General features: G+C 46.0%; 2 protein-coding genes and 1 pseudogene across 2 annotated transcripts; 1 reads left to right on the top strand and 2 right to left on the bottom strand.

Annotated features, from left to right (window-relative positions):
* Window positions 1–22,269: 22,269 nt before the first annotated feature.
* Window positions 22,270–34,928, bottom strand: LOC103649315 (calcium uniporter protein 3, mitochondrial-like; annotated as a pseudogene).
* Window positions 27,942–31,521, bottom strand: LOC103647880 (cold-regulated 413 inner membrane protein 2, chloroplastic). The gene is given in 7 exon segments (XM_035965514.1): window positions 27,942–28,196; window positions 28,799–28,868; window positions 29,188–29,252; window positions 29,400–29,495; window positions 30,511–30,583; window positions 30,586–30,644; window positions 30,741–31,521. Coding segments are annotated over 7 exon segments (678 nt in total). The 5' UTR covers window positions 30,890–31,521; the 3' UTR covers window positions 27,942–28,030.
* A 10,972-nt stretch (window positions 34,929–45,900) lies between the features above and the next one.
* Window positions 45,901–53,589, top strand: LOC103647879 (peroxidase 2-like). Its single transcript, XM_008672376.3, has 2 exons — window positions 45,901–46,512; window positions 52,638–53,589. Exons 1-2 carry the CDS (start codon window positions 46,159–46,161, stop codon window positions 53,403–53,405), a joined length of 1,122 nt encoding a protein of 373 aa, XP_008670598.1. The 5' UTR covers window positions 45,901–46,158; the 3' UTR covers window positions 53,406–53,589.
* Window positions 53,590–72,089: the final 18,500 nt, after the last annotated feature.

Here is a 72,089-nt window from a genome sequence, read left to right on the forward strand (position 1 = left end):
TGAATTTAAATTAGGTTTTAATTAAGTTTTCCTGGAAAAACAGTTTGCGCCGAGGTCCCTGGGTTTAAAACAATTCAAACCTCGCAGATCTACCCTTAAGGCACTATTCACTTGAGTCTCTGACCTTTCACTTAACCCCCTGGGTTTCTCTCCCTCTCACCCGCAGTCCCTCCCTCAACTGAAACAGTAGCCGCGGGAAAGAAAAGGGTGGCGCGGCTTACCGGCGGCGAGGGAGGTCCGGCGAAGGGTAGGGTTGGCTCGGGGAGGGTCTGGCGATCACGTCGAGGTACGGCTCGTCGTCGGGGATGGCCAGAATCGCCCGGTCCACGTGAGCAGGCGGGCGAGCTCGTCGGCGGCGTGTGCTCCGGCCTATCCACGGCGGCATAGTTCAATCCAAGGGCATAGGGAGCTTCGTGGAGGTCTAAGGAGTCTAACCGTGCAAGGAATCGAAGAGAGGTGCACGGTGTACCTCGGTCCACGGTTGCCGGCGGTCGGTTGAAGTACGGTGACCTTGGGCCGGCCTCTCCGGTGAAGCAGAGCCCGATTCCTCGCTCGGGGAGCTTCACGGAGACGTGCACAGTCTTCTCCGAGGGCTGGACGGGGTTGGGAATGGCTGGGCTGGCCGGTCTACGGTGGCAGGGGCTCGGGTGGCCGCGGGCACGTCGCGTATGGGCAAACGGCGGCGAACTGAGCTCCGGTGAGGCTTGAGCGCGTGCGGAGGGGTACGGCCAAGGCTCCTGGGCGTTTTATAGTCGCGGACGCGGACCAGGGCACTGGCTTGGCTTGGGCGCGGCGCGGGCGCGCGCGGGCGTGCTCTGGCGCGGCAGACGGCGTCGAACACGTGGCGGTTTGTTTCTTCCAGTGTTCAAATGCCGCCAGAGGTCGCAAACGTGCGAATCTTTGCAAAAGTCCGGCGCAGACCTCTTCCTGGCACCTAGGGCTGTCACTCAACTGTGAGACGCCGGGGCATATACGGCCTAGGGAGGGAGATCTTCGGGTGCCAAAACAGGTGTGTCATACTGAGCATATCACGACAAAAGCCATGCCATGGCATGTCAAACGTCCGAGTCTCGAGCTCAACTTTTTCCAGTGGGTGCCCTAAGTGGTATTGCACATTTTTGGTATAGAACCCAAGTGGTTTTGGCGCCATTTTTAAAGTGAACACGGTTGATCTTTGATTTAGGGCTAAAATGGGACTTAGAGGGAATTAGAGAGCTCTAGCTCTCTCTCCACTTGGAGATTTGAAATGGGGTTTCCCTAGGGGCCTTTTTGTAATATTTCCCTCCCCTAATTGATGGTTATAATGTTGCTTAGGGTTTGGGTAAGGATTACCCATGTTTTGCACATTTGCTCACTCTCTTTCCCCTCTTATCCATGGTTTTGGGAGATAGGGTTTAAGAGAGGCCTAGGGTTCTTTCCCCCTCTCCCAAGGTGATAGTTGCACACAATTAGGGTAATGCCTTTGGTCATTCCCAACTCTTGGTAAAAACTTAGTTTCCAAAGCCCCTTATACTTTTGCTCCTTAAGTTCTTCCACATGTGATCATAGTCTTGAGTGCCAAGGTGTGCTCCAGCCATGGCAACACCTGGGGTGTTACAACCTGTCCGGTGGCGCACCGGACTGTCCGGTGTGCCACTCGACAGAAAGCAAGTATTGCCTTCCAAATAGGATTCCAATGGCTCCTAGACCCCTTGGGTCTATAAAAGGGACTCCTAGGCGCCTCCAACATGAACACAAGTGTAGCCAACAAGTGTAGACATCACTCGGATCAATTCTCTCTCTCCCTCTCGTGTATATCTTTCTAGTTTGCGTAGAGGCAAAGCTATAAGCCTTGAGAGAGTGGAGAAGTGCTGGTAAGAGCTAGAGCATAGTCTTGAGCATATTGTTACTCTGCCGGAGTGCTATCAAGAAGATTGTAAGCAGCCGCGGTTCTATTGTAACAAACATCAACATAGTGGAAGGCTCTATCTGTCATACTGACAGATCTGAGCAAACAGAGGAAGGAGTTGAAATAGACTCCAAGCCCAGGTGTGGCTAACTCGAACGAGGACTAGGCAAGCATTTCAGGCTTGGCCGAACCTCGGGATAAATCCCTGTGTCTGTGTGCTTCACTCTGTATTGTGTGTTGTCTCTCTGTTCTATCTACTCTCTATATCTGCACTTTAATACTTATCTGTGGTACAAGTTATATTTGAAGTGCAGGGCATTTTGAGACAGGATCTTCTATTCTGCTTCAACCTACTCAAAGGGTCATTCATTCCACTGTGATCCAGCCTTTGAGTAGAGTAAGAATTTCAGTTTTCAAGTGATAATTTTTATCCGCCTATTCACCCCCCTCTAGGCGACATCCAGATCCTGTTCCCGAGTAAAGGGAACTTTCAATTGGTATCAGAGCTAGGCCTCTCCAGTGTGGGCTTAGCCGTCCGGAGATGACGATGTCGTCACAAGAGGTAATTGTAGAACTTCTTCTAGGCGATGGTTCTAATTATAAATCCTGGTCTGTCTCTATCTATAATGCTTTCATGCATATTGATCCTGATTTGAGACAGATTTTTAGTAGAAGTATTTTTCCCTCCAATTTTAGTCAAAACCTTTCTAATGATGAACTAAGATGTCTATCTCTCAATCACCATGCTTGCAACATCTTAGTTGACTCTTTCTAGAGGTGCCTATTTTGCCATCATGAGTAATGATAGTGATTTATTTGTTGATGCTCATGATCTATAGAATAGAATTAGAATAAAATATTCTGAGTCAAATTGAACTGCTTCAACTCCCTATATTTAGTAAAATATTCCGAGTAAAGGGAACTTTCACTCCGACGAAGAGCGATCTCCCTTGAGGCGACGAGGCGATGGCAACAGAAGACGTCTTTTGATATAAAACCTAAACTTGTGATATCATGAAGGAAAGAGAGATTGTGTATAATATGTGGAATGATGGGATGATTTATATTGAGCCTATAAGGTGAATATATAGAAGTACATGACTTGGATGCCAAGTAGTCTATTCTAGAGATAAGGAAGGTTATTCTGGAATTACAGTCAATCATAGAGTAACAATATCTGGAGTTGCCTAATATACGCTAACACCAACATGCTGCTGCAGGCACACTAGTGACAAATTGTATTTGTTCGGTATACATCAAGAGTCAGATGGACAGACGTACGTTACCTACGATTAAGGGTAGTAATGGATCGTGATCTAAATGTTTTTTATAGTAAGTTAGTACCTTTAATTAATTTTAGTTTAAAAAAAATAAAAATAGAAACCGACCATTAACCGATTGAATATTTAAATTTTATGGTGTAAAATGTAGAGTCAACTACCACCCCTACCTACCTAGAATTGAGCTGAATGGAAGGCTGGCACTGGGATGCCGTGTTGGGGTTTCAGTCTTTCTGCTAGCTAACTCCGTCCGTGTCGTTGGGTGATGCAGCTGGAAAACAAGATCGATGCATGCATGTGCTCCAGCGCGCCGAGCAGATTTTCTGCCAAATTCACATCGTTTCCTCCTCTGAACAGATATGTATAGTTGAGTCGTTAACACTTGACAGATATGTAGTACTCGGACTCCTATATGTTATCCACTTGGTCAGGTAACAGTCCATTATTGGGTCGATTGGATCTACGCAAACATCGGAGGGCGTGATGGCCCGGAGGTGGCACTAATTAATAAGCATTGACCATCTCCGTTGCAAATTGAACTGGCAGCTTTTGCTTGCTCGATCACCGACGGGTAGTTAGCAATGCAAGCTCGTCGATGCGTCGCAGATGAGCCACGTGCACACAGTGACACAGATCGGGTCCGTCGTGTCCGGTGTATGTACGCGTGTATACATAGGATGTTGATTAGTAAAACTAATGCAGGCAAGTAGGCAACCTTACGCCATGTATGTGAATTGATGTTTTTGAATGTAATTATAAATATGTTGTTGTATATGAAATATATGATTTTTTTCTTTAAATATCAGAAATTTATAAAAAAAACATAATTTTTTTTGCAATGGATGAAATTCATTATGTCCGACGGCCTAACTTAAGTCATCGGATATAATAGGCCCTTATGTCCGACGGTTTAAGTTAGGCCATCGGACATAATACTTCCCTATGTTTGACGGGTTAAGCCGTCGCACATAAACATTGTGGGCTTCGCCAACGGCCGTTAAAACGGTTGATGAGGATAATCGCCGACGGCCGCTGTCGGAAATAAGGCTATTTTCGACTCTTTACGTTCGAGGGACGGGTACGTCGGAGATAAAGCTTCGGCATTGGAAACAACCTATTTTCGACGGCTTAGGGCTTATCTCCGACGGCTTTAGGCGTCAGAAATTCCTTATTTTACCGTAGTGATGGTATTTAGATAAATCATGGTATTTTAAGCTAAAAGTTGTTGGGTAGACTCTTCAAAAACTCTATACATAATACCGTGGTAATTTTTGGGTATAGAAAACTTTGGTCCCAAAGTTTTTTTCGTTGTGTGCGGATCCACGCGGGAAGTACAATCCTAAGTCTTTAGAGAGACCGTTAAAAAAAGAGAAAATTCCTTCAATGCCATCCAAACTTATACCAATCTCTTCAATGCCATCAGATTTAATAGCTTCCCTTCAATGCCATCAAATTTAAATTCTAATCCTGTTGGGGGCCTTCGTCCTCCGAAGGTCCTCAAAAACACGATTTGACAATGCTTTCCAAGTGAATTACATGAACAGGTATTTTCGGATTCAGAATTATGGATATGGAGCACGACCAGGACGAAGGCTGAGCCAGTCGAAGGTCGAAGGCAGCCGAAGCTGTACGCAGGGAAGCTTCGGCGCGATAGCACAAGGGGGAACCGACTTAAAGATAAAAAGACTTCGGGGTCCTCAATAGATTTCCATAAACCGTTAACAAATGTAATGGACATGGATGTAATTTTACGTGGGCTGCGTCCCGCGTCTATAAATAGATGAACAGTACTCCCGTACTGTTCACGCGGACTTGTCATTTTGCTTTTGGTGTCACGCTTGTACTCTCCACCTTCTCTCAGGATCGAAGGTACATTTGTAATTTGGGATCATTTCTGTTTTTCCATGTTAATAAAATAGAAATGATTCTTTGGTGATGCTTATATCATATTTCATGTTTTATGTGAGTCCTTCGTCATTACTTGTCATGTTTACGAGGGTATGTCTCTCATGACCTTCGTCCGAGACTCATTATTTCCCGAGGGGATATAATGCTTCGAAGGACGAAGGACCCTAACATTTAACACTTTTTATGTTGCCTTGTTCTTAACCCTTAGAATTTGAGAACAAGTCTCCAACATTGGCGCCCACCTCCGGTGAACTCACTTCCACTTCAAGTCTTCGTGAACACCTTCGGAAGCTATAGACCTTCGCTATGGCGCCGAAGAAAGCTTCAGCGGCTGGGGCTGCAGCATTACAACCGCTGGACCACAATCAGGAGACCGTCTCTCTTCGGGAGGCCAGAAGCCAGAAGAGAAAAGCTGTTAGCCCGACGCTTGAGGAAGAAGAGCTGGACCAAGAAATCAGAGAGATGGAGATGCTACATCAACAAGTGCAGAGGAAGAAGGAGAAGATGGCCCGCCTAGCTGAGTTGCAAAGGCAAATTGACGAAGCTTCTGAGGAAGTTCGCCATCTCACTCACGATGAGCAGAACAGAAGGCCTCAGCAGAAAGACCTTCATCAGGAGGGCTTCGTCAACGAAGACGACTGGTATGATAATTTCCATCAGGGAAATTTTGTTTTTGATGATGCTTCTCCTCTGTCTGCTGAGCTGCAGGCTACTCCTTGGCCTCCATCTTATAAGCCACCCCAGCTCCCCATGTTTGACGGCCACTCCGACCCGAAGCAATTCTTGATGAGCTACGAAGCAACAGTATCTTCGTACGGGGGCAACGCCGCAGTCATGGCGAAGTCTTTCGTCATGGCCGTCAGGAATGTTGCTCAGACCTGGTATTCCTCCCTTCGGCCAGGAACGATCACTTCATGGCAGAAGCTGAAGGATATGTTACTGACCAGCTTTCAAGGATTTCAAACGAAGCCGGTTACAGCTCAAGCCCTCTTCCAGTGTATTCAGGATCACGAAGAATACCTTCAGGCTTATGTCCGAAGGTTCTTACGATTGAGGGCGCAGGCACCAACGGTGCCCAATGAAATCGTTGTCGAAGCCATGATCAAGGGGCTTCGTCCTGGACCTGCAGCTCAATACTTTGCTCGGAAGCCTCCTCAAACCTTGGAGAAATTGCTCCAAAAGATGGATGAGTACATTCGTGCCGACAATGACTTTCGCCAAAGAAGGGAGGAGGCCTTCAGATTTTCTGAGATGACCAGGGGCTTCGGAGGAAGATACTACCCGAGGCATGTCCGTTCCATTCATAGCGCTCAGAATGATGATAAGGGGAGTCAGCAAAACAGGCCGCAGTGCTCCTCACAGGCTTCGGGGCAACAACAAACTTCCTTTCGGCCACCAGCTCCAAGAGGCAGAGGCGCCAGGGGCTTCGGCGGAAGATTCGGAGATCAGCCAAGGAGACTGTTTTGTCTATTCTGTGGAGAGGGCAAGGGCCACACCACTAGGACGTGCCATGTTACAATCCAGAAGCAAAAGGAACTAGCCGAAGCTGCATCTCAACAAGCTCAATCGAAGCAGGTTTTGCATACTGCTTCGTTTCATCCGCCTTATGTCCCACAATACATAGACAACCACCCTGCGGCTTCTGTAGCTTCGGCAAGTCAACCTCAAGCTTCCTGGCAGCAGCCTCCGCCTCCACCTCCATTGCAGCAAGGTCAACAGCCAGAAGGGAGTCAATACGCTCCACAGCAGAGGGACTTCAGAGAACAGTCCGAAGCTCGTACAGTCAACAGCACTGTGCCAGAGTCGAAGCACATTTATTGACATATCCTACCTTTGATAGCAGTCTTTTCTATTCAGTTTTATTTTCTGTGAAGCAAAAAACATTGATAGTTTCCATATAATAATTTCGTTGTTTCCACGAGAAAAATTTATTTGATCCACAGGCCTAAGTTGCCGAAGCTTAAAATTTCTTCCGTTACCAAGAAACACCTTCGGACTAAAAATCCTTCGGAGTAACAAAAAGTCGTTCTAAGGAACGCAGAGTAAGTTTATAAAGTCACAAAAAGTCGTTCCAAAGGGAGCGCAGCGTAAGTTTTCTGCTCAGAAGTCGTTCCTAAAGGAATGCAGAGCCTACAGCGAAAAGTCAACGCTGATACCGTCTAAGTAAAAGACGAAGAAGCTCCTAAGGGAGGCTTACAGCGAAAAGTCAACGCTGATGCCGTCTAAGTAAAAGACGAAGAAGCTCCAAAGACGTTCCTAAGGGAATGCAGAGCTTATGAATATATTTTATGTGTATCTTCGGAACAAATGTCACATGCATAACATAACATCATCACATCATTTTGCATAGCATAAGCATCATACATCATATCGCATTTGGCAAGAGAAGGGGACACTCTAAACCTTCGAAGGGATGCTTTGAAAAAGTAACATTGAAATTGTATAGCTTCGGAATACAGTTTCGGGGAATATTTTCACGAAACATGGGCGAGCTTCATCAGATCAATATCAAAGCTACATAGCTTCGGAAAATAGCTTCGGAAAATGTTTTCACGAGGCATCGATGTCATTCATCAGAATAATTTGGACGAAGGCTATCTTCTTCACGACGCATGAAAAGAAGGGAAGGTGTTTTTTCGCCGAAGGCTCAAAAGTGGTATGTATTTAAAGTTTCATGCATCGTAAAGAATTCAATAATGAAAAGAGACTTGTATGTTACATTCAAATCTACAAAGTGTTACATAGATTACACTTTAAATGTTTTTTTCCAAATAAGCACCTATTCTTCCCTCAATATTGCTTCGGCGGCTTTATTCAGAAGTTGGTCAACGACCTTGTCCATGATAGTTTCGGCCATCTGATTAATTTCTTCATCCCCTTTTGTGTGGGGAGATCGTCCAACAGCTTCTGAGCGTAGAGAACACTTCTTCAGTATTTTTACAAATCGCGAGCAAAGTTTAAAATGAAAATTACAGCGCAACAAGAACGACTAGTTGGTACCTAACTGTCTTTCGGGCTCCCTACTCTTTTCGGCAGTCTCTGCCACTTTCCTAGCTTCATGGATGCCTTTTTCGCTCCTTTCGATAATTTCTTGTGCCATTCCCCGACCGCCGTCGTTCCAGATATCAGTAAAAAATTTGCCAGCAACCACACTTGCTTCGGCCGAGGGGTCCTTGATATCTTCGCAGCATAAGGTAGCTTCGGACTGAGCTAAAAGCTTTACGTGCCCGCAACCCTTCTTCTCTAATACAGAAGTAATTCCTCTAGCGCCTGAAAAAGCACATATGTCGCCGCGGCTGTTTAGAATTTCTGCGAAGGCCTCTGCTTCGTGGCTAATCCATTCCAGCGGATCTTCGGGATTGCCTCGAGAAAAATTCTCCTCGCTGGAAATGGCGCCGACGCTAGCAAAGCTGTTTTTAATTTTATTCACGCACTCTATAGATTTAACATAGCATTTCCTCTGCGATGTGCGAAGCTCCTTAACTTTTGATTCCAATTTATTGACCATAAAATCACTAAGTTCACGATTCGTTTCCTCAAGCGCGCGCTCCTCTTTAGCTCTAGCCAGTTGTTTCCGAAGATCTTCAATCTCGCGTTTTTGAGCTTCGGATTGGGCCTTTGAAGCGGCTTCGTCTTTTTTCACCTTATCCACCAATGTAAGCAGAATTTTATCTTTTTCCAAAGCTTCATTTCTCAGCTTGATAACTTCGGAGCGTAAATTATTAAACGCAATTTCATAACTTTCATCTTCGGCGCTCTTCTGCGCTCTTAGCGCGTTGCTTAGGATCAGGCCCTATACGAAAAAGAATTCAAATAAGGAAAAAGGAATGATGTGCGTAAAAATAATAAGGGGGTTTTTTCAAGCGTTTAATTCCGGTACCTTCAAGCTGTTGTACGCAAGGCTGTCTGCGAGATCCTCTTTTGTCATGGCACTTAACCCAGCTTCAAGCTTCGGAAAGCCTATGCTTCTCGCCATCTCTCGACAGACAGATAGTTCCTTATTATCCGGTAGGCAGTATAAGAAGTCATCTTCATTTGTCCCATTGAATATTACTGCCCCCTTCGAATATTTCAGCTCCTTTGCATAATGGTTGGCCTCATAAGCTTCTTCCTCAGATAGCTTTTTCCCCGAAGCATGTCGTATGATGTAATCATGCATGCCGGCAGGTGCTTCGGGGATGACGGTGCCCGTTTCTTCAATTAATATTGGTTCCGGAATTTTTACTGCTTCGGCTTCAAAAGGTTGTTCTTTGAAGGGCTCTGAAGGCCCAGCTTCAGCTTCAGCTTGTTGAGCCGAAGCTTCAGTAGAACCTTCAGCAACATCAACACTCTTTTTTGAAATTGTACTTGAAGACTTAATCGTCTCCAAGACGTCTAGTACATTTACCATTCTTTTCCTTTTTGGGGTCACTAATGGCCCCTTTTGGTGTTTTGCTGTCCCAACGATTGCTGTAGGACTCAAAACTTCTAATGTTTTGGAGCCCTCAGTTGCTTCTCTTACTTCCTCAATTTTTTCTGTGAGCGGCACTTCGGTTTTCTCTTTTGTTTCTGACAACAAAATGTTTGATTGTTCTAATTCAATCTTTGGTGGCACTTCGGCCGTTTCTGCGATCTCTGGCAACAAGGCTGACTTGATTAGTTTTTCAGCTTCGGTGGCTGAAGAAGTTTTCCCGGTAAACTCCGGCACCGAAGCTGGTTCAATATGGCGTGGTCGATGTGTGAGGACCTTCAACCTTTTTCCTTTTGGTTCTGGCTCGCTAGGAGCGGTTTCAGCTTCTTCCTTTTCAGAGATTATATTTTTCCTTTTTTGCCTTCGGATGGGATAACAATAATCAGGGTAGAAGAACCCGATTGCATCAAACACTCGGTTCAGTCTCTTCTTCTTTCGGCCTCCGAAGGCTGCTGATAGTGCAGTATTTTCAGCCTTCGAGTATGCCCCAAGTAATTCATCACTTAATGTTTCAATGCTTTTCAGCCAGTCATCATCGGGTTCAATAAATTTATCTGCATATTTGAATGTGTATTTTAATCTGACTAGTCCGCCTTCGTCGGACTCTTTGATGGTTTCTTTCGGCATTTCCCACTTTTCTGCAAGAGGCCATACCCTGAAGGCAATGTGCTCCTGGACCAAGTCCCTTGTCCCAATGAAGGAGCAGACTGCGCCGAAGGCTCTTTGGCATTCTTCGGCTGCCTCATCCATTTCAACCTTCGGCCTTCGAAGTCCGAAGCGTTGCCAAATTGGGTACATAATGATACTTTTGACATTATTTTGCGCTGTTAGATCATTTTTCACATAAAACCATTCAGACATCCAGGCTCCGGGCCACCTCTTCCGAAAGGTTGGCACAGGGTAGCTTGACCCGGAGCGGGCGCCGAAGCTGTAGCACCCAAAGTTGTTGTGGTATTGCTCCTTTCCCCAGGGCTTTGTCTCATACAATAACTCGTGTATGTTGCAGAAGCTTTTAGCGTTTGGCTCCAAACCTTGGCTTCTCACAGCCCAGACAAAAATCCCCATTCTTATAATAGCTTCGGGAGTGAGTTGATGAGGGTAGATTTGGAATGTTTTCAGTACCTCAACAACAAAATTGCTCAGGGGGAATCGAAGCCCAGCCTTGAGGAAGCTTCGGAAAATCACAACTTCATCCTCTTCAGGGGTGGGAGAAGTCTTTTCCCCGGCATCAGCTCTCACAATAGATATGTCTCGGAAGTATCGCCCCCTCATATTATCAATGTGACTCTGCTTGATGGTTGTTTTCCCAAAAACTGAGTGACTTGGTCGCCACGGTCGATCTTCGGCCTCTTCCCCATCACTTTCTACATCATAGCTGTCGCTATCATCAGTATCTTCGGACAAACCTTCGAGAATCTCCTTCGTGATTTTCTCTGTATTAGTCTCTGCCATCGCTATCAGAAACCCCAGATTCTTCTCCTCCTCGAGACTCAGCTTCGTCTCAGCAGGGATCTTCTTGTCTTCAGACATCTTCGGAAACACTAAAAATTTGTTCCCGAGGCCGAAGCTTCGAAGTCAAAAAGACAAGCAAATCTCAATGAACAAGAGCTAAAAATTTTTTAGTGGGCCAAAGCAAAAGGCAAGCGTGTGTACCAAATGAATTCACGATGTGTTCTTATTTATACGCCTTGGGCGTTGAAAGTTAAAAGGCCCCGCTTGTCAGTGAATGTTGCTATTCTAGCAAGGGGAAGGTGTTTTTTCGGACCTTCGGCTCAAGGCCTTCGTCCATATCGCAATCTGAATTTATTATTTACAAATTAATATTGCGAGGGGCTACTGTTGGGGGCCTTCGTCCTCCGAAGGTCCTCAAAAACACGATTTGACAATGCTTTCCAAGTGAATTACATGAACAGGTATTTTCGGATTCAGAATTATGGATATGGAGCACGACCAGGACGAAGGCTGAGCCAGTCGAAGGTCGAAGGCAGCCGAAGCTGTACGCAGGGAAGCTTCGGCGCGATAGCACAAGGGGGAACCGACTTAAAGATAAAAAGACTTCGGGGTCCTCAATAGATTTCCATAAACCGTTAACAAATGTAATGGACATGGATGTAATTTTACGTGGGCTGCGTCCCGCGTCTATAAATAGATGAACAGTACTCCCGTACTGTTCACGCGGACTTGTCATTTTGCTTTTGGTGTCACGCTTGTACTCTCCACCTTCTCTCAGGATCGAAGGTACATTTGTAATTTGGGATCATTTCTGTTTTTCCATGTTAATAAAATAGAAATGATTCTTTGGTGATGCTTATATCATATTTCATGTTTTATGTGAGTCCTTCGTCATTACTTGTCATGTTTACGAGGGTATGTCTCTCATGACCTTCGTCCGAGACTCATTATTTCCCGAGGGGATATAATGCTTCGAAGGACGAAGGACCCTAACATTTAACACTTTTTATGTTGCCTTGTTCTTAACCCTTAGAATTTGAGAACAAGTCTCCAACAAATCCCTTAAATGCCATTGCCGTTAGTTTCAAGTTAACGCCGTTAGTTATATTTAAAGCAAATCCCTCCAATGCCATCAAAATCTATACGGATCCCTTCAATACCACTAGAAATTGGTTCGATCTATTTGGTTTTAAAATTTTCAAAATAGAAAATTTTTTGAACCTAAAAGTTTTGAAACGCAAATATATCACATTGATTTTAAAATTTATCTCCATCTGTTATCATTAGTGTTTGTTGTTAGTTTGAAAAAAATATTAGGAATCAAATAGACCGAACAGATATAGCGGAGTAATTTTTAGTGTTTACAAAAAAAAATGTACTAAAGTTTTTAAAAAGTGTGGAATTGGTCCATATTTTTTTTATTCTAGAATATTTAAAATCCAAATAGATCAAACCAATTTCTAGTGGCATTGAAGGGATTGATATAGATTTTGATGACATTGGAGAGATTTGCTTTAAATAGAACTAACGGCGTTAACTTGAAACTAACGGCAATGGCATTTAAGGGATTAGAATTTAAATTTGATGGCATTGAAGGGAAGCTATAAAATCTGATGGCATTGAAGGGATTAGTATAAGTTTGGATGGCATTGAAGAGATTTTCTCTTAAAAAAATTGCATAATACAATTCTGAGTCCTTAAATCATAGATGCAATCAAGATATAATATACAGAGTTGTGTAAAGACGGATTCTTCGAGAAGAGTTTGTCTCTCTTGTTTTTTTCTTCACTTAACCTTTCAGAGACGACCTCTTAAGTTCATACACAAGAGCGTCAGGCGGTAGATTATACTATTCTGTTTGCTTATTAGTGTCAGTGAATGTTGACAAAGCGCTATAAAACGCCAACCCTATCGTCGGTTGGTGGCTGACTGCTACCTTAGTAGCCTTAGCCTCTCTCTCTCTCTACTGCTTGATGGCTCGCGAACATATTAATTAATCATAACCGGCTCTATGGTGGACGATACGGGCCGTGGGATTGGAGGCGGCAGCTCACGTACCGTTTGAGGTGTTGTATGGCATGCATGGCTACACGCCGAGAAAATTGTATGGCATGCATCTCTGTTCGCGAATCGGGCACACTGATGCGTATCCCAGAGACGGCTCACTGCTGCTTGTGAGACTTCCATTATATCGCCCTTGAGCTCTTGCGTAGCAGGCAGACGCGGCACATTCACTGCTCCACTCAGATCAGGTAGTTGCATAGTTATTAGTTACTGCACTGCCGTCGTCTACCTCAGGTTCTGCTTGGAGCACGGCAGCGGCACCCATGGCGGCCCGCAAGGAGTAAGATATTGGGACCCACAATTGGGGCACCCAACTGGAGACCATACCATCTGATTGGTTGCCGTAGCAGCGTAGTCAGACTTGGTCGACATGAGCCAGGATAAGCAGCACCCGATTGAGCTCATGCAAGTCAAATTTGTTTGTTTGTTTGTACAAACTCATGCATATTAGATACAAACTCTGTTTTATTGTCTATATTAGAACATAAAGGTACATAAATAAATGTTCAAATATATATAAATATCAGCGGTTTAGTTTTGTCCATAGAAATCTTAGAAACATAAATATAAAATTAGTTTAGTAATTAAATTTTTTAATTAAAAGATATAATAAAAACAAATTAAAATAACATTTTGTATTCAGGGCTGCTGCATGCGGGCGGCGTGGCCCCGATGTCTCCGTGGAGCCTGACCGAATGGCATTTCTTGCATCTGATGAGCCTGCATAGGTACAGAACAGAACCAAACACGGCTTGGTTTAAAACTCCACGCGTGCAGTTGCACTGCACGCCGGCGTGCTCCAACCAAACAGTCGGATAGTGGATCTGGTTATTGTCCCACTGCATATTACTATTCTCGATTGGATGATCTTGTGTCGTAGGCCATTTAATCAAGTTTGCAGGAGCAACATTCTCTTCAGCTGGTAGAAAGTTCATATATAAAAAAAAGTTGAAAGGTAACTCGTGGTCCTCATCGGTAGGAAGCGCAACAAGCAAGTTTTGGAGAAGGAACTCAAAGCAGGCTCACACTGCACGGTCCAGGATCTCCCATTGAACTGATAAGAGACTGATGAATGCTAGATTGCTAGTTTATGTGAAAACATTCCTACTAACCAGAGTGCTTGCTTGAAACAACAGTTTCAATGCAGCCTCATCGATCAGTGGACAGACAGTGTTTTTATTTTGAAAAAAAAAAACATACAACAACAAACTAGTGCATATATATATAGATGACGATTATGTTGATGTTAGATCACATCCATATGGCTTTCTACTGCTGGTGATTTATATCTGTCATTCACGACAACTCTCTGGTCGTTCCTGTAGAAGTACCTCCGTGCCCAATACAGGTAAACCAGGAACGACAGCAGCTCAAGAACAGTGACCAACCAGTAGAAGGAATCGAGCCTACTCCTGTTGAGATTTGCTCCTTCCAGCCACCCCTGCTTCCTGCCTCTATGCCGCGTCACCCGATTCACCAGCCCAATAAGGTGACAAGCCACGCTGCGAGTCCTAGCATGCAGTAGAAGAGGGAGCTCCCGATGGACTTCATCCCGGCAGAAGCCTCGCTGTAGAGGGATGCTAGTGCGGAGTGTGGCGTGAAGAATTCTAAGCTAAAGGATGGATCCCTTGCGGTGGAGATGGAGATAGAAGACGATCTTTCCTTGATAGATGGTGGGGTACTGGGGTTTGCATGTTCAGCCACCCCATGAGACTCATGGCGTTTATGCCGACGCCATTTACAGCGTCAGAAAGTGTTAGTCGGTATAACTCTATAGCGACTGATAGTACGTTGCTATAATGTCACACCCGGATTTAAGGGACAAATCCGAGTGCATCTCATATATACGACAGAGAAGACAACACATATAATAACAGAGTGCATAGAGATAAATGTCATAAATACCATAAATATACTTATTACATAGCGGAAGTCTTATAAAAATAAATGATAAAGTAAAACGAACTAAATATTAATCCCTCGCGCCACAAAGCTGAATGGGAGATGCCACCTAGATCAAGTCAAATGCCTCAGTGATAGGCGGCTCCTCTTCGACCACCTGTTCTTCTCCTGTGGGGGGTGTGAGACAGTAAGAGTGAGCTCACATACGTTTATAGCTCAACAAGCCGTGGGGAATAATGTGCATGAACTCACCAAAGGTGGGAGTTCATGTGAAGTGTAAGGCTGATCAATAAAATAAAGGCTGAAGTTGAGCATTGCTTTTATAAGTTGGTCAAAATTTTATTAGCAATTACTAAGTGTAAGTAAATACCAAACCTTAATAATAATAAAGAAAGTAATAGTAAAATAATCTCAAATGTGATGGAAATGTCAAATTAAATTTAAGTTTCATAAATTAATCATGTGAGGGTCCGAGCTGCTCATGACCGTGAGCACGACTAGTATACCAGTTTTACACTCTGCAGAGGTTGCACATCTTTACCCACAAGTCATGTTACCCATCTGCCAAGAGACGGCCAATCCCATACACCTCTACCGAGGAGGCGAGGCAGGGTTGAGAGCACCTAGAGGGGGGGGGGTGAATAGGTGATCCTGTAACACTTGAAACTTAAGCCACAAAAACTTGGTTAAGTGTTAGCACAATAATCGCCAAGTGGCTAGAGAGGAGTCTCAACAAAACACAATAACCACAAGAGATCAATCACAGAGATGGCACGATGGTTATCCCGTGGTTCGGCCAAGACCAACGCTTGCCTACTCCACGTTGTGGCGTCCCAACGGACGAGGGTTGCAATCAACCCCTCTCAAGCGGTCCAAAGACCTACTTGAATACCACGGTGTTTTGCTTGCTTTTCTTAATCCCGTTTGCGAGGAATCTCCACAACTTGGAGTCTCTCGCCCTTACACTTGAAGTTCACAAAGAAGCACGGAGTAAGGGAGGGATTAGCAACTCACACAAGACACTAAGATCACAGCAAATACACACACAAGACCCAGACTTAAGCTCAAAAGACTAGCACACTAGAACGAAGCTCAAATCACTAGAATGTCGAACAAGTGCACAAGAATGGAGTGTGAGTGATCAAGAGTGCTTTAGGAATGCTTGGTTATCATCCTCCATGCGCCTAGGGGTCCCTTTTATAGCCCCAAGGCAGCTAGGAGCCGTTGAGAAAAATCCTGGAAGGCAGATCTTGCCTTCTGTCGACTGGCGCACCGGACAGTCCGGTGCACCATCGGACACTGTCCGGTGCAGATATCCTTCCTTGTTTGGCGAAGCCGACCGTTGGAGTTTGAGAGCCGTTGGTGCACCGGACACTGTCCGGTGCACCAATGTGACCATTGGCTCGGCCACGCGTCACGCGCGGAATCCTCGGCCGACCGTTGCCCCGGCTGACTGTTGACTCACCGGACAGTCCGGTGTACCACCGGACAGACCGGTGAATTTTAGCCGTACGCCGCTAATCATCTCCCGAGAGCGACGAGTTCGCCTGTGAACGGCTCACCGGACAGTCCGGTGCACCACCAGACAGTCCGGTGAATTATAGCCGTACACCGCCGTCGAAGTCCCGAGAGCAGCCTGTTCGCCAGAGCCAGCTTGGCGCACCGGACACTGTCCGGTGCGCCACCGGACACTGTCCGGTGCACCACCGGACAGTCTGGTGCACCCAGACTGAGCAGACTTTGGCTGAACAAAGCCATCTCATTTCCAATTCAATTTTTCCTGTTTCCAGCACTTAGACATAATACATTAGTCCATAAAACAATGTACTAAGTCTAGAAAGATACCTTTTGACATGTTTTGTACTTTGTCCACCATTTTACATAGATTAACACAAAGACACTTGTGTTGGCACTCAATCACTAAAATACTTAGAAATGGCCCAAGGGCACATTTCCCTTTCAATCTCCCCCTTTTTGGTGATTTATGCCAACACAACATAAAGTGACTAGAACAAGTGCAATATCAATGCAAATGAGAACTCAAAGTTGTTTTGAATCAAATTTGACATATATGGATCACTCTTTGCCACCACTTGGTTTGTTTTTGCAAATCAAACTCAATTTCCTATCTCTAAGTCAAATCCACTTGTAGAGATCTAAAGAGAGGTATCCCAGAAGAAATTGATCAAGAATTTCAAAAACTCCCCCTTTTTCCCATAATCAACACTTCTCCCCACAAGAGGCCAACTTTTGACACAAGAGACAATAAAAGAGTTTTGACAAACCAAAAGCTCTATTCTACTATTTTCAAAATTTCTCAAGTGGTAGCTAATCCATTTATTGCTTTGGCCTTTATTTTCTCCCCCTTTGACATCAAGCACCAAAACGGGATCAATCTTCGCCCTTAAACCCCATTGCCTCACCAAAATCTTCAAATAAGAACACAAAGGCAATAAGAGTACGTGAGATGAACTTGGAATAAGTTACCCTCTCATCGGAGTGCAGTGGAAGTCTTTCATGGTCCAAGTCCACCTTTTCCCTTTCAAACCTCCTTTGAGACTAAATCAAGCAAACTCAAGCAACCGGTTAGCTCAAAGGGTCAAGTTGTAACACAACTCCCCCTAAATATGTGCATCACTTGCAAAAAGGACTTGTGAGGTCCAGGGAGTGTTTGTACAACTTGAGCACCATACATAAGCAACAAAATGCATAAGGAACATGATCAAAGGCATAAACACATGTATGCTATAAATCAATCCAAGTTCCGCGAATCTAGGACATTTAGCTCACTACGCAGCCTGCAAAAGATCTTTTCATCTAAAGGCTTAGTGAAGATATCGGCTAGCTAGTTCTCGGTGCTAACATGAAACACTTCGATATCTCCCTTTTGCTGGTGGTCTCTCAAAAAGTGATGCCGGATGTCAATGTGCTTTGTGCGGCTGTGCTCAACAGGATTTTCCGCTATTCGGATAGCACTCTCATTGTCACATAGGAGTGGGACTTTACTCAGATTGTAGCCAAAGTCCCGGAGGGTTTGCCTCATCCAAAGTAGTTGCGCACAACACTGTCCTGCGGCAACGTACTCGGCCTCAGCGGTGGATAGGGCAACGGAAGTTTGTTTCTTAGAGTTCCACGACACCAGGGACCTTCCTAAGAATTGGCACGTCCCCGATGTACTCTTCCTATCGACCTTACATCCAGCATAGTCGGAGTCTGAATATCCAATTAAGTCAAAGTTAGACCCCTTTGGATACCAGATCCCGAAGCAAGGCGTAGCGACTAAATATCTAAGGATTCGCTTCATGGCCACTAAGTGACACTCCCTTGGATCGGATTGAAATCTAGCACACATGCATACGCTAAGCATAATATCCGGTCTACTAGCACATAAATAAAGCAAAGAACCTATCATGGACCTGTATGCTTTTTGATCAACGGACTTACCTCCTTTGTTGAGGTCGGTGTGTCCGTCGGTTCCCATCGGAGTCTTTGCGGGCTTGGCGTCCTTCATCCCAAACCGCTTTAGCAAGTCTTGCGTGTACTTCGTTTGGGAGATGAAGGTGCCGTCCTTGAGTTGCTTCACTTGGAACCCAAGGAAGTAGTTCAACTCGCCCATCATCGACATCTCGAATTTTTGCGTCATCACCCTGCTAAACTCTTCACAAGACTTTTGGTTAGTAGAACCAAATATTATGTCATCGACATAAATTTGGCACACAAAAAGATCACCATCGCAAGTCTTAGTGAAAAGAGTTGGATCGGCTTTCCCAACCTTGAAAGCATTAGCAATTAAAAAGTCTCTAAGGCATTCATACCATGCTCTTGGGGCTTGCTTAAGTCCATAGAGCGCCTTAGAGAGCTTACACACGTGGTCGGGGTACCGTTCATCCTCGAAGCCAGGGGGTTGCTCCACGTACACCTCCTCCTTGATCGGCCCGTTGAGGAAAGCGCTCTTCACATCCATTTGGTACAACCTGAAAGAATGGTGAGCGGCATATGCTAGCAAAATACGAATTGATTCTAGCCTAGCCACAGGAGCAAACGTCTCCTCAAAGTCCAAACCTGCGACTTGGGCATAACCTTTTGCCACAAGTCGAGCCTTGTTCCTCGTCACCACCCCGTGCTCGTCCTGTTTGTTGCGGAACACCCACTTGGTTCCCACAACATTTTGCTTGGGACGAGGCACCAGTGTCCAAACTTCATTGCGCTTGAAGTTGTTGAGTTCCTCCTGCATGGCCAACACCCAGTCCGGATCTAGCAAGGCCTCTTCTACCCTGAAAGGCTCAATAGAAGAGACAAAGGAGTAATGCTCACAAAAATTAACTAATCTTGAGCGAGTAGTTACTCCCTTGCTAATATCACCCAAAATTTGGTCGACGGGATGATTCCTTTGAATCATTGCTCGAACTTGGGTTGGAGGTGCCTGAGGTGCTTCTTCCTCTTCACTTTGAACATCCTGTGCTCCCCCTTGATCATGCGCCTCCACTTGAGGTACCTGTTCGTCATCCTGGGTTGGGGGATGCACCATTGTTCCAATTTTTCCTGTGGTCGCACATCGCCAATCTCCATGGTGCGCATTGCGGCCGTTGGAACGTCTTCTTCATCTATATCATTAAGATCAACAACTTGCTCTCTTGGAGAGCCATTAGTCTCATCAAATACAACGTCGCTAGAGACTTCAACCAAACTCGATGATTTGTTGAAGACCCTATACGCCTTTGTATTTGAGTCATAACCTAATAAAAACCCTTCTACAGCTTTGGGAGCAAATTTAGAAGTTCTACCTTTGTTCACAAGAATGTAACACTTGCTCCCAAATACACGAAAATAAGACACATTGGGTTTGTTACCAGTTAGCAGCTCATACGAAGTCTTCTTGAGGAGGCGGTGAAGGTAGACCCGGTTGATGGCGTGGCAAGCCGTGTTCACGGCTTCCGACCAAAAGCGCTCGGGGGTCTTGAACTCTCCAAGCATAGTCCTTGCCATATCGATGAGCGTCCTGTTCTTCCTCTCTACCACACCATTTTGTTGTGGTGTGTAGGGAGCGGAGAACTCGTGCTTGATTCCTTCCTCCTCAAGGAACTCCTCCACTTGAAGGTTCTTGAACTCGGACCCGTTGTCCCTCCTTATCTTCTTCACGTTGAGCTCAAACTCATTTTGAGCTCTCCTGAGGAAGCGCTTGAGGGTCCCTTGGGTTTCAGATTTATCCTGCAAAAAGAATACCCAAGTGAAGCGGGAAAAATCATCAACTATAACAAGACCATACTTACTTCCTCCTATACTTAGATAGGCGACGGGTCCGAAGAGGTCCATATGAAGCATCTCCAAGGGTCTTGATGTGGTCATCACATTTTTGGTGTGATGAGAGCCTCCCACCTGTTTCCCTGCTTGACAAGATGCACAAGGTCTATCTTTTTCGAAATGTACATTAGTTAGACCTATCACGTGTTCTCCCTTTAGAAGCTTGTGGAGGTTCTTCATCCCCACATGTGCTAAGCGGCGATGCCACAACTAGCCCATGCAAGTCTTAGCCATTAAGCATGCATCTAGACCGGCCTCTTCTTTTGCAAAATCAACCAAATAAAGTTTGCCGTCTAGTACACCCTTAAAAGCTAGTGAACCATCACACCTTCTAAAGACAGACACATCTACATTTGTGAATAGACAATTATATCCCATATTGCATAATTGACTAATAGATAACAAATTATATCCAAGCGACTCAACTAAAAACACATTAGAAATAGAGTGCTCGGATGAAATAGCAATTTTACCTAACCTTTTACCTTGCCTTGGTTCCCATCACCGAATATTATTGAATCTTGGGGATCCTTGTTCTTGACGTAGGAAGACAACATCCTTTTTTCCCCCGTCATGTGGTTTGTGCATCCGCTGTCGATAATCTAGCTTGAACCCCCGGATGCATAAACCTGCAAGGCAAATTTAGGCTTGGGTCTTAGGTACCCAACTCTTGTTGGGTCCTACGAGGTTAGTCACAATTGTCTTAGGGACCCAAATGCAAGTTTTATCTCCCTTGCATCTTGCCCCTAACTTCCTAGCAATCACCTTCTTATTCTTTCTATAAATGGCAAAAGAAGCTTTGCAAGCATGATATATTGTAGAAGGTTCACTAACTTTCCTAGGAACATTAACAACATTTCTCCTAGACATATTATGAACAACATTTCTCCTACCAACATTTCTATCATGCACATAGGAAGAACTAGAAGCAAACATGGCATGAGAATCAAAAGCATCATATGCATTACAACTCCTATAAGTATTTCTAGATTGTCTCCTATCATGGTACATAAAAGCATGGTTCTTTTGCACACTACTAGCCATAGGGGCCTTCCCTTTCTCCTTGGCGGAGATGGGAGCCTTATGGCTTGTCAAGTTCTTGGCTTCTCTCTTGAAGCCAAGACCATCCTTAATTGAGGGGTGTCTACCAATCCTGTAGGCATCCCTTGCAAATTTTAATTTGTCAAATTCACTTTTGCTAGTCTTAAGTTGGGCATTAAGACTAGCTACTTCATCATTTAATTTAGAGATGCAATCTAGGTGTTCACTACAAGCATCAACATTAAAATCTTTACACCTAGTGCAAATCACAACATGTTCTACACAAGATGTTAATTTACTAGATTTTTCTAGCTTAGCATTTAAATCATCATTTATGCTCTTTAGGCTAGAAATTGTCTCATGGCTAGTAGATATTTCACAAGAAAGCATATCATTTCGTTTAACTTCTAAAGCAAGTAAATTTTGTGCACTAACAAATTTATCATGCTCTTCATACAACAAATCCTCTTGCTTTTCTAGTAACCTATTCTTGTCATTCAAGGCATCAATTAACTCATTAATTTTGCAAATTTTAATTCTATCCAAACCTTTAAATAAACTAGAATAGTCTATCTCATCGTCATCACTAGAATCATCATCACTTGAAGAAGCATAAGTGGTATCCCGAGTACATACCTTCTTCTCCTTCGCCATGAGGCATGTGTGATGCTCGTTGGGGAAGAGGGATGACTTGTTGAAGGCAGTGGCGGCGAGTCCTTCATTGTCGGAGTCGGAGGAGGAGCAATTCGAATCCCACTCCTTTCCGATTTGTGCCTCGCCCTTGGCCTTCTTGTAATTCTTCTTCTTCTCCCTCTTGTTTCCTTTTTCCTGGTCACTATCATTATCGGGACAGTTAGCAATAAAATGACCAAGCTTACCACATTTGAAGCATGAGCGCTTCCCCTTTGTCTTGGTCTTGCTTGGCTGTCCCTTGCGACCCTTAAGCGCCGTCTTGAAGCGCTTGATGATGAGGGCCATCTCTTCATCATTGAGCCCTGCCGCCTCAACTTGTGCCACCTTGCTAGGTAACGCCTCCTTGCTTCTCATTGCCTTGAGAGCAACGGGTTGAGGCTCATTGATTGGACCATTCAGTGCGTCGTCCACGTACCTCGCCTCCTTGATCATCATTCGCCCGCTTACGAATTTTCCAAGGACTTCTTCGGGCGACATTTTGGTATACCTGGGATTCTCACGAATATTATTCACCAAATGTGGATCAAGAACGGTAAAGGACCTTAGCATTAGGCGGACGACATCGTGGTCCGTCCATCGCGTGCTTCCGTAGCTCCTTATTTTGTTGATAAGGGTCTTGAGCCGGTTGTATGTTTGGGTTGGCTCCTCGCCCCTTATCATCGCAAATCTTCCGAGCTCGCCTTCTACCAACTCCATCTTGGTGAGCAAGGTGACGTCATTCCCCTCATGAGAGATCTTGAGGGTGTCCTAGATTTGCTTGGCATTGTCCAAGCCGCTCACCTTATGGTACTCGTCCCTGCACAAGGAGGCTAACAACACAGTAGTAGCTTGTGCATTTCTATGAATCTGTTCATTAATAAAAATAGGACTATCCGAGCTATCAAATTTCATTCCATTCTCAACAATCTCCCATATGCTTGGATGGAGAGAGAACAGGTGACTACGCATTTTGTGGCTCCAAAATCCGTAGTCCTCCCCATCAAAGTGTGGAGGCTTGCCGAGAGGAATGGAGAGCAAATGTGAATTTGAACTTTGAGGAATACGAGAATAATCGAAAGAAAAATTCGAATTAACCGTCTTTTGTTTCTCGTAGTCGTAGTCATCCTTTTGGGAAGAAGTGGACTCATCGATGTCGTCGTAGTAGACGATCTCCTTGATGCGTCTCGTCTTCTTCTTCTTCCCATCTTTGCGTTTGTGGCCCGAGCCCGAGTCGGTAGGCTTGTCATTCTTTGGCTCGTTGATGAAGGACTCCTTCTCCTTGTCGTTGATCACGATTCCCTTCCCCTTAGGATCCATCTCTTCGGGCGATTAGTCTCTTTGTGAAGAGAACGGCTCTGATACCAATTGAGAGCACCTAGAGGGGGGGTGAATAGGTGATCCTGTAACACTTGAAACTTAAGCCACAAAAACTTGGTTAAGTGTTAGCACAATAATCGCCAAGTGGCTAGAGAGGAGTCTCAACAAAACACAATAACCACAAGAGATCAATCACAGAGATGGCACGATGGTTATCCCGTGGTTCGGCCAAGACCAACGCTTGCCTACTCCACGTTGTGGCGTCCCAACGGACGAGGGTTGCAATCAACCCCTCTCAAGCGGTCCAAAGACCCACTTGAATACCACGGTGTTTTGCTTGCTTTTCTTAATCCCGTTTGCGAGGAATCTCCACAACTTGGAGTCTCTCGCCCTTACACTTGAAGTTCACAAAGAAGCACGGAGTAAGGGAGGGATTAGCAACTCACACAAGACACTAAGATCACAGCAAATACACACACACAAGACCCAGACTTAAGCTCAAAAGACTAGCACACTAGAACGGAGCTCAAATCACTAGAATGTCGAACAAGTGCGCAAGAATGGAGTGTGAGTGATCAAGAGTGCTTTAGGAATGCTTGGTTATCATCCTCCATGCGCCTAGGGGTCCCTTTTATAGCCCCAAGGCAGCTAGGAGCCGTTGAGAACAATCCTGGAAGGCAGATCTTGCCTTCTGTCGACTGGCGCACCGGACAGTCCGGTGCACCACCGGACACTGTCCGGTGCACCACCGGACACTGTCCGGTGCAGATATCCTTCCTTGTTTGGCGAAGCTGACCGTTGGAGTTTGAGAGCCGTTGGCACACCGGACACTGTCCGGTGCACACCGGACAGTCCGGTGCACCAATGTGACCGTTGGCTCGGCCACGCATCACGCGCGGAATCCTCGGCCGACCGTTGCCCCGGCTGACTGTTGACTCACCGGACAGTCCGGTGTACCACCGGACAGTCCGGTGTACCACCGGACAGACCGGTGAATTTTAGCCGTACGCCGTTAATCATCTCCCGAGAGCGACGAGTTCGCCTGTGAACGGCTCACCGGACAGTCCGGTGCACCACCGGACAGTCCGGTGAATTATAGCCGTACACCGCCGTCGAAGTCCCAAGAGCAGCCTGTTCGCCAGAGCCAGCCTGGCGCACCGGACACTGTCCGGTGCACCACCGGACAGTCTGGTGCACCCAGACTGAGCAGACTTTGGCTGAACAAAGCCATCTCATTTCCAATTCAATTTTTCCTGTTTCCAGCACTTAGACACAATACATTAGTCCATAAAACAATGTACTAAGTCTAGAAACATACCTTTTGACATGTTTTGTACTTTGTCCACCATTTTACATAGATTAACACAAAGACACTTGTGTTGGCACTCAATCACCAAAATACTTAGAAATGGCCCAAGGGCACATTTCCCTTTCAAGGGTAACACTACGAGGCCTTTACAAAGTTCCACTAGCTTAAGAAATCCCGCTACAGTTTATAGGAAGCTCCAGTGCAGGAATCCCTCGCCTGACCGCCATCGCAGCAAAATCAACCCAAGAACCTCCCTACACTGACCACTCCCCTACTGCCCTTGCCCCTTTCGGGTAAGGAAGTCATCCACTAGCTTTCCTAGTTAATCTGCCAAGGGCGTCCCATTAAACCCTTGTGGTAGCACTGTTTTCTCGGGTGGTCGCTCCATGTTCCCATTAACTTAATGATCTTAACATGAACAATAACAATAAAAAGATAATAAAATAATAATTATGAATAGTGTAACTCCATACCCAAATCCATATAAAGCAATAACAGTTACTACCCAAAAATATTTCAGTGGTGAACAAGGTATAAAGATAATCAAAACTGGGGTGACCTAAAGGATCCCATCAAAATTAACCTATGCAGATCATTATAGTTAATAAGAACATGGCTGGGAAAAAGTAAGTGATCAAGGGCACAACTTGCCTTCAATGAGCTCCTGCTTAGCTACTTCTACTTGCTGAACCTCAGAATCCAGAGTGGCTTGCTCGTCTACTCGCATCAACACAAGACATACATAGTATAGCAAAAATTAACATTGCACCAAACATGTGAATGAAATACACAATGAAAATCTACACATTAAAATAAGATCATAGGAACTGAAATCATTAAATTTGGAGTTATAGATTTCAAGTTATGAATTTCCTAAGGTTTTATGTGCTTAAAATAGGATTAAATGAGAAATTAATTTTTTTACTGTTTTCATGTCAAAACAGACACTAGATGATAAACAATAATATTATAAAATTTTAGAAATTGGAATGGGTCAATTTGGGCTAAAAATGATTTTTCTATGCATTTTATAAGTTTCTAGAATTGTTTTTGTACTAAAAATCAATTTCCTTAATATTTTCTCTATTTTTATTATTCTCTGGATTGGGCAACAATTATCGTAGAGTGCAGGGGCCCTGGTGCGAATGGTACCTAGACATAGTGGACATTCCCCCTGGACGGCGGGTTCTATTTTTGGAAAGTGCAGGGGTTCAGACACAAATCAACCTAACGAAGGGGTATGGCGGTTCCACAGACGCCCGATCATGCACGAACGGCCCGGATTAGTTTGACCCTGGACCATTATACTACTTTCACTCATGACCCTAGGATCCAGGATCCATGGCCGAGATCTGCCCACGCCCAAGCCCGATCCTGGTCGTCGGATTCAAGATGGGTGCCCTAGATTCCACCATACCCAGATCGACTCACGCACGCCGGATCCGAATCCAACGTCCCAGGTTAACTCAGCCGAAGCGGTGCCGCGGGCTAATCCTAGCCGTCCCACTGAATCCGACGGCCGCGCGACATTCTTCCTCCCCAAGACCGAGAACGACGCCCGCGCTATAGCTACAGTGAGCGCCATTGCCGGCGACGTCTTACATGGGGAATCCTAGCTCCAAATCCCGATCCGACAGGTGCAACACATAATTGATGTGAAAGCGGAACTAGGTATAGTCATCTCACCGAGGGTGGCGCACGACGGTGACCGGCCCAGGGTGGAGTAGGGATCCATGCCGATGCTTGCCTCCGGCGAGCAATTGGTGCCGATTTAGTCTTGCCCACGGTGAAGGATCTCCACACGCTCCAGCGCCAGCTCCCAGCGCTCCCAACGGTCACGCACAAAGGCTAAATCAGAGCTTGGCCGGGGTCTTTACCTATGGCGGAGCACTCTTCTCCGTTTCTCTCTCTCTCGGTGCGCACTGGGGTAGATGACGGTGCAGATCTCTGGTTGAAACGGAAGGGACCAAGCGCGGCGGCCCTTTTTATTGCCACGACGGTGAGGCACGTCCGCGAGAATCGGCCTGGCCACCCGAAATTCCGCGTCGATTGTTGTGGTCAGCGCCATGGATGCGCCCGTAGCGGAGGAGCTGGTGTGGTGGGGCCTGCCTGTCATTCACGGAAGCGATGGTGTTTGCGTGCGAGTTAGGCTGATGAGAGGGGCCCGCATGGAAGGCAACGCGCGTGGTTCTCCAAACGCCGACAATCGGGACCCACATGCCAGTGCCCACACTAGGCTGGATGGCGCGGACGCGAGGCAAGGTGGGCCACGCGAGATAACCTCCCTGGTGGGCCGGATTAGGGTCTGGGCCCAAGCGCAGGTTGAGTATGTTTTCCCTTTTTCTTTTGTTTTACTAGGTGGGTGCCCGTGCGATGCCACGGAACACAAATTGCGAGTCTCCAACGGACTTAATTACTGGAACCAAACACTCCCTAAAAACATCATCTCCTCTGTAGATACCTTGGCATAGCCTGGGTAATTCCATCTTCAGAATTGGAGCTATTTGGCACATGTTTATTTCGGCTTCTTGCCGCCAGAATTGGCTTCTGGCCGCTAAATGTTTCGTTTATTGTCTCGTTTATGTTAAAATCATCTAAATCAATGTGAATGTATAATCCACCAAATCATCACGACACAAGGAATACACCGCTTTACTAAACTCAAACCATAAAGCTCAAACCGTGTAGACCCATTTATCTTACTTTACAAAGCCTTGTCTGCTTAGTATTCGGACTCCAGCGCTTTGACTGAGTGTAATGCTTTGAATATGTCTGGGGTGTTGCCCTTTTCTGTGATACGGACGCGCATAAACACGGAGCTGAAACTTGTTTGCTTTTTGAAACATAGAAACAGGAGAAACCTCATTTTCGCAATATGGCATGGAGTCCAGAACTTCAGATGTGGGCATTTTGGCTTGCTATGGTGGACACAAAGGTTTTGAGGCAACGAAACGGTATACAAATAAAAGACCCTCCGATAGCAAGATTACATCATCTGGAGTTGTTTATGCAACTGAGGGTCATCGATTGCAAAGTGCCCTCGAGCCAAAAACATAGAATTGATTGTCAAGTCCACATGAATCTTGAAATGGACACAGGGGAATGAAACCGGAAGTCATTAATGGAATGAGAAAACCGGAGTGGATTGTAGAGGCTAAAATTTTCTTCTTATTCAAAATTAAATAAGAATGAGATTTTAGGCCCTCCAATTCCCTATCAATTCCCTACGGTGGTTTTGTGGCTTCCAAATTAGTCCATGCAAGAAACCAACAAGAGAATTAACACGCTGAGAGAACTCAATAACCACCGAAGAGCACTAACAGGGAAGGATATATCAGTGCATACGTTTTGGGAAAGAGAACTCGAATGCTGTATTACAAGGTTAAATTTATTTGTCCTTATATACGCACATAATGAGAAGCAAATTCATTCCAACTCATTGCAAATCAGAATAGCAACATCAAGGGCACAATCATGATGCAAATGATGGCCAAGGTCGCAACAATGGATCCTTGCTCGAAGGCTTTGCCTGGGCCGCCCACCCTAGTGAAGTGCTGGAAGGCGAGATACGCAGCTATGACCAGTGACATTACGACACCACCTTGAGTTCCCCTGTAACCACAATTTGGAAATCAGAGGATTCAGTATACATGAGCAAAAAAACAATGATTTTTCAGTTCATGAAAATAAGCATTTTTTCCGGGAAAAATCAACCAGTTTTCATAAGGGAACTTGAGAATATGAAAGTCAACATGATAATACTTCAAAGTATGCTACCACTACAAGTCTCGGGGTGTCCCCACCCCACCCCCCAAAAATTGTCTCAGTGGCATGTAGGTTAAAAGTCCTTATCGAAGAAAATGTGGGTTCAAGGTATGTTGTATGGCTTCTGATCAGGGTGTCAACTTAAAAAAAAGTGGATTGGTGCTATATCAATTATTGATCAGATATATAGACATAAGTGCTTCCTGCTATTCACAATAACACAATTCAGTACTACAATGAAAAAATGGTTACTACTTCGTTAACCAAAATGTTCTTGTATTTAGTCTGTTCGTTTGGCATTAATCCATACCGTCTTGTACTGCTTCTACAATGTTTGTCTCTATAGCAGCAGTAGTCTAAACAACCGGCTTTACGTTAGTTAATAAAAAGTTGTGTAAACAAAACTTCATCATGATATGCATCAGGGCCAATGTTAAAATCTTCCATACCTCAGATCCATGAATTGGTAAGGAGCAACACTCACAAGCAGCATTGTTGACAGTGGAAGCTCCAGTTCACCTACAATAATAAACAACTGGGTAGACCTAAACATAGATCGGTTCAGAACCGATGCTACAAAGAGGTGAACTGCCTTCAAGTTTGCTATCATACGATTACGATAGATACTTTATAATCTCCATTTTCCTTTTTTCTTGAATCATACAAATGAATGATTTCAAAGAAGTAATAAAATTTGTTCAGGTTGGGCACATAGTCTACTATGTTCCTTCGAAAAACATAGTATTCAGTTATCTCAAAAAACAAGTACACATTTGGTTATTAGCAGACAGAATGAATCTAAAAAGTACTCTTATATGAACCATGTTTGCTACTCTACCTGGAATGAAGAAGAATAGACGCACCAACAGAGAAAGAAAAGCAGTCCACTGACCATAGTCACCCCTAGATATGGTTGTTGGTAACATATTATAATTAGGAACAGTATAGTACTTTCACCAAAAATAAGAAGCATATATATTGTATTCTAGATAAAGGAAGATAAGAAACACATGCATCGAATAATTCTTTCCATAAGTAGAAGTATCTTACTTGATCCATGAGATTATGCAGCAAGGTGTCTGAAGAGCAAAAAATGGCACAAGGAAAGATTTGTGTATGGCAGTGCCTTTAGCAACTAATAGCACTCTGCAAAAGATAAAGAATAGTTAACATTGTTCAAATAAGAATCTGCAGAGTTATGCTGTTATTTGCAGTGAATATGTTCCATAATCCCAGGTGTTCCCTGGAAGTCCTAAAATGGTTAGGAAGAAGTTACATTTCGAAGTGTATGTGGCGATTCCCTTCTTTTCAAAAGACTGTCCAGTGTCATGCTAGGGAAAGGCAGCATGAATCGCATGACCAACTATATCTATATGATAGCTCATCAAAGATCTGAATCATGATTAATTCCACTTTTTACATGTTAGTTCATCCTCTTCACAGTATGAGCAGGTCTAATATTTGGAAGATCACAAGCATGAGGTAAATACACACATGCTAAGTGGTCACCCCAAGAGGACAAACAATACTTGGAAGACCAAATGAAATTATGTTTGAAGACATTGGACTCGTATCTTTCCATGTGGGAAATGAATACCATAAGGGCGTGCGGTTTCATCTCAATCCATGTGGATTGAAGAGGATTTGGTGGATTTAAATCTATAGCAAGTCAAAATCTCTACTATTTTTTCCAATCTCATCCAATCCATGTGGCGTGGCGTAGGAATAATCGAACAAGGCCTAATTAGGTTGACATTTGTTTTTCACTGGTTTGAGCACTACGAGTTGGAAGTGCTAGCTACTGCCAGAGTGGTGACGGCATATGCCAATGTAGCACCTGAGATTCATCAGCAAAAAAATATAGCGCCTGATGTACTACCCTTGCAACATGAATAATGAGACCACATGTCACAACATTACACATCTGACAGGCGTATACAGCTACCAACATGCCAAACTCGACTAATAAGAAGGCAAATAGCTCAGGATCCTTAATAAGAAGGCAAAATAACAATAAATCATATTTTCTGAACGTGTAAGATAGCTCGTGCCCATCACAGTCACACGATGCCTAAAAAAAGAGAGAGAGCGGAGTGGACAGAAAGGGACTTTTGGTTTGGACGTTTTGGGTGTCAGGATAGGAGGCAGGTGAGGCACTCACGCGATGGTTCTGGCGGAGATCCACTGGATGGTGCGCACGCTGAGGTGCGCCGACGAGTGACACACGACGGCGCCCCCCTGCTCCGGCACGGCTGGGCCGCTCCCAGCGGCTTCGATGGCAGCGAGGCGCATCCCCTGCAGAAATGCGCGTCTGATCAATGGTCCCATGAAAGTTGCAGGTTTAGTTTCGCCGAGAACGCACAGCCGTCGCGCCCTCGGCCTCAGCCTCACCTGAGCGCGCCCGTCTCCGCCTGCACGGCGGCGCGCGCGACGGGGAGAGAGCCGTCGTTCCCCGTCGCTGCCACTCGCACCCTCAGCCGTGTCGGCGCGGCGTCGGTGACGGCAGGAGCAGGGATCGCGAGCCGCATAGAGATGGACATTCTCGATCTCGCGGCGCAGACGATGCGGTGGCGTGTCTAGCGTCTCGGAGAATTCTCTATCCATGGCTCAAAATTATTTGAGAATTCTCTATCCATGGCTCCATACCAAACTCGAGAGAAAAACTCCTATGCACTTCCAAAATAATCAGGATAGGTAGCATCAGATGACCAGATAACATCGAGTTCACAGAACAGAACAGATTGTAGTGCACAACAAGCAGATAAGAAGGCTAACTGGACAAACTTGGCTCAATTGTGAATGCACTGATTGAACTCGTTACAAAGAGAACTTACCTTCATCATTCTTCCTTATCTCACTTAGCCCATAAAACCTGCATTAAATAGGTTGCTTGACATTTAATATTTCAATGTTGTCAGGACTATATTGTATAGGACCTTGAAGGAGCTGACCATGTGCCAGACCTTGATCATAGCCATGTTGCCGAGTTGAAGATATTAGGACTATATTAAACATAGCTGCATATAACATCAGGTACACAATTTTGCTCTCATTTTTATAAAATAAATACGTACCAAAGGTCTCAAACAACAATACTCAATTTGAATGGCACACACTTCAGAGAATACGATATTATGATGACATCAAACTTATCAAATATCTATAAAAATAAATTTAATATTTATGAGGCATAATGAACTGCAATCTGGACTCTGTTGTGCGTTTTAGGGGAATGGAGGGAGGCGAGAGCAAGAGCCGGCGGCGGCGCGAAGCCGAGGTGGAGGAGGGAGAGGATATCGCCGACGAGGACCGAGATGGTGGGGCGGCTCGTGAGGGGATGGGGGGTGGCGACGCGCGCGAAGCCAAGGTGGAGGAGGGAGAGGATCCGGACTCGTCGAGCGCGCGCGCGACGGAGCGGCCCGCGTCCGGGCCGGCGGCGTCGCAGCAGAGGCGCAGGAAGTCGCGCGTACGGCACGGCGCCGACGCCGGACTCCCGAATCCGCGCGTGCGCTGCCTCCATCTGCGTGGCTCGCAGCATCTTGCGCGCCTCCTCCACCGTGAGGCTCGCCGCGGACAGCGCCGCATCCGGCTCCCGCTTGGCCGGCGCCAGCGCCGGCGCGGGCGGCACGAGGCCGTCGAGGTTGATCCGCAGGAACGCGATGCCGACCCCGAGGTCCCGGATCCGGTCGGCCAGGGGCATGAAGCAGTCGGGCGGCACGGCGGGGCGGAATGCCGGCTGCTCCTGCAGGAACCGCCGGAGCCCGAACGTCGTCGGCGCTCAACCGCACGGCGGCAAGGAGGAGGCGAGGCGATGGCAGGACCTTGATGACCACGCGGAGGCCGAAGCGCGTGGGCCGGCGCCTCGGGAGGAACATGACCGAGGATCCCCCGCCGCCGGTGGAGGAGAGGGAGGGGGACAGAGCTCGCGGAGGTTGGCGAGGTAGTCGTAGTCATCGTCAGAGGCCGAGCTCCAAGATCTCGCAGCGGTTTTGCGGTGAGCCGCGGGGGTTACGGCCGGGGCAGACATCGATCTGGAGAGGGGATCACACGGGGGAGGGGAAGGGGCATCGGGGTGGAGAAAGAACCGGGAATGGGAATGAGAACGGTAGAAACAGGAATGGGAATGGCAGAACCAGGAATGAGGCAGCCTACCCCTTAGAGTCTTAATAAGTAGTATAGATTTTCTATTTTCTTTATTCATACTTATTTTTTAATCCAAATTTTGAATTTGAATATGAGTTTCACCCTTGAGTCAAGTGTACAAATTCAAGCTTCTAGTGGAGGAATAATATATTTTTATTTACTTATTTTTATCTACAAAATTCTTATTTTCTTCTCTTTTCTAAATTCTACAATTCCTTTTAGATTTTAAATTCCACTTTGGATTTTAATATATTTTTTGCCACATTATTATTTTATTTATCACAATGTGCACACAAAAGAAAATCCCAGCATGATGCATGTTTTAGTGGCATATATTTTTATTAATTATTTGTGTTTAAAGATGGTGTTCACATGATGACAAATAGGTGCAATTCACATAAATAGATAAAGGAAGGCACTTTTCTCCTTTTGTATGATCTCTTACAATTTAGGTGTTACATATAATGGTTTATACCGATTGTAAGTAAGTCGTGATAGCTAGGTTGTGGTATAGTGGTATAGCAACAGATATGTTTATACCGACGGACGGTTAGACGTTAAAAAGATATACCGACTAACATATTTATCCCGACGGACAGTCTGTTAGAACTTATACCGACACACTATCTGATGCGATATATGTATTTTTACCGACTAACAATCAAACGCTACGGCTATATGAGCCTAAAAATATATTACTAGCAGTTTCCAATTATCATCAACATCAGATAACAATTGTACTGCATTCATACATAGCAATTGTACTGCATTCATACATAGCTCATGTTGACATAGCTCATATTTTCATTCATGACAATAACAATTGTACTGTATTCTGCAAATCATCAAAGCAGATATTTATTCTCAAGGGTAAATAATGCAAGATGACGAAAAACACCATTGTAGATGTACTACTGATCTACTGGTTGTCAGGTCAGGTGCAGAAATCATGACATGTAACTATTTCATGCAACATTGGAAAGAATAAATTTGACATCTAGGTAGCGCAAGCATCTATTAAAGTTCTCTCATGATGTGCGTGCAGCAATTACCAACCTACAGATATGTGTATCACAAAACAGCAACAAACTTTCTACCATAATACATATCTATGGTATAGCATGAAAATGTCCTCCTAAAAAACTAACTACATGAACATTTTCAGGGAGTAGTGATGGCAAATCTAGGTATTAATTATTAATTTCTGGTAGGGTAATAAAGTTCAAGAAATTTATAACTGCTTAAATATGCGAGTAGAAGCAATATTACCGTTGGTTTAGATACTTACTCACCGGGCGGCTGTCACTACATAACTAAGAGGCCAAAAGTTGTACGAGGAATGACTAATTATATTATACCTTAAACAAGTTTAGAACACCTTATCAAGCATGGCTTTATAACTGGTAGCATTTATACACCATACGACTGCAGATACAATGAGATGGTTGGCATGCAAAGTATTGTGTTGAAACTGATATAACATTATCTTATATCTCAAAGTTCTCATCTGTTTACAAGGTAAAGCCCTGTATAATTTTATGGCAGATAATTGCAACTCCCATAGAAAACCCAATGCCGGAGGTTCCTACATGAGTAGGGTCTGGGAAGAGGTAAACCGAGGCAAGCCTTCCCACAGATGAGGGGAGGCTACAAATCTCATCAACAGACAAAACTCATCCATCGGCGTTGGTAGCGCCCAGATGCCACATCCAGATCTGGCACTGGACGCAGCATCCACCATCCATCTGTCCTATCTTTTGATCCACAGTTCATTTAATTTAGTCCACAAGCAATAACATCTCTACTTCTAATTAATCCAAGTGCAATAACATCTCTACTGCACATGGCACCTAAGCTTGTGTCAACTTGATGATGACACAATCACCTCCAGGGATGCTCTTCCTCTTCCCCTTGATCTACTCCTTGACCCATGAGGAAGCAGGAGCAGCCGAACAGGACAGGGTCAGCAGCCCAGCAACCATGACGGACAACTTCTTCATGTTAAGAGTGGTGGTGGCATTGATAGGGGGCGTGTATGCTGCCATTTGGTTCCTGCCAAGTCAGATCTCTAGCATCTCAAATTTGGCATAAACAGCACTAGATTGGTGCTTGAAGAGATGAGGTGTGAGGAGAGAGGAGAGCACGGGAGGAGATAGTGAAAGGGAAATAGGCTTACACCTTTTCCTAATTGATTTTGGTGGTTGAATTGCCCAACACAAATAATTGGACTAACTAGTTTGCTCTAGATTATAAGTTTTACAGGTGCCAAAGGTTCACAATAGACCAATAAAATGACCAAGAAAGGGTTCAAACAAAGTGAGCTAAAGACAACCCAAAGGCACCCTGGTCTGGCGCACCGGACTGTCCGGTGTGCCACCGGACAGTGTTCGGTGCACCATCGAACAGTGTCCGGTGCACTAGGGAACTCGACGCTGAACTCGCTACCTTCGGGAAAATGGAGGCCGCTCCGCTATAATTCATCAGACCGTCCGGTGGCACACCGGACTGTCCGATGTGTCAGTGGAGCAACGGCTACTTCGCGCGCAACGGTCGACTGCAACACATTTAATGCGCGCTTGCGCGCGCAGAGGTCAGAGCACGTGCAGCAGGCGCACCAGACAGTCTACAGGACTTGTCCGGTGCACCACCGGACAACCAGAAGACCCCAGCTGTCAGAGCTCCAACGGTCGAACCCTAACGGCCGGGTGATGTGGCTGGCGCACCGTACTTTCCGTCCCATTAGGCAAACCACCGGTTTTTGAAGGTGAAGAATATTCTATGTGGAGTGCTAAAATGAAAGGTCATCTAACTTCACTCCACAAAAGCATATGGGATATTGTTGAGTATGGAATGCAGGTACCAAAGGTGGGGGATAAAGACTATGACTCGGATGAGGCCGACCAAATCCGGCACCTTAACTCCCAAGCAACAACTATACTCCTCTCCTCTTTAAGTCGAGAGGAGTATAACAAAGTACACGAGTTGGAATCCGCCAAGGAGATTTGGGACGTGCTCAAGACCGCGCACGAAGGAGACGAGGTGACAAAGATCACCAAGCGGGAGACGATCGAAGGGGAGCTCGGTCGGTTCATGCTTCACCAAGGGGAGGATCCACAAGCCATGTACAATCGGTTGAAGACCTTGGTGAACCAAGTGTGCAACCTTGGGAGTACCAAATGGGATGACCATGAGATGGTCAAGGTTATTCTTAGATCCCTCGTTTTTCTTAACCCTACACAAATTCAATTAATTCGAGGTGATCCTAGATACAAGCTAATGTCTCCCGAGGAGGTTATAGGGAAATTTGTGAGCTTTGAGCTAATGATTAAAGGCTCAAAGAAAATCATCGAGCAAGGCACCTCCTCCACGCCCGAGGCACAACCCGTTGCATTCAAGGCAACGGAGGAGAAGAAGGAAGAGTGTACATCAAGTAGGCTCCCCATCGACGCCTCAAAGCTCGACAATGAGGAGATGGCTTTGATCATCAAAAGCTTTCGACAAATCCTCAAGCAAAGGAGGGGGAAGGACTACAAGCCTCGCTCCAAGAAGGTTTGCTACAAGTGTGGTAAGCCCGGTCACTTTATAGCAAAATGTCCTATTTCTAGTGACAGTGTCAGGGGCGACGACAAGAAGGGGAGAAGAAAGGAGAAGAAGAGATATCACAAGAAGAAGGGCGGCGATGCCCATGTTTGCCGCGAGTGGGACTCCGACGAGAGCTCCACCGACTCCTCCTCCGATGAGGACGCCGCCAACATCGCCGTCAACAAGGGACTTCTCTTCCCCAACGTCGGCCACAAGTGCCTCATGGCAAAGGATGGCAAAAGGAAGAAGGTTAAATCTAAATCCTCCACTAAATATGCCACCTCTAGTGATGAGGCTAATTCTAGTGATGATGAGGATAATTTGCTTACTCTTTTTGCCAGCCTTAACATGCAACAAAAGGAAAAGTTAAATGAATTGATTAGCACTATTCATGATAAGGATGAACTCTTGGATAGCCAAGAGTACTTCCTAATTAAGGAAAATAAGAAGCATGTTAAGATTAAGAATGCTTATGCTCTAGAGATGGAAAAATGTGAAAAATTAACTAGTGAGCTAAGCACTTGCCATGATGTTATTACCAACCTTAGAAATGAAAATGCTAGATTAATTGCTAAGGTTGATACAAATGCTTGTGATGATTCATATGCCAATCTTAGAAATGATCATGCTATTTCTACTGCTAAGATTGAAAAATTAAATGCCTATCTTGCTAGCCTTAGAATTGAAAATGAAAAATTGATTGCTAAGGCTAAAGACTTAGATGTTTGCAATGCTTCCATTTCCGATCTTAGAAGTGAAAATGACATTTTACATGCTAAGATTGTTGAAATAAAAACTTGCAAACCCTCTACATCCACTATTGAGCATGTTTCTATTTGCACTAGATGTAGAGATGTTGACATTGATGCTATTCATGATCACATGATATTAATTAAACAACAAAATGATCATATAGCAAAATTAGATGCTAAAATTGCCGAGCATGAGCTAGAAAATGAAAAAATTAAATTTGCTCGTAGTATGCTTTATAGTGGGAGACGCCCTGGCATCAAGGATGGCATTGGCTTCCAAAGGGGAGACAATGTCAAACTTAATGCTCCTCCTAAAAAATTATCTAACTTTGTTAAGGGCAAGGCTCCCATGCCTCAGGATAACGAGGGTTACATTTTGTACCCTGCCGTTTATCCCGAGCATAAGATTAGGAGAATTCATTCTAGGAAGTCTCACTCTGGCCCTAATCATGCTTTTATGTATAAGGGTCAGATATCTAGCTCTAGGCAATCAACTTGTGCTAAATTGCCTAGAAAGAAAACTCCTAGTGCATCAAATGAACCTAGCATTTCATTTAAAACTTTTGATGCATCTTATGTTTTGACTAACAAATCCGGCAAAGTAGTTGCCAAGTATGTTGGGGACAAACACAAGGGAGCAAAGACTTGTGTTTGGGTACCCAAAGTTCTTGTATCTAATGTCAAAGGACCCAAAACTGTTTGGGTACATAAAATCAAGAACTAAATTTGTTTTGTAGGTTTATGCATCCGGGGGCTCAAGTTGGATCATCGATAGCGGGTGCACGAACCACATGACAGGGGAGAAGAAGATGTTCTCCTCCTACGAGAAAAACCAAGATCCCCAACGAGCTATCACATTCGGGGATGGAAATCAAGGTTTGGTCAAAGGATTGGGTAAAATTGCTATATCACCTGACCATTCTATTTCCAATGTTTTTCTTGTAGATTCTTTGGATTACAACTTGCTTTCTGTTTCCCAATTATGTAAAATGGGCTACAACTGTCTTTTTACGGATTCAGGTGTTATTGTCTTTAGAAGAAGTTATGATTCAGTAGCTTTTAAGGGAGTATTAGAGGGTCAGCCATACTTAGTTGATTTCAATAGAGCTGAACTCGATACTTGCTTAATTGCTAAGACTAACATGGGTTGGCTCTGGCATCGCCGACTAGCCCATGTTGGAATGAAGAATCTTCACAAGCTTCTAAAGGGAGAGCACATTTTGGGACTAACAAATGTGCATTTTGAGAAAGACAGGATCTGTAGCGCATGCCAAGCAGGGAAGCAAGTTGGTGCTCATCATCCACATAAGAACATCTTGACGACTGACAGGCCACTCGAGCTCCTCCACATAGACCTATTCGGCCCGATCGCTTACATAAGCATCGGTGGGAGTAAGTACTGTCTTGTTATTGTGGATGACTATTCTCGCTTCACTTGGGTATTCTTTTTACAGGAAAAATCTCAAACCCAAGAGACCTTAAAGGGATTCTTGAGACGAGCTCAAAATGAGTTCGGCTTGAGGATCAAGAAAATTAGAAGCGATAATGGGACGGAGTTCAAGATTTCATAAATTGAAGGCTTCCTTGAGGAGGAGGGCATCAAGCATGAGTTCTCTTCTCCCTACATGCCACAACAAAATGGTGTAGTGGAGAGGAAGAATAGAACTCTATTGGACATGGCAAGAACCATGCTTGATGAGTACAAGACTTCGGATCGGTTTTGGGCCGAGGCGGTCAACACCGCTTGCTACGCCATCAACCGGTTGTATCTACACCGAATCCTCAAGAAGACATCCTACGAACTCCTCACCGGTAAAAAGCCCAATGTTTCATATTTTAGAGTCTTTGGTAGCAAATGTTTTATTCTTGTTAAAAGAGGTAGAAAATCCAAATTTGCTCCTAAGGTTATAGAAGGCTTTTTACTAGGGTATGATTCAAACACAAGGGCATATAGAGTCTTTAACAAGTCCACTAGACTAGTTGAAGTTTCTTGTGACATTGTGTTTGATGAGACTAACGGCTCTCAAGTAGAGCAAGTTGATCTTGATGAATTAGATGATGAAGAGGCTCCGTGCATGGCGCTAAGGAACATGTCCATTGGGGATGTGTGTCCTAAGAAATCCGAAGAGCCCATTCAAGCACAAGATCAACCATCCTCCTCCATACAAGCATCTCCACCAACTCAAGATGAGGATGAGGCTCAAGATGATGAAGAAGAAGATCAAGAAGATGAGCCACCTCAAGACGACGACAATGATCAAGGGGGAGATACAAATGATCAAGACAAGGAGGATGAGCAAGTTCCAAGGCCGCCACACCCAAGAGTCCACCAAGCAATCCAACGAGATCACCCCATGAACACCATCCTCGACGACATCCATAAGGGGGTAACCACTAGATCTCGTGTTGCACATTTTTGTGAGCATTACTCTTTTGTTTCCTCTATTGAGCCACACAGGGTAGAGGAAGCACTTCAAGATTCGGATTGGGTGATGGCGATGCAAGAGGAGCTCAACAACTTCACGAGGAATGAGGTATGGCATTTAGTTCCACGTCCTAACCAAAATGTTGTAGGAACCAAGTGGGTCTTCCGCAACAAGCAAGACGAGCATGGTGTGGTGACAAGGAACAAAGCCTGACTTGTGGCCAAGGGATACTCACAAGTCGAAGGTTTGGATTTCGGTGAAACCTATGCACCCGTAGCTAGGCTTGAATCAATTCGCATTTTACTTGCCTATGCTACTTACCATGGCTTCAAGCTTTATCAAATGGATGTGAAGAGTGCCTTCCTCAATGGACCAATCAAAGAAGAGGTCTATGTTGAGCAACCTCCCGGCTTTGAAGACAGTGAGTATCCTAACCATGTTTATAGACTCTCTAAGGCGCTTTATGGGCTCAAGCAAGCCCCAAGAGCATGGTATGAATTCCTAAGAGATTTTCTTATTGCTAATGGATTCAAAGTCGAAAAAGCCGATCCTACACTCTTTACTAAAACACTTGAAAATGATTTGTTTGTATGCCAAATTTATGTTGATGATATCATATTTGGGTCTACTAACGAATCTACATGTGAAGAGTTTAGTAGGATCATGACACAAAAATTCGAGATGTCAATGATGGGGGAGTTGAAGTACTTTCTAGGATTCCAAGTCAAGCAACTCCAAGAGGGCACCTTCATTAGCCAAACGAAGTACATTCAAGACATTCTAACCAAGTTTGGGATGAAGGACGCCAAGCCCATCAAGACACCCATGGGAACTAATGGGCATCTCGACCTCGACACGGGAGGTAAATCCGTAGATCAAAAGGTATACCGGTCGATGATAGGTTCTTTACTCTATTTATGTGCTTCACGACCGGATATTATGCTTTCCGTATGCATGTGTGCAAGATTCCAAGCCGATCCTAAGGAAGCTCACCTTAGGGCCGTAAAACGAATCTTGAGATATTTAGTTTATACTCCTAAGTTTGGCCTTTGGTACCCCAGGGGATCCACATTTGATTTAATTGGTTATTCCGATGCTGATTGGGCAGGGTGTAAAATTAATAGAAAGAGCACATCGGGGACTTGCCAGTTCTTGGGAAGATCTCTGGTGTCTTGGGCTTCAAAGAAGCAAAATTCTGTGGCTGTATATTGCCGCAGGCCATTGTTGCGCGCAATTGCTTTGGATGAGGCAAACCCTTAGGTACTATGGTTACAAATTAACCAAAGTTCCTCTTCTATGTGATAATGAGAGTGCAATCCGCATGGCGGATAATCCCGTTGAGCATAGCCGCACTAAACACATAGCCATTCGGTATCATTTTTTAAGGGATCACCAACAAAAGGGGGATATCGAGATTGCATATGTTAGCACCAAAGAACAATTAGCCGATATCTTTACCAAGCCATTAGATGAACAAACTTTTACTAAACTTAGGCATGAGCTAAATATTCTTGATTCTAGGAATTTTTATTGATGTTTTGCACACATAGCTCATATGTATACCTTTGATCATCTCTTTCATGTGCTATGACTAATGTGTTCTTTCAAGTCCATTTCATGCTAAGTCATAGATTGAAAGGGAAAAGGAGTCTTCGGCGAAGACAAGGCTTCCACTCCGCTCCATCGAATCATTCATCCTTCGCCGTCGCTCCGCACAATCTCTCCAACTTTGGTATAATCTTCACTCCTTTACTTCCATCCAAAGGGGGAGAGAGTATTTAAAAAGGGCTTATATTTCACTCAAATATCCGTTTTTGGCGATTCATGCCAAAGGGGGAGAGAGTATTAGCCCAAAGCAAAAGGACCGCACCACCACCAATTTCAAAAAATGTAGTCTTTTATTTGGTATTAAAGAAGTTTTTCAATTGGTATCTTATTTTGTTATTTTGTTACAATTTCAAATTGGTATACCCTCTTCAAAATTAATATCTAAAACCCTCTTGAACACTAAGAGGAGGATTTCATTAAGGGGGAGTTTTTGTTTAGTCAAAGGAAAAGCATTTGAAACAGGGGGAGAAAATCTCAAAAGTTGAAAATGCTTCTCAAAATCTTATTCATTTACCTTTGACTATTTGCAAAAGAACCTTGAAAAGAATTTCCAAAACCTTTTGTAAAACAAAACATGTGGTGCAAGCGTGGTCCAAAATGTTAATAAGAAGAAAAGCCATCCATGCGCATCTAGTAAGTAATATTAATTGGTTTCATTCCAAGCAACCTTTGCACTTACATTATGCAAACTAGTTCAATTCTGCACTTCCATATTTGCTTTGGTTTGTGTTGGCATCAATCACCAAAAAGGGGGAGCTTGAAAGGGAAATAGGCTTACACCTTTTCCTAATTGATTTTGGTGGTTGAATTGCACAACACAAATAATTGGACTAACTAGTTTGCTCTAGATTATAAGTTTTACAGGTGCCAAAGGTTCACAATAGACCAATAAAATGACCAAGAAAGGGTTCAAACAATGTGAACTAAAGACAACCCAAAGGCACCCTGGTCTGGCGCACCGGACTGTTTGGTGTGCCACTGGACAGTGTCCGGTGTGCCAGGGAACTCGACGCTGAACTCGCTACCTTCGGGAAAATGGAGGCCGCTCCGCTATAATTCACCGGACCGTCCGGTGTATGCACCGGACAGTGTCCGGTGGCACACCGGACTGTCCGGTGTGTCAGTGGAGCAACGGCTACTTCGCGCGCAACGGTCGACAACAACACATTTAATGCGCGCCTGCGCGCGTAGAGGTCAGAGCACGTGCAGCAGGCGCACCGGACAGTCTACAGGACTTGTCCGGTGCACCACCGGACAGCCAGAAGACCCCATCTGTTAGAGCTCCAACGGTCGAACCCTAACGGCCGGGTGACGTGGCTGGCGCACCGGACTGTCCGGTGCGCCCGTCAACAGCAGCCTCCACCAAACGGCTAGTTTGGTGGTTGGGGCTATAAATATCCCAACCACCTCACCATTCATTGCATCCAAGTTTTTCACCTTCCAACACATTACAAGAGCTATAGCATTCAATTCTAGACACAACCAAGAGATTAAATCGTCTCCCAAGTCTGGAATCACTCCAAATCAAATAGTGACTAGAGAGAGCGACATTTGTGTTCATTTGAGCTCTTGCGCTTGGATTGCTTCTTTTCTTTCTCATTCTTTCTTGTGATCAACTCAATTGTAACCGAGGCAAGAGACACCAATTGTGTGGTGGTCCTTGCGGGGACTTTGTGTCCCGTTTGATTGAGAAGAGAAGCTCACTCGGTCTAAGTGACCGTTTGAGAGAGGGAAAGGGTTGAAAGAGACCCGATCTTTGTGACCACCTCAACGGGGAGTAGGTTTGCAAGAACCGAACCTCGGTAAAACAAATCCTTGTGTCTCACTCTTTATTTGCTTGTGATTTGTTTTTCACCCTCTCTCTCGGACTCGCTCATATTTCTAACGCTAACCCGTGAGAATCTCACAAACACGTGCGAAAGACAATTCTTCCTTAACCCCGTTCATCGCGGAGATAAATTCTCGTCAGGGATACCGTCTCTATTTAAATTATAATTAGATCATACTTCATTTATTATTAATGTAAAGCATTTTCACTTATACACATTGTTAGATATAAAAATCATTATGTGTACGTTAAACTAAACACATTTGTATAACGGGTGATCTCTTGACAAGGTAATTGTTTATTTTTATCATTAACTATTATATGAAAACAACGTCACATGTAAGTTTAAAGGGTTCCCCCGCAGGGAACAGGGATATGAAATGTTTCTTCATGCCCATCCCCGTTTACTCGTCGGGGAGAATTTTTCTCCGTTGACATCCCGGTGGGGGAAGAAGTTTCTTCATCCTCATCCCCTAATAGAGAAATTCCCTGCAGGGAATCGAGGATTGAGTCCATATTGACATCTCTATGTTTAACTAATAAAATCTACCAAGTTTAAAGAAAAACTTGCCGGAGCCTTCATAGCATCTTTCTTAGTATTTTTTACTGTCTATGGGAGCAAATATTCTATGATTTAACGGTATTGTGCTTTTAGTGGTATTTTTTTAGAAAATAGAATATTATTAATATTTTAGATTCTGTATCAGTTGATACATGTGGCTATTCAAACTCACAAATATGGGGTTCCACTCTGGAACCAAAATCTCACATTCGACAAAAAAGTTTCACAAAGTTAAGTTATCAATCTATGACAAAAAAACAACCATTATTTGAAAAGATCTCCATCACTATAGTCTTAAGCACACAACAACCCCATTTTACTTGAGGTATGTCCTCCTCCTTCTGCAACAGTGTCCAGAATCTTGTCCAATATGTTTCTCTGGAGGTGAACTGCAAGGGAGTGAAAACTTGTGCATTATTAAAAACCACATCATTACGGTTTAACCATATAGCCCAACAGGGCTTAATCATATAGCCCAACAGAGGGCACATGCTCCAACCCAAGTCAGACTCTTAAGTCTAGAATTCAAACTTTAGTCAAGTGCCAAACATATGTTGGATGCATGAAGGTGGAGTAATGTTAAATGAAATTTGTACAGCTCTCCAAACACATCTAACCATATGGCAGTCAAATAAAAGGTGTTGAATGGATTCATCTAAGTTGCATCCACAAAATTTAACACATTTTTTCCACTGATAACCAGACGTATGTGATGGCTTCGTCAATTTTTAAAATTTGTTGGCCCAGTCTTTAAGGATGATTATCGGAATAGAATTTATGTAATGTTTTGTGAGTATTTGCGCGATACTATGCAATCTCAAAATAATCTAAAACCTTCCTCCAATGGGGGTCCACCTTTAAAAGACAGTCACATGAACTTAGGGGTGACAAAGGAGGAACACAATGGTCCTGATTTGCACAATTACTGGAAAAGCAACTTATCGTCTGTTTTTAGTTCGTAGTTAAACTAATAAGCTGCTATAGAAATGTCTTTTATGGTACAACTTCTACTTAAATTTATGAAAAAGCTGTGAAATAAGTTATACCAAACAAGGCCAGTGTCTCTCTATCCAGCTTGCGTAAGCCAGGGGCGAAGTTAGGTTTGAGTCTGCAGATGCATATGCCCCCACGAAAATTAATAAAATCAGTGGTTTAGACCAAATTTTCACCATATATGCACCACCTATATGTTAGCACTATGCACCCTCAAGATATTTGCACACTCCTCTGATTCACTCTAGCTCCGCCACTAACGTAAGCGTATGGCACAGGATGCTAGTGCGGAGTGTGGCGTGAAGAATTCTAAGATGAAGGATGGATCCCTTGCTGTGGTGATGGAGATGGAAGATGATCTTTCGTTGATGGTGGGTTACTGGGGTCGCATGTTCAGCCACCCAATGAGACTCATGGCGGTAAACTGCATAGGGTTAGGGAATGACCCAATAGTTTTATGAGTGATGTGTACATATACCAAATTAAGGTATCCTAATATGGCCCCAAAAGCCCATTCTAAGAGAAGAGCACAACCTAATGTGGTCCTAACTAGGACAACCCTCGACTAAAACTGCTTTGACCTAGTCACATCTACCAGGTCGACTTTGACCAGATTTGTCCCGACCTGATCATTCCAACCTCGGTCGTCCCAAGTGACCTCGGCCTAGTCATCCCAACCAAGCAGATCTAACCGATGTCGCCCTAAGCTAGATCAGTCTAGATCGTATAACCTTGATAAAACTCTATGTCGTCGCGGTCTAGAGGTACCATGAATCTCTACGCATGGCTGACACATTTATGGCCCTCTGACCACTTGATGCACACTCGTAGTTAGACGTACAAGGTAGGTACAATAAGAAGGACTTTAGAGATGTCCAACCACCTGCCCCTTCCAAGGACAACAAGGACCCACGAGCCATGATCCATAGACGTAAGGCGGTCAAATGTTCTAGACAAGACATGTGAAGGAGGAGAGAACTCAGAGGCTAACACTTCCTAAGGACTAGTTTGGGAGCTAAAATATTAGAGGGGATTAAAGGGACTAAAATCCCCTTCTTAGAGCATCTTCAAGAGCTCACCAGAAAATGACTCCTCAAAATCAATTTTAGAACACCGACACGAGAGCTCGCTACAAATTGGACCAATATAATCAAACAAAGAAACACAAGTGTTCGAAAGACATTTTCGAATAAAAAAAATGAAAATTAAAAATAGCTATTTGCACTATTAATTGCGCGGAGATACCTATATTTTAATAGTTTGCACACCTGTCGGCAGACAGCTAGCTGTTAAAATTCTGGCATATTGTTATCTATCATATGATGATTTGCATTGCATGCAGGAACAATGTCAACTACAACTCAAGCTAGCTAGCAGATGATTTTATTTCAATATATAATCAAAGCGCAACTCCCTAGCTAGTGATAAACTAGTACACATCATATCTACATGTTTGATAAAGATGAGAAACGAATCACTTCCGATAGCAAGGCCGATATGCTCATATGAATAAATTCTGTAACCCCTTTCGGCCAGACACGATGCCCAGCCCAGCGCTGCCGAATCATCAGAGCCTCTGGAGTCGGCGATCAGACGACAACGCACGCGTGCCACGCGCCGATCGAGCTTAATTAACATACAATATCGCAGGTCAGCCGTTTGAGCTGTATGCGTTCTGATTGAGCTCGATCGCAACGTGCAGCGCCGCGAAGAACGGGATCGGACATCCATTCCTGCAGCTGCAGGCAGTGGCAACCCCATGCACGCACGTTCTGGTCCATGACAACAGGAGCTAGCGCTGGCTGCTATATAAATCAATCTATAGCAACATTCCAAGAGCATAGGACGAGCTAGCAAGCACACGATCCATCTGCAACCAGCAGAGCGAGTACGTTGCACTGCACGAGCGAAAAAAATGGCCAAGGTTGCCGCCCTGACGATCACCTTGCTCGGGCTCCTGGTGTCCGTGACATGCCAGGGCAGCACTTACCCTGCTCAGCAGCAGCAGGAGGCTTCGTCGTCGTCGTCTAGCCCTGGTTGCATTCTGCGAGGGTGGATCCCGTTCTTGCCTCCTTGCCGCGACGACCAAGCCCCAACGCCAAACCCTCTCCCTCCTCCCTCAGGGGCAGGGCTCACCGTGGGCTACTACAAGAACTGCCCTGGCGCTGAAGGTATCGTGAGGGAGGCCGTGGAGAAGGCCATGGACAACGGAAACCGCGGCATTGGCGCAGGACTCGTTCGTATCTTCTTCCACGACTGCTTTGTTCGGGTACGTACGTCATCTCATTTCATCTTATTATATGGGATACACATGCTGCAACTTATTGGTGCTCGATCCCCAGAACACCTGTCCGTGCTTCTAGCTTCGCTGTGGGCGCTGCCTACCCACAAGCGGGAGAGTTTCTCTGGAGGGTGGCGATCCATCCCTTTCCGCCCGCCAGACTTTGGTCCTCAGCCAGGAGGGGGAGGGGGTGAGCTCGCTGGTGAAACTTCAGAGAAGATGGACCCAAGGCTGAAACCCTCACAGTGGGATCGGTGGAACTCTAAGGAGGCGAGGAATCCACCCAATGCTTGGGGAAGACACCGCAATATGAGCTGGCGACTCCGACCCTCACACGTGAAATCTGAGGGAGAGGTGATTGGATCATCATCTGGTGACATGAATAACCCAGGTAACCCTAAATCCCCGACTCTCCCTGGGATGCTGGAGGTAGAAGGAAGTCGTCGCACATTCTGCCAAAAATGCGGTGATGAAGGTCATCATGCCAGAGATTGTTCTAGGGCTTTGTGGTGTGATATCTGCATGAAAGAGACTCATGTAACTGCGAAATGTGTGTGGCCAAGACAGAACAAACCTATTATGCCATTAGTGGGAATGGCAGCAGATGGTTTGAGTTTTTACTCCTCTCAGTTTGGAAAGAACATTTCCAAAAAACCAAAGAGGAGCCTGTTGGGATTAGTCAAAATTGTGGAGGGGATTGTGTCTGCTGGTGATCTGGAGAGGGATTTTAGCTTCCATTTCCCATGGGGACGACCCTGGAAAGCTGATAAGTGTCATCTTGGTTTCCTGATGCAATTCCCATCACAGGACAGGCTTGATGAACTGACCAACTTTACTGAGTTGAAGATGAAGATTTCAGGGGTTAAGATTGTAGTAACTGTGTGGAACTCTCAGGTTTTGGCTAAATCCAGATTGCACTCAGTTTGGATTAAGGCCGATAATGTGCCTGAAGAATTGTTGAACTATCAAGCCATATGTGAGTTGGGTTCGGTTTTAGGAGCTGTGGAAGAAGTGGATCTGGCCGCTCTGAAATCCAATGACATGGTTAGATTTAAAGTGCATGTGAAGAGCATCGCGAGGATTCCACCTGTCATTGAGATAGGAGTCAAGCATCTCTTATATGACATTTATTTTAAGGTGGAAAAGGTAGAAACTGAAGGATGGAATGAGGAAGAAGCTAGTATGAGAAAGAGATCTTCTGTTGATTTACAGCCGAACGAGTTCGGTTTGGGTGACAATGGAGGGAAAAAACCCAAAAGTGATATTCATGAAAGTGGGAAGGTCCCTCTGATTCCTGTAAATCAGAAAACATCTTCCTCTGAGTTTAAAGAAGCAATGTTTGCTACAGATCCACAAACCAATGAATGTGACAAATGCAATGAAGAGGGGGAAAATCTGGGGGATGAAAACAATGAGAAGGTAGACTTTGAAGACAGTGATGAAGACCTTCTTAGTTCCCAAGAGCTTAACAACTTTGTGAAAGGAATGGGTGTTGAGATAGCGGATGAGCAGGAATTGGAGATGGATGAGGGTGAACTCCTCAAAGTTCAAGATGAGCAACAAACTGGTAAGGATAAAAAAGGTAAAGCCAAGTTGGTAGATCAAGTTGAAGGCACAAGGAAAAGTAGCAGACTGGAGGCAAATGAAGATATCAGGATTACGGACAAAGCCATCAACAGAGCTGAAGCGAAGGATGCCTTCTTGAACATAGGTAACAACCCCAACCCTTTCTCTATCTTAAATTCTGAAAACAGCTTGCTGATTGATATAGCTAACAAACTTGGGGTGAATCTGGGAAAAGATGATAATGAAAGATTAGATAACTTAGAAATGATCAAGTGCTTAGAAGAAGAACGTGCCAGGGCTATTATGCCAGACGTTGGTGCTGATGATATTGATAATAAATTCGCTGGTAATTTAGTGGAGAATGAGGATCCTTCGATTATGGATAGAATTGTCCAAGAGATGATAGAGAGTGAATCGGAAGGGAAAAAGAACAAAACACCAAAGAAGAAGAAAAAAATACAGAAAGAGAAAAAATATTCTCTGAGGAAAAAAAAGGGTTCTCCAAAAATTAGATATACATCTAATAATAGGAGATGCCTGAAGCGTCATCAATGGGACAACCAAGTATCTGAATGAAAGGGGTAATATGGAACTGCCAGGGGCTTGCCAAACCCGGGAAAATTGAGTTCATTCATGAACTCATAAACAAGGAAAAAGTTGATTTCATTAGTCTGCAAGAGACTAATAAGAAAGAATTTGGGCAGAACTGGTTACTGTCTTTAAGCAGTAATAAGTTGTTTAAGTGGATTTCTTCTCCGCCTAATGGTAGATCAGGGGGTTTGCTGGTGGGTTTTAATTCAGACACTTTGGATGTCTCGGACATTCAAATCAAGGACTTCATGATTGTGTGTCGGGTGCATCACAAGATTAAAAATCTTTCTTGGACTTTTGCTAATGTCTATGGGGCAGCTCAAGCGGTTAATAAAGATAATTTCTTAAGCGAGTTAGCTGCCACTTGCTCCCACTGTAGTGGTCCCATTCTGCTAGGTGGTGACTTTAACATTTTGAGGAGTAGTGATGACAAAAATAAGCCTTATGTTGCCAATAGATGGACGCTTCTCTTTAATGCCATCATTGATCAGCACGGTCTGGTTGAGCTAGATCTAACTGATAGGAAGTTTACGTGGTCCAATAATAGAAATCCTCCCACTTTTGAAAAACTTGACAGATTTCTAGTGAGCCCTGATTGGGATTTATTATACAGCAATGCTAGGGTTAGAGGGCTGAACAGATTTCTTTCAGACCATGTTCCTTTGATGTTAAGCACTGAGGATTCAAAAAAACCTGTTGCTACTTTTAGATATGAGTTGCTCTGGCATAAAAAACCTGATTTTAGAGAGTTGGTTTGTAGAAGTTGGGAGCTTCCAATAAGGAGTAAAGGAAGTCTTAACATTTGGAAAGAGAAAGTTAAGAGACTCAAAAAATACCTTAAGGGTTGGAATTTCAATGAAGAAGGGAGTAACAAGAGAAGGAGAGAAGATCTTTTGAAGAAAATCAATGGGTTAGACATTAAAAATGAAGAAGGGGGGCTGTCGGATAATGAAAAAATGGCGAAAAAAGATTGTGAGCTTTTGCTTAATAAACTTCTCTTCGAGGAAGAGATGAAAATGAAGCAGAGAGCTCGTGAGAGGTTAATTACGGAAGGAGATGAAAATACAAATTATTTTCATCAAAAAGCCAATCTCAATAGAAGGAGAATCAGGATTCATGCTCTGATGGATAAGGAGAACTTGGTTGAAGAGGAGGATGAGAAGAATCGGATTGCTACTAACTTCTATAAAAACTTGTTTGGCCCTTCTCCTATCTCTGCCATCTATGTGGAGGATAGAAACATGGATAAGATTAGCGATGAGGACAGATGTATCCTCACTGCCCCTTTTACAGAGACCGAGGTTAAGCATGTAGTAGACAACTTTAAACACAATAGTGCCCCAGGCCCTGATGGTCTCCCTGCAGAATTTTTTAAGGACTTCTGGGACATTATTAAAAAGGACATCATGAAGTTGTTTGAAGACTTTTTCAAAGGAAAACTGGACATTAAAAGATTAAACTATGGTGTTGTCACTTTAATTCCTAAAGTGGACAAGGCTATAGATATGAAAAACTTTAGACCCATTTGTCTTTTAAATGTTTGCTATAAAATGATCACCAAAGTCCTTAACAATAGGTTGTCAAATTGTATCACTAAGGTGATTAGTGATAACCAGTTTGGCTTTATTAAAGGAAGATATATTTTGGATGGTGTTGTGGCCCTTCATGAGATTATTCATGAAGTAAAAAAGAAAAAGCAAGATGGGATCATTTTGAAAATTGATTTTGAAAAGGCGTATGACAAAGTTAATTGGCATTTCTTATATAAAATGCTTGAGATAAAAGGATTTGGCGAGAAATGGGGAGACTGGGTGATGAAAACAGTTAGTGGGGGCAAGGTTGCCATTAGGACTAACAATCTAACTGGCCCCTTCTTCTCTACGCATAAGGGGGTAAGACAGGGAGATCCCTTATCTCCGTTGCTCTTCAACATTGTTGCGGATGGTCTTTCTTGCATGATTAAAAGGGCCCAGGAGGTTGGTCTTTTGGTGGGCCTTGTTCCTCACATCATTGAAAATGGTTGTGCTTGTTTACAATATGCAGATGACACTATCTTCCTTCTTCAGGATAACCCGATGTATGCAAGGAATCTGAAATTTGTTTTGGTCCTTTTTGAGCAGATGTCAGGCCTCAAAATTAACTTTCACAAGAGTGAGATTCTGTGCTTTGGCAAAGCCGTAGATATGAAGAATTTGTACGCTGAAATCTTCACTTGTCCTATCAGAAATTTACCCATGAACTACTTGGGCATCCCCGTAGATTACAAGACTCTTAGAATCTCCCATTGGGCCAAAATGGAAGAAAAAATGGAAAAAAAAACTGGGGGTCTGGCAAGGAAGGTATCTCAGCCTTGGGGGGAGGCTGGTGCTGATTAACAGTAGTTTGTCTAGCATCCCTTTATACATGCTTTCCATTTTCTGGGCTCCTGTTAGTGTGCTCAAAAAACTGGACATGTATAGAAGGAGGATGCTATGGCAGGGGGAAAAAAAGAGCAATAAACCCCATCTGGTGAACTGGGATATTGTTTGTAGGCCTAAGGATCAAGGAGGTCTGGGAATTTTAGACCTTAGATGCATGAACCTTTGCTTACTGGCCAAATGGTGGTGGAGTTTGGAGAATAAGGAGGGCTTGTGGCAAAAAATAGTAAGGTTTAAATATATCAGAGGAAGACCTTTGAGTTTGATGCAAAGGAAACAAGGGGACTCTCATTTCTGGAAAAGCATTCTGGAAGTAAAAGATGTGTTTTACAAAAACTGCAAAAGAATCATTGGAGATGGTAAATCAACCAGTTTTTGGAATGATTGTTGGTGTGGGAATACTCCTCTCTCGGTAAGATTTAAAAGACTTCATGACTTATCTCTTAATAAAGAGATAAGTGTAGAAAAGGTGATAAGTACGAATTCTGAATCCTTAACCTTCAGAAGGAGGCTAGTGGGAGCTGGGGCTGACAATCTCAAGGAGATGATATCCTCATATGAGGACATCTGTCTTAATGATTCTAGAGATAATGTTATTTGGTTACTAGATAAAAAAGGATTTTCGGTCAAATCCCTTTACCTTAATTGTCGAAACAATTTGGGTCGGGTGCCTTATATGTTCATCTGGAACGCTAAAATCCCCCAAAGGATAAAAGTTTTCCTTTGGCTTCTTTTGAGAGACAGGATTCTATCCAAGGCAAATCTGAGCAAAAGGAATTGGCAAGGAAACATCAATTGCACTTGGTGTGATTGCCTAGAAACTACGCAGCACATCTTCTTTGACTGTCAGATAGCAAAATTTACATGGAGAGTGGTGCAGATGGTGCTACATCCCATTTGTATTCCCATGAATCCCAGTGAGATGTTTAGCCACTGGCTCCATCTTTTCAATAAACGAGACAGGAATTTGTTGACAGTGGGATGTAGTGCAGTTCTTTGGACTCTTTGGAAAATAAGAAACGAAGCTTGTTTTGATGATAAAAGAATAGTTAATACGTTAGACATCTTTATATTGTGTTGTTTTTGGATGAACTCATGGATTTTATTACAGAAAAAATCGGCAAGAAGGATGCTGGAGGAAAGAAGCAATCATATCAGAAAAATGGCTAGTGAGTTCTTCAGTCGAGCTTGGGGATGGTCTCCAGTTGACAGGAGGCTGACGCAGTGATCGGTTGAGTGGGGGATCCTTTTTGGCGATGATGCTTCTTTCTGTTCTTGAACCTAGAGACTCTTTTGGCTATTATATCAGGATGTCGGTCTGTAATAATGTCTTGGTTAAACCCCCTTTCTTGTCTTAGTCGTCTTGGTTTGGCAATAGATTTTAGGTCAGGTCTGATCATAGATGTTGCTGGATTAGTTGCTGAGCTTTTGTTGCCAATGGCTTGTTTTGGCTAAGACATTTCTGGTGTGTGTAGGGGGGGAAACCCCTTTTCGTCAAAAAAAACACATGCTGCAACTATTGCATGCTTCCATTTCCAGGGGTGCGATGCTTCCGTTCTCCTGAGGAACACCAGCGGCTCCAGCAACCAGACGGAGATGTTCGGCCTGCCCAACATAAACAGCCTCCGCGGGTTCCAGGTCATCGACGACGCCAAGGCCGAGCTCGAGAAGGCATGCCCCCGCACGGTGTCGTGCGCAGACATCGTCGCCTTCGCCGCACGCGACGCCACGCGCAACCTCAGCTACGGCGCCATCGACTTCCAGATGCCGGCGGGACGCCTGGACGGCCGCGTGTCCCTCAAGGAGGAGGCCGAGAAGAACCTCCCGGGTCCGTTCGACAGCCTCGACGACCTCCAGAAGAGCTTCGCTGCCCAGGGCCTCGGCTTCAACGACATGGTCACGCTCTCCGGCGCGCACAGCATCGGCGTGGCCCGCTGCAGGTTCTTCACCAACCGCCTGCCGCCTAACCCCTCGGACATGGACCGCGACCTCGCCAGGAGCCTAAAGGCGACCTGCGACCAAAACGGACTCGACTCCAAGGTGGTGCAGGACCCCGTGACGCCAGTTGCCCTGGACAACCAGTACTATAAGAACGTGCACAACGGCAAGGTGCTCTTCACGTCGGACGCCGCGCTCAACTCCACTGACGACGCAAGGAAGGTGGTGGACGGCTTCGCCAACAACGCGGTAGACTGGTACCGCGCGTTCGCCGATGCCATGGTGAAGATGGGCAACATCAGGGATAGGACCATCAACAGACCCAAGCCCGAGATCAGGGAGAAGTGCTTCATTTACAATACCTACTGATCGACACGATATCAACATTAAGACGTTCCACGAGATCCTGGAGGAGTCTGTTTGTTTTGATATTTTCCTCTTGCATTCATTATCATGCGATTGATTTCCCTTTTATTTGCATCCAAAAATGTCATGCTGAGATTTTTGTTGTAAAAGGACTTTGAATTCAAGCAATACATTTTATTTGTCCACACAAGACTTGTTCTATGTTAGGTTTTAGACTAACTCTGACCCAAAAGTAAGAGAAGCTACAGCTCTTGAATGTGTGTGAGGAGAGCTCGTAGAAGTGGAGACAAAGCCCATGTGTGCCCACATGGAGGTCGTTGTCTTTCTAGACCCGGAGCTCCTTGAGTCAGACATCTCTTGTCATGCTAATTATTGGATTGCGAGTAGTCTACTTCATTAGTGAGGTCTTCCATGATACCAAAACTAGGTATTGAAAGATGCAAATATTGCTCTATGTGATCCTTGTCGCATTCCAAAAGCTCCAACAATTTTCAGGCGCATACAATCTCAATGGTTACTTTCCATATCGCAAAGGATTTAGTCATTCTAGCTAGGTTCTACACTTGTACACTAGCCAATAACTTTGCTAGGAAGATAAAGCACACAATCAAGGTAACACAATATAAATGTGGAAGCTAAAAGTACGATAGAAATAGAAACTCCACTTAGCATGCCGATATTTTTACCGATCTATGAAGAAGCCCACAAGTTTCCCCCTAATCCTTGTTGGTGTTCTAAGGGAATGTCCATGCGAGGGCCAAGCGCCTGATCATGTAACTTCGCGGATAGCTCCAAGCATTCTTCATGTGAAAGTGGTACTCCTTTGATGTGCATTACAAATAAATACCTAGGTAGGGATGAAAACGACCAGAAACGGTCAGTAAACACTAAAACCATTGCCATTTTCATATTTTTTTATCAGAAACAAAGTCGAAAACGGTAACTCTAGAAACGATATCGGTATTTCGGAAACATCGAAAACGAAAATTCAGTACGGAAATGTCGGGTACCAGGAACAGGGTATCCAAGGCAAGGCCCATAAACCTCTCTCTGTCCCATTTACCAACCAAGTCCCCGCCGAACAAGTCTGCGAGATGAGGCAAACGACCATATCCCCATGGAGCAAGTCTGCGAGGCGGAGCGGGCAACCAAACCCCCCGCCAAGCAAGTCTGCGAGGCGGAGCGGACGACCAAGTCCCCCGCGCGAGATCAAGATTATTAAAAAGTGGGTTAGTGAAAATTATGGACCCAAATTTCACACCCAAGTTAGGTAACTAAATTCTACTTTCTATATCTAGATTTTTACTTTCTTACAAGTGGTATATAGTTCCTTTCATACCCAGTTTTTGCCATGCACATTTAAAATTTCTATCATGTATACACCTAGTTATATCATATGGTAGGATTGCTTATTTTTAGTCATATCCAATGAGCAAACCTATATCGTTTAAAATGTTTAGGAGCGTGACACATATCTCGTTTAATTTTCTATCAAATGGTATCAAGGCTATTCAAGCGGTATTTATTATTACCAATTTGTACCATTTGGTTTATCTAATATATCCTAAATCCCAACTTATAGATGACTACTTCTAAATATCATCTAAGTAATGATCACATTCATGTGATATCTATACTACTCTATTAAGAACCTAATGTGGGTAGTTGGTGTTACCACGGCTTCACCCCCTGCACTTACACTCTGGGCCCGCCCCACACAACCTGACTGGTTCTCTCGCCCCACGTGCCCCGCCTCGGCGCTGTGTCCTGTGGGCTCCACGCCCAGCGCCCGTGCAGCTACTGCCCTGTGGGCCCCCAGTGCCCGTGCAACTCTCTCTCAGCTACTGCCCTATGGACCCTAGCGCCCGCGAAGCCAGGTACTGCGCTTGTCCAGCACCTGACCTCGCCCGCAAAAAAATAGTGCGAAGCGAGCACTCGAACCCACGTCCCCCTCTTGTCCAAAAATTTAGGGCTAATCACCAAACCACATCGTACCTTAGTGTTTAGAAATAAACAACAATTATATTTAATAAATATCCCAATACCTATTTATAAGATATATAACAAACATAGCAAAGCATGGACAACTGTCTAGTTATTCTTTAAGAGGTACCTTGACGACCTTAAAAGTCCAAAGTGCATGTATCCTACAAGTATTCATAATATGCATACACACTTTTAGGAGGAATCACTCTATAAATTGGTATATTTGAGACTAACCCCTTCATCATGCATACACACGGACGACGCAAGGAAGGTGGTGGACGGCTTCGCCAACAACGCGGTAGACTAGTACCGCGCGTTCGCCGATGCCATGGTGAAGATGGGCAACATCAGGGATAGGACCATCAACAGACCCAAGCCCGAGATCAGGGAGAAGTGCTTCATTTACAATACCTACTGATCGACACGATATCAACATTAAGACGTACCACGAGATCCTGGAGGAGTCTGTTTGTTTTGATATTTTCCTCTTGCATTCATTATCATGCGATTGATTTCCTTTTATTTGCATCCAAAAATGTCATGCTGAGATTTTTGTTGTAAAAGGACTTTGAATTCAAGCAATACATTTTATTTGTCCACACAAGACTTGTTCTATGTTAGGTTTTAGACTAACTCCGACCCAAAAGTAAGAGAGGCTACAGCTCTTGAATGTGTGTCGAGAGAGCCTATAAAAGTGGAGACAGAGCCCATGTGTGCCCACATTGAGGTCGTTGTCTTTCTAGACCCGGAGCTCCTTGAGTCAGACATCTCTTGCCATGCTAATCATTGGATTGCGAGTAGTCTACTTCATTAGTAAGGTCCTCCATGGTACCAAAACTAGGTATTGAAAGATGCAAATATTGCTCTATATGATCCTTGTCGCATTCCAAAAGCTCCAACAATTTTCAGGCGCATACAATCTCAATGGTTACTTTCGATATCGCAAAGGATTTAGGCAATCTAGCTAGGTTCTACACTTGAACACTAGCCAATAACTTTGCTAGAAAGATAAAGCACACAATCAAGGTAACACAATATAAATGTGGAAGCTAAAAGTACGATAGAAATAGAAACTCCACTTGGCATGCCGATATTTTTACCGATCTATCAAGAAGCCCACAAGTTTCCTCTAACCCTTGTTGGTGTTCTAAGGGAATGTCCATGCGAGGGCCAAGTGCCTGATCATGTAACTTCGCGGATAGCACCAAGCATTCTTCATGTGAAAGTGGTACTCCTTTGATGTGCATTACAAATAAATACCTAGGTAGGGATGAAAACGGCCAAAAACGGTCAGTAAACACTAAAACCATTGTTATTTTCATATTTTTTTTATCAGAAACAAAATCGAAAAATGGTAACTCTAGAAATGATATCGGTATTTCGGAAACATCGAAAACGAAAATTCAGTACAGAAATGTTGGGTACCTAGGAACGGGGTACCCAAGGCAAGGCCCATAAACCTCTCTCTGTCCCATTTACCAACCAAGTCGCCGAACAAGTCTATGAGATGGAGCAAATGACCATGCTTCGTGGAGCAAGTCTGCAAGGCGGAGCGGGGAACCATGCCCCTCGCCAAGCAAGTCTGCGAGGCAGAGTGGACGACCAAGTCCCCCGCGCGAGATCAAGATTATTAAAAAGTGGGTTAGTGAAAATTATTGACCCAAATTAGGTAACTAGATTCTACTTTCTATATCTAGATTTTTACTTTCTTACAAGTGGTATATAGTTCATTTCATACCCCGTTTTTGCCATGCACATTTAAAATTTCTATCATGTATACACCTAGGTATATCATATGGTAGGATTGCTTGTTTTTAGTCATATCCTTGGAGCAAACCTATATCATTTAAAATGTTTAGGAGCATGACACATAGCTCGTATAATTTTCTATCAAATGGTATCAAGGCTATTCAAGCAGTATTTATTATTACCAATTTGTACCATTTGGTTTATCTAATATATCCTAAATCCCAACTTATAGATGACTACTTCTAAATATCATCTAAATAATGATCACATTCATGTGATATCTATACTACTCTATTAAAAACCTAATGTGGGCAGCTCGTGCTACCACGGCTTCACCACCTGCACTTACACTCTAGGCCCGCCCCACACAACCTGACTGGTTCTCTCGCCCCACGCGCCCCGCCTCGACGCTGTGTCCGCTGGGCTCCACGCCCAGCACCCCCGCAGCTGCTGCCCTATGGGCCCCCAGTGCCTGCGCAACTCTCTCTCAGCTACTGCCCTGTGGACCCCCAGCGCCCGCGAAGCCAGGTACTGCGCTTGTCCAGCACCTGACCTCGCCCGCAAAAGATAGTGCGAAGCGAGCACTCGAACCCACGCCCCCTCTTCTCCAAAAATTTAGGGCTAACCACCAAACCACATTGTACCTTAGTGTTTAGAAATAAACAACAATTATATTTAATAAATATCCCAATACCTATTTATATGATATATAACAAACGTAGCAAAGCACATGCAACTGTCTAGTTATTCTTTAAGAGGTACCTTGACGACCTTAAAAGTCCAAAGTGCATGTATCCTACAAGTATTCATAACATGCATACACACTTTTAGGGGGAATCACTCTATAAATTGGTATATTTGAGACTAACCCCTTCATCAGGCTTATCATGTGTAGTAGTATCAATGAAGGAAAATTGAGTCCATGAAGAAAAGCAATATGATGCAACTTCAAGAAATTCGACAATTGGTATTACATATATTGATATCAAGTTCAATTGGTATCATGCATTTTGGTTTCTAGATCTTTTAGTATCTTGTATATGTTCTGTCCATTCATTACATAGATTAAATCATGTTCTTTTATTTCACCCCCTTTCTACTATTCAATGGATTCATTTTTAGTTGGTACCAATGAAAGGGAAATGTGCCCTTGGGCCATTTCTAAGTATTTTGGTGATTGAGTGCCAACACAAGTGCTTTTGTGCTAATCTATGCAAAGTGGTGGACAAAGTGAAAATCATGTTAAAAGGTATGTTTCTAGACTTAGTACATTGTTTTATGGACTAATGTATTGTGTCTAAGTGCTGGAAACAGAAAAAATCGAGTTGGAGAAGAGATGGCTAAGTTCAGCCAAAGTCTGCTCAGTCTGGGTTCACCGGACTGTCCGGTGGTGCACCGGACAGTGTCCGGTGCGCCAGGCTGGCTCGGGCAAACAGGCTGCTCTCGGGACTTCGACGGCGGTGTACGACTATAATTCACCGGACTGTCCAGTGAGCTGTTCACAGGCGAACTCGTCGCTCTCGGGAAACCATCAACGGCGTACGGCTAAAATTCACCGGACTGTCCGGTGGAGCACCGGACTGTCCGATGAGTCAACGGTCAGCCGGGGCAATGGTCGGCCGAGGATTCCGCGCATGACGCGTGGCCGAGCCAACGGTCACATTGGTGCACCGGACTGTCCGGTGTGCACCGGACATGTCCGGTGCGCCAACGTCTCTCAGGCTGCCAACGGTCGACTGCGCCATTTTTGGAAGGAAATCGGGCACCGGACAATGTCCGGTGTGCACCGGACTGTCCGGTGCTCCAGTCGACAGAAGGCAAGATCAGCCTTCCTAGATTGCTCTCAACGGCTCCTAGCTGCCTTGGGGCTATAAAAGGGACCCCTAGGCGCATGGAGGAGCACACCAAGCATTCTTACAACATTCCTAAGCACCAAGACCTCGATTCCGCGCATTTGTTTCTTTGTGATAGCATATAGAGCTCTAGTGGAGTTGTGAACTCATTGAGTTGTGTTGCGAGCTCTTGTTGCGACTTGTGTGCGTGGTGACACTCTGATTTTTGTGTCTTGTGTGCGTTGCTAATCCCTCCCTTGCTCCGTGCTTCTTTGTGAACTTCAAGTGTAAGGGCGAGAGGCTCCAAGTTGTGGAGATTCCTCGCAAACGGGATTAAGAAAAGCACGCAAAACATCGTGGTATTCAAGTGGGTCTTTGGACCACTTGAGAGGGGTTGATTGCAACCCTCGTCCGTTGGGACGCCACAACGTGGAGTAGGCAAGCATTGGTCTTGGCCAAACCACGGGATAACCATCGTGCCATCACTGTGATTGATTTCTTGTGGTTATTGTGTTTTGTAGAAGACTCCTCTCTAGCCACTTGGCAATTATTGTGCTAACACTTAATCAAGTTTTTGTGGCTTAAGTTTCAAGTTTTACAGGATCACCTATTCACCCCCCCTCTAGGTGCTCTCAATTGGTATCAGAGCCGTTCTCTTCGCAAAGGGACTAATCGCCCGAAGAGATGGATCCAAAGGGGAAGGGAATCGTGATCAACGACAAAGAGAAGGACTCCTTCGTCAACGAGCCTAAGGACGATAAGCCTACCGACTCGGGCTCGGGCCATAGACGCAAAGATTGGAAGAAGAAGACAAGGCGCATCAAGGAGATTGTCTACTACGACGACAGCGACGAGTCATCTTCTTCCCAAAAGGACGACGACCACAACGACTACGAGAGGAGGAAACCGGTTAATTCGAACTTTTCTTTTGACTACTCTCGTATTCCGCAAAGTACAAATTCTCATTTGCTCTCCATTCCACTTGGCAAACCTCCTCACTTTGATGGAGAGGACTACGGATTTTGGAGCCACAAAATGCGTAGTCACCTGTTCTCTCTCCATCCGAGCATATGGGAGATTGTGGAAAGTGGAATGAAGTTCGATAGCTCGGATAGTCCTATTTTCATTAATGAACAAATTCATAGAAATGCACAAGCCACTACTGTGTTGTTAGCCTCCTTGTGCAGGGACGAGTACCATAAAGTGAGCGGCTTGGACAATGCCAAGCAGATCTGGGACACCCTCAAGATTTCTCATGAGGGGAACGACGTCACCTTGCTCACCAAGATGGAGTTGGTGGAGGGCGAGCTAGGACGATTCGCGATGATAAGGGGCGAGGAGCCAACCCAAACATACAACCGGCTCAAGACCCTTATCAACAAAATAAGGAGCTACGGAAGCACGCGATGGACGGACCACGACGTCGTCCGATTGATGCTAAGGTCCTTTACCGTTCTTGATCCTCATTTGGTGAATAATATTCGTGAGAATCCCAGGTACACCAAAATGTCGCCCGAAGAAGTCCTTGGAAAATTCGTAAGCGGGCGAATGATGATCAAGGAGGCGAGGTACGTGGACGACGCGTTGAACGGTCCAATCCATGAGCCTCAACCCATTGCTCTCAAGGCAACAAGGAGCAAGGAGGCGTTACCTAGCAAGGTAGCGCAAGTTGAGGCGGCAGGGCTAAATGATGAAGAAATGGCCCTCATCATCAAGCGCTTCAAGACGGCGCTTAAGGGTCGCAAGGGACAGCCAAGCAAGACCAAAGCCAAGGGGAAGCGCTCATGCTTCAAATGCGGTAAGATTGGTCATTTTATTGCTAACTGTCCCGATAATGAAAGTGACCAGGAACACGGGAGCAAGAGGGAAAAGAAGAAAAATTACAAGAAGGCCAAGGGCGAGGCACATCTTGGCAAGGAGTGGGATTCGGATTGCTCCTCGTCCGACTCCGACAATGAAGGACTTGCCGCCACCGCCTTCAACAAGTCATCCCTCTTCCCCAACGAGCGTCACACATGCCTTATGGCAAGGGAGAAGAAGGTATGTACTCGAAACTCTACTTATGCTTCTTCAAGTGAGGACGAATCTAGTGATGAGGATGAAATAGATTATTCATGTTTATTTAAGGGCCTAGATAGAACCAAGGTAGATAAAATTAATGAATTGATTGATGCCTTGAATGATAAGAATAGGCTTTTAGAAAAACAAGAGGATTTGTTGTATGAAGAACATGACAAATTTGTAGAAGCACAAAAATCTCATGCTTTAGAAGTTAAAAGAAATGAAATGCTTTCTTGTGAATTATCTTCTTGCCATGAGACAATTTCTAGCTTAAGGAGCATTAATGATGATTTGAATGCTAAGTTAGAAATAGCTAGTAAATCAACAACTTGTGTAGAAAATGTTGTTATTTGCAATAGATGTAAAGATTTTGATATTGATGCTTGTAGTGAACATATAGCTTCTATTGCAAAGTTAAATGATGAAATGGCTAGTCTTAATGCCCAACTTAAGGCTAGCAAAAGTGATTTTGATAAACTAAAATTTGCTAGGGATGCCTACACGGTTGGTAGACACCCCTCAATTAAGGATGGGCTTGGCTTCAAGAGGGAAGCCAAGAACTTAACAAGCCATAAGGCTCCCATCTCCGCCAAGGAGAAAGGGAAGGCCCCTATGGCAAGTAGTACTAAAAAGAACCATGCTTTTATGTACAATGATAGAAGACAGTCTCATAGGAGTTGTAATGCTTTTGATTCACATGCCTATGATTCTTATTCTATGTTTGCTTCCAGTTCTTCCTATATGCATGGTAGAGATATGCCTAGGAAAAATATTCATCATGTGCCTAGAAAGAATATTGTTCATGTTCCTAGGAAAGTTATGAATGGACCCTCTACAATTTATCATGCTTTAAATGCTTCCTTTGCTATTTGTAGAAAGGATAGGAAGATAGTTGCTAGAAAATTAGGGGCAAAATGCAAGGGTGATAAAACTTGCATTTGGGTCCCTAAGACAATTGTGACTAACCTTGTAGGACCCAACAAGAGTTGGGTACCTAAAACCCAAGCCTAAATTTGCCTTGCAGGTTTATGCATCCGGGGGTTCAAGCTGGATTATCGACAGCGGATGCACAAACCACATGACGGGGGAAAAGAGGATGTTCTCTTCCTACGTCAAGAACAAGGATCCCCAAGATTCAATAATATTCGGTGATGGGAACCAAGGCAAGGTAAAAGGGTTAGGTAAAATTGCTATTTCATCCGAGCACTCTATATCCAATGTGTTTTTAGTTGAGTCTCTTGGATATAACTTGTTATCTGTTAGTCAATTATGCAATATGGGATATAATTGTCTATTCACAAATGTAGATGTGTCTGTCTTTAGAAGGTGTGATGGTTCACTAGCTTTTAAGGGTGTACTAGATGGCAAACTTTATTTGGTTGATTTTGCAAAAGAAGAAGCCGGTCTAGATGCATGCTTAATGGCTAAGACTTGCATGGGCTGGTTGTGGCATCGCCGCTTAGCACATGTGGGGATGAAGAACCTCCACAAGCTTCTAAAGGGAGAACACGTGATAGGTCTAACTAATGTACATTTCGAAAAAGATAGACCTTGTGCAGCTTGTCAAGCAGGGAAACAGGTGGGAGGCTCTCATCACACCAAAAATGTGATGACAACATCAAGACCCTTTAAGATGCTTCATATGGACCTCTTCGGACCCGTCGCCTATCTGAGTATAGGAGGAAGTAAGTATGGTCTTGTTATAGTTGATGATTTTTTCCGCTTCACTTGGGTATTCTTTTTGCAGGATAAAACTGAAACCCAAGGGACCCTCAAGCGCTTCCTCAGGAGAGCTCAAAATGAGTTTGAGCTCAAGGTGAAGAAGATAAGGAGCGACAATGGGTCCAAATTCAAGAATCTTCAAGTGGAGGAGTTCCTTGAGGAGGAGGGGATCAAGCACGAGTTCTCCGCTCCCTACACACCTCAGCAAAATGGTGTGGTAGAGAGGAAGAACAGGACGCTCATCGATATGGCGAGGACTATGCTTGGAGAGTTCAAGACCCCCGAGCGCTTTTGGTCGGAAGCCGTGAACACGGCTTGCCACGCCATCAACAGGGTCTACCTTCACCGCCTCCTCAAGAAGACTTCATATGAGCTGCTAACTGGTAACAAACCCAATGTGTCTTATTTTCGTGTATTTGGGAGCAAGTGTTATATTCTTGTGAAGAAAGGTAGAACCTCTAAATTTGCTCCCAAAGCTGTAGAAGGTTTTTTATTAGGTTATGATTCAAATACAAAGGCGTATAGGGTCTTCAACAAATCATCGGGTTTGGTTGAAGTCTCTAGCGACGTTGTATTTGATGAGACTAATGGCTCTCCAAGAGAGCAAGTTGTTGATCTTGATGATGTAGATGAAGAAGACGTTCCAACGGCCGCGATACGCACCATGGCGATTGGAGATGTGCGGCCTCAGGAACAATTGGAGCAAGATCAACCGTCTTCCTCAACTATGGTGTATCCCCCAACCCAAGATGACGAACAGGTACCTCAAGTGGAGGCGCATGATCAAGGGGGAGCACTGGATGTTCAAAGTGAAGAGGAAGAAGCACCTCAGGCACCTCCAACCCAAGTTCGAGCGACGATCCAAAGGGATCATCCCGTCGACCAAATATTGGGTGATATTAGCAAGGGAGTAACTACTCGTTCGAGATTAGTTAATTTTTGTGAGCATTACTCTTTTGTCTCTTCTATTGAGCCTTTCAGGGTAGAAGAGGCCTTGCTAGATCCGGACTGGGTGTTGGCCATGCAGGAGGAACTCAACAACTTCAAGCGCAATGAAGTTTGGACACTGGTGCCTCGTCCCAAGCAAAATGTTGTGGGAACCAAGTGGGTGTTCCGCAACAAACAGGACGAGCACGGGGTGGTGACGAGGAACAAGGCTCGACTTGTGGCAAAAGGTTATGCCCAAGTCGCAGGTTTGGACTTTGAGGAGACATTTGCTCCTGTGGCAAGGCTAGAATCAATTCGTATTTTGCTAGCATATGCCGCTCACTATTCTTTCAGGTTGTAGCAAATGGATGTGAAGAGCGCTTTCCTTAACGGGCCAATCAAGGAGGAGGTGTACGTGGAGCAACCCCCTGGCTTCGAGGATGAACGGTACCCCGACCATGTGTGTAAGCTCTCTAAGGCTCTCTATGGACTTAAGCAAGCCCCAAGAGCATGGTATGAATGCCTTAGAAACTTTTTAATTGCTAATGCTTTCAAGGTTGGGAAAGCCGATCCAACTCTTTTCACTAAGACTTGCGATGGTGATCTTTTTGTGTGCCAAATTTATGTCGATGACATAATATTTGGTTCTACTAACCAAAAGTCTTGTGAGGAGTTTAGCAGGGTGATGACGCAGAAATTTGAGATGTTGATGATGGGCGAGTTGAACTACTTCCTTGGGTTCCAAGTGAAGCAACTCAAGGACGGCACCTTCATCTCCCAAACGAAATACACGCAAGATTTGCTAAAGCGGTTTGGGATGAAGGACGCCAAGCTCGCAAAGACGCCGATGGGAACCGACGGACACACCGACCTCAACAAAGGTGGTAAGTCCGTTGATCAAAAAGCATACCGGTCCATGATAGGTTCTTTGCTTTATTTATGTGCTAGTAGACCGGATATTATGCTTAGCGTATGCATGTGTGCTAGATTTCAATCCGATCCTAAGGAGTGTCACTTAGTGGCTGTGAAGCGAATTCTTAGATATTTAGTCGCTACGCCTTGCTTCGGGATCTGGTATCCAAAGGGGTCTAACTTTGACTTAATTGGATATTCAGATTCCGACTATGCTGGATGTAAGGTCGATAGGAAGAGTACATCGGGGACGTCCCAATTCTTAGGAAGGTCCCTGGTGTCGTGGAACTCTAAGAAACAAACCTCTGTTGCCCTATCCACCGCTGAGGCCGAGTACGTTGCCGCAGGACAGTGTTGCGCGCAACTACTTTGGATGAGGCAAACCCTCCGGGACTTTGGCTACAATCTGAGCAAAGTCCCACTCCTATGTGATAATGAGAGTGCTATCCGAATAGCGGAAAATCCTGTTGAGCACAGCCGCACAAAGCACATTGACATCCGGCATCACTTTTTGAGAGATCACCAGCAAAAGGGAGATATCGAAGTGTTTCATGTTAGCACCGAGAACCAGCTAGCCGATATCTTCACTAAGCCTTTAGATGAAAAGACCTTTTGCAGGCTGCGTAGTGAGCTAAATATCCTAGATTCGCGGAACTTGGATTGATTTATAGCATACATGTATTTATGCCTTTGATCATGTTCCTTATGCATTTTGTTGCTTACTATGGTACTCAAGTTGTACAATCACTCCCCGGACCTCACAAGTCCTTGTGCAAGTGATGCACATATTTAGGGGGAGTTGTGCTACAACTTGACCCTTTGAGACTAACCGTTTGCTTGAGTTTGCTTGATTTAGTCTCAAAGGAGGTTTGAAAGGGAAAAGGTGGACTTGGACCATGAAAGACTTCCACTGCACTCCAATGAGAGGGTAACTTATTCCAAGTTCATCTCATGTCCTCTTATTGCCTTTGTACTCTTATTTGAAGATTTTGGTGCGGCAATGGGGTTAAAGGGCCAAAATTGATCCCGTTTTGGTGCTTGATGCCAAAGGGGGAGAAAATAAAGGCCAAAGCAATAGATGGATCAGCTACCACTTGAGAAATTTTGAAAATTGTAGATTAGAGCTTTTGGTTTGTCAAAACTCTTTTATTGTCTCTTATGTCAAAAGTTGGCCTCTTGTGGGGAGAAGTGTTGATTATGGGAAAAAGGGGGAGTTTTTGAAATCCTTGATCAAATTTCTTTGGAATACCTCTCTTTATGTCTCTACAAGTGGATTTGACTTAGAGATAGGAATTTGAGTTTGATTTGCAAAAACAAACCAAGTGGTGGCATAGAGTGATCCATATATGTCAAATTGGATTCAAAACAACCTTGAGTTTTCATTTGCATTGATATTGCACGTATTCTAGTTGCTTTATGTTGTGTTGGCATAAATCACCAAAAAGGGGGAGATTGAAAGGGAAATGTGCCCTTAGGCCATTTCTAAGTATTTTGGTGATTGAGTGCCAACACAAGTGCTTTTGTGCTAATCTATGCAAAGTGGTGGACAAAGTGAAAATCATGTTAAAAGGTATGTTTCTAGACTTAGTACATTGTTTTATGGACTAATGTTGTCGGGGACCATAATTAGGGGTACCCTCAAGACGCCTAATTCTCAGCTGGTAACCCCCATCAGCATAAAGCTGCAAAGGCCTGATGGGTACGATTAAGTCAGGGATCAGTCCACACGAGTGACTCGATCACGCTTCACCCGAGCCTAGCCTCGGCCAAAGGCAGCCGACCTCGAGAGACTTCCGTCTCGCCCGAGGCCCCCTTTTTATGGCGGACACATCACCGGCTTGCCCGAGGCCTTGGCTTCGCTCAGAAGCAACCTTGACTAAATCGCCGCACCGACTGACCAAATTGCAGGGACATTTAACGCAAAGGTGGCCTGACACCTCTATCCTGACACGCGCCCCCGGCAGAGCCGAAGTGACCGCCGTCACTCCACTGCTCCACTGGCCAGTCTGACAGAAGGACAGCGCCGCCTGCGCCACTCCGACTGCAGTGCCACTCGACAGAGTGAGTCTGACAGGCAGTCAGGCCTTGCCAAAGGCGCCACGGCGAACTCCGCTCCGCCCGACCCCAGGGCTCAGACTCGGGCTAAGACCCGGAAGACGGCGAACTCCGCTCCGCCCGACCCCAGGGCTCGGACTCGGGCTAAGACCCGGAAGACGGCGAACTCCGCTCCGCCCGACCCCAGGGCTCGGACTCGGGCTAAGACCCGGAAGACAGCGAACTCCGCTCCGCCCGACCCCAGGGCTCGGACTCGGGCTAAGACCCGGAAGACGGCGAACTCCGCTCCGCCCGACCCCAGGGCTCGGACTCGGGCTAAGACCCGGAAGACGGCGAACTCCGCTCCGCCCGACCCCAGGGCTCGGACTCGGGCTAGCACCCGGAAGACGACGAAACTCCGCTTCGCCCGTCCCCAGGGCTCGGACTCCGCCCTGGCCTCGGCCGAACGACTTCCGCCTCGCCCGACCCCTTGGCTCGGGCTCGGCCACGGCAACAAAAGGCAAACTCAACCTCGGCTTCGGAGGAACCCCCACGTCGCCCTGCCTAGGGCATAGACCGCCACGTCAACAGGAGGCGCCATCATCATCCTACCCCGAATCGACTCGGGTCACGGAGAACAAGACCGGCGTCCCATCCGGCCAGCTCCGCCGGAGGGGCAATGATGGCGCTCCGCAAGCTCTGTGACGACGGCGGCCCCCGGCTCTCTTACGGAAGCAGGACAACGTCAGCAGGGACTCGACCGCTCCAACAGCTGTCCCTCCATCAGGCTCCGCCGCACCTCCGATAGCCACGACATCACGCCAGCAGGGTGCCCAGATCTCTCCGGCTACCACATTGGCATGTACCTAGGGCGCTAGCTCTCCCTCCGCTAGACACGTAGCACTCTGCTACATCCCCATTGTACACCTGGATCCTCTCCTTACGACTATAAAAGGAAGGACCAGGGCCTTCTCAGAGGAGGTTGGCCGCGCGGGACCGAGGACGGGACAGGCGCTCTCTTGGGGCCGCTCGCTTCCCTCACCCGCGTGGACGCTTGTAACCCCCCTACTGCAAGCGCACCTGACCTGGGCGCGGGACGAACACGAAGGCCGCGGGACTTACACCTCTCTCACGCTCGACTCCGGCCACCTCGCCTCTCCCCCCTTCGCGCTCGCCCACGCGCTCGACCCATCTGGGCTGGGGCACGCAACACACTCACTCGTCGGCTTAGGGACCCCCCTGTCTCGAAACGCCGACAGTTGGCGCGCCAGGTAGGGGCCTGCTGCGTGCTGACGAACAGCTCCCCGTCAAGCTCCAGATGGGCAGTCTCCAGCAACCTCTCCGGCCCGGGACGGTGCTTCGTTTCGGGACTCTTGAGTTCATGTCCTTCGACGGCAGCTACGACATGATACTTCTTCCACCGCCGCGTGACTACAACAATGGCGGCCGACAACCCGCCCGCCGGCGGCGGAATCGACGACGTCTTCCCCGCATGGTGGAAGAGCAACATTCGGGCTCGCTCCGTTCCCTCCCCCGCCAACGGAGGAGGCGGCGGGGCCGTCAAGGCCAGACGGGAGGCCGCGCTTCGTCGGCCGTCGAGCGAATCGACGCCCCCGACGCCCCGATGGAAGGCACGCCGGACGTCGACCTCGCGTTCAAGACGGAGGCAAGCGCCGTCCCCCCGCGCCACGCTGACCCCGAGCAAGAAGACGACGCCGGCGCGCTCGCGGAAAGCCCGACGTCGCCCTTGAACCGGAGATGATGGCGCAACCAGTCCCCGATGTGACTACATCGCTCCTCGTCGACCAAAAGGTAACGACTAACTCCCATCTTGCGTCATTTCGACTCGGCCTCAACCCGCCAAACGACCTCGTTTTGGCGGGCGCTCTCATTGAGGCGAGTGCAACCCCACTGAGGTTCCGTATGCGGTCGCCTTGGGACCGACTGACGGACGTCTCGACCTATGGGCCCTCTGGGTCCGAGGAAGATGACGATCCCGGCATCGGTTGGGATTTCTCCGGACTTGGCAACCCCAGTGCCGTGCGGGACTTCATGACCGCATGTGACTACTGCCTATCCGACTGTTCGATGGAAGCCGCAGCCTTGGCGACGAGAGCTGTGGCCCAAGCCGCGAATGTTTCCACATCGAGCTAGGGGATCCCACCGAAGGCAACCATCTTGGCATGCCGGAGGATGGTGATCTCCCTAGGCCGGTGCCTCGCGCCGACATCCCACGGGAGCTAGCTGTGGTCCCCGCTCCGGCGGGGGGTTACGACCCACAACTCGAGCAAGTCCGCGAGGCGCAGGCCAGGCTCAACGAGGGAACAGGAGCGCTTGAGCCGATCCGTCGGGACGTCGGACAGGCATGGGTGGGCCAACCCCTGGCCGGAGAAATACGTCAGCTGCCCCAAGGTCTCCAGCACCGCGTCGCCAACGATGTCAGGATCAGGCCGCCGCCCGCATCCAGCGGGGTCGGTCAGAACCTGGCAACCGCAGCAATGCTCATCCGCGCGATGCCGGAGCCGTCAACCACCGAGGGTCGGCGAATCCAGGGAGAACTCAAGAATCTCCTGGAAGGCGCTGCGGCCCGGCGGGCCGAGAGCACTGCATCCCGAAGGCAAGGATATCCCTCCGAACCTCATGCCGCGACTTCCCGATTCATGCGGGAAGCCTCGGTCTACACCGGGCGCACGCGCAACACCGCGCCTGCGGCCCCGGGCCACCTCGGCAACGAGCACCATCGACGCGACCGTCGGGCTCACCTCGACGAAAGGGTGCGCCGAGGCTACCACCCCAGGCGTGGGGGGCGCTACGACAGCGGGGAGGATCGGAGTCCCTCGCCCGAGCCACCCGGTCCGCAGGCCTTCAGTCGGGCCATCCGACGGGCGCCATTCCCGACCCGGTTCCGACCCCCGACTACTATCACGAAGTACTCGGGGGAAACGAGACCGGAACTGTGGCTCGCGGACTACCGCCTTGCCTGCCAACTGGGTGGAACGGACGACGACAACCTCATCATCCGTAACCTCCCCCTGTTCCTCTCCGACACTGCTCGCGCCTGGTTGGAGCACCTGCCTCCGGGGCAGATTTCCAACTGGGACGACTTGGTTCAAGCCTTCGCTGGCAATTTCCAGGGCACATACGTGCGCCCCGGGAATTCCTAGGACCTTCGAAGCTGCCGGCAACAGCCGGGAGAGTCGCTCCGGGACTACATCCGGCGATTCTCGAAGCAGCGCACCGAGCTGCCCAACATCACCGACTCGGATGTCATCGGCGCGTTCCTCGCCGGCACCACTTGCCGCGACCTGGTGAGCAAGCTGGGTCGCAAAACCCCCACCAGGGCGAGCGAGCTGATGGACATCGCCACCAAGTTCGCCTCTGGCCAGGAGGCGGTCGAGGCTATCTTCCGAAAGGACAAGCAGCCCCAGGGCCGCCCATCGGAAGAAGCTCCCGAGGCGTCTGCTCCGCGCGGCGCCAAGAAGAAAGGCAAGAAGAAGTCGCAATCGAAACGCGACGCCGCCGACGCGGACCTTGTCGCCGCCGCCGAGTATAAGAACCCTCGGAAGCCCCCCGGAGGTGCAAACCTCTTCGACAAGATGCTCAAGGAGTCGTGCCCCTACCATCAGGGGCCCGTCAAGCACACCCTCGAGGAGTGCGTTATGCTTCGGCGTCATTTCCACAGGGCCGGGCCACCCGCCGAGGGTGGCAGGGCCCACGACGACGACAAGAACGAAGATCGCCCAGCAGGAGAGTTCCCCGAGGTCCGCGACTGCTTCATGATCTATGGAGGGCATGCGGCGAATACCTCGGCTCGGCACCGCAAGCATGAGCGCCGGGAGGTCTGCTCGGTGAAGGTGGCGGCGCCAGTCTACCTAGACTGGTCCGACAAGCCCATCACTTTCGACCGGGCCGACCACCCCGACCATGTGCCGAGCCCCGGGAAATACCCGCTCGTCGTCGACCCCGTTGTCGGCGATGTCAGGCTCACCAAGGTCCTGATGGACGGGGGCAGCTGCCTCAACATCATCTACGCCGAGACCCTCAAGCTCCTGCGCGTCGATCCGTCCTCCGTCCGAGCAGGCGCTGCGCCCTTCCACGGGATCATCCCTGGGAAGCGCGTCCAGCCCCTCGGGCGACTTGACCTCCCAGTCTGCTTCGGGACACCCTCCAACTTCCGAAGGGAGACCCTGACGTTCGAAGTGGTCGGGTTCCGAGGAACCTACCACGCCGTGCTAGGGAGGCCATGCTACGCGAAGTTCATGGCCGTCCCCAACTACACCTACCTGAAGCTCAAGATGCCGGGCCCCAACGGGGTCATCACCGTCGGCCCCACGTACAAACACGCGTTCGAATGCGACGTGGAGTGCGTGGAGTACGCCGAGGCCCTCGCCGAGTCCGAGGCCCTCATCGCCGACCTGGAGAACCTCTCCAAGGAGGTGCCAGACGTGAAGCGCCATGCCGGCAACTTCGAGCCAGCGGAGACGGTCAAGGCCATCACCCTCGACCCCAGTGGCGACACCACCAAGCAGATCCGGATCGGTTCCGGGCTCGACCCCAAATAGGAAGCAGTGCTCGTCGACTTTCTCCGCGCAAACGCCGACGTTTTTGCGTGGAGTCCCTCGGACATGCCCGGCATACCGAGGGAGGTCGCCGAGCACTCGCTGGATATTCGGGCCGGAGCCCGACCCGTCAGGCAGCCTCTGCGCCGATTCGACGAGGAGAAGCGCAGAGTGATTGGCGAAGAGATCCACAAGCTAATGGCAGCGGGGTTCATCAAAGAGGTATTCCATCCCGAATGGCTTGCCAACCCTGTGCTTGTGAGGAAGAAAGGGGGGAAATGGCGGATGTGTGTAGACTACACTGGTCTCAACAAAGCATGTCCGAAGGTTCCCTACCCTCTGCCTCGCATCGACCAAATCGTGGATTCCACTGCTGGGTGTGAAACCCTGTCCTTCCTCGATGCCTACTCAGGGTATCACCAGATCCGGATGAAAGAGTCCGACCAGCTCGCGACTTCTTTCATCACGCCGTTCGGCATGTACTGCTATGTCACCATGCCGTTCGGTTTGAGGAATGCGGGCGCGACGTACCAGCGGTGCATGAACCATGTGTTCGGCGAACACATCGGTCGCACAGTCGAGGCCTACGTCGATGACATCGTAGTCAAGACGCGGAAGGCTTCCGACCTCCTCCCCGACCTTGAAGTGACATTCCGGTGTCTCAAGGCGAAAGGAGTCAAGCTTAATCCTGAGAAGTGTGTCTTCGGGGTCCCCCGAGGCATGCTCCTAGGGTTCATCGTCTCCGAGCGAGGCATCGAAGCCAACCCGGAGAAGATTGCGGCCATCACCAGCATGGGACCCATCAAGGACTTAAAAGGGGTACAGAGGGTCATGGGATGCCTCGCGGCCCTGGGCCGCTTCATCTCACGCCTCGGCGAAAGAGGTCTGCCTCTGTACCGCCTCTT

Source organism: Zea mays, chromosome 2, assembly GCF_902167145.1.
Source record: "Zea mays cultivar B73 chromosome 2, Zm-B73-REFERENCE-NAM-5.0, whole genome shotgun sequence".
Taxonomy (NCBI): Eukaryota; Viridiplantae; Streptophyta; class Magnoliopsida; order Poales; family Poaceae; genus Zea; species Zea mays.

What these genes read in the sequence shown, in the direction of transcription:
- LOC103647879 (XM_008672376.3), top strand. Translation starts at nt 46,159, where the DNA reads ATGGCCAAGGTTGCCGCCCTGACGATCACCTTGCTCGGGCTCCTGGTG. An exon ending in TCCACGACTGCTTTGTTCGG is followed by an intron (nt 46,513 to 52,637) that starts GTACGTACGTCA and finishes TTCCATTTCCAG; the next exon opens with GGGTGCGATGCTTCCGTTCT.